General features: G+C 37.1%; 2 protein-coding genes, 2 long non-coding RNA genes and 1 pseudogene across 29 annotated transcripts in view; 1 reads left to right on the plus strand and 4 right to left on the minus strand.

Moving 5' to 3' along the window:
* The first annotated feature begins 12,226 nt into the window (after positions 1 to 12,226).
* LOC113326159 lies at positions 12,227 to 13,829 on the plus strand (annotated as a pseudogene).
* A 6,544-nt stretch (positions 13,830 to 20,373) lies between these two features.
* LOC113326817 (probable xyloglucan endotransglucosylase/hydrolase protein 30) lies at positions 20,374 to 22,957 on the minus strand. The gene is made up of 4 exons (XM_026574484.1): positions 22,610 to 22,957; positions 22,402 to 22,502; positions 21,263 to 21,471; positions 20,374 to 21,093 (listed from the first exon to the last, which is right to left on the minus strand). The coding sequence occupies exons 1-4, from the start codon at positions 22,803 to 22,805 to the stop codon at positions 20,577 to 20,579; spliced, it is 1,023 nt and encodes a 340-aa protein (XP_026430269.1). The 5' UTR covers positions 22,806 to 22,957; the 3' UTR covers positions 20,374 to 20,576.
* Positions 22,958 to 24,117: 1,160 nt separating this feature from the next.
* Positions 24,118 to 31,585, minus strand: LOC113326922. Of its 10 annotated transcripts, none has more exons than XR_003348607.1 (8): positions 31,395 to 31,585; positions 30,226 to 30,408; positions 30,046 to 30,114; positions 29,684 to 29,848; positions 26,797 to 26,929; positions 25,684 to 25,862; positions 24,971 to 25,171; positions 24,118 to 24,425 (listed from the first exon to the last, which is right to left on the minus strand). It is a non-coding gene; the product is annotated as an uncharacterized LOC113326922 (long non-coding RNA). The 10 variants fall into 10 exon arrangements; XR_003348604.1 differs by having other exon boundaries at positions 25,684 to 25,871; XR_003348606.1 differs by having other exon boundaries at positions 25,684 to 25,958.
* A 14,440-nt stretch (positions 31,586 to 46,025) lies between these two features.
* LOC113326670 lies at positions 46,026 to 50,502 on the minus strand. Of its 7 annotated transcripts, XR_003348470.1 has the most exons (10): positions 50,352 to 50,502; positions 50,207 to 50,243; positions 50,059 to 50,106; positions 49,758 to 49,822; positions 48,864 to 49,647; positions 47,669 to 47,720; positions 47,282 to 47,364; positions 47,023 to 47,175; positions 46,624 to 46,940; positions 46,026 to 46,481 (listed from the first exon to the last, which is right to left on the minus strand). It is a non-coding gene; the product is annotated as an uncharacterized LOC113326670 (long non-coding RNA). The 7 variants fall into 7 exon arrangements; XR_003348471.1 differs by lacking the exon at positions 47,669 to 47,720; XR_003348469.1 differs by having other exon boundaries at positions 47,669 to 49,647.
* A 16,829-nt stretch (positions 50,503 to 67,331) lies between these two features.
* Positions 67,332 to 72,089, minus strand: part of LOC113326794 (F-box protein At5g07610-like) — a 7,897-nt gene continuing 3,139 nt past the window's right edge. For 4 of the 11 annotated variants that reach the window (XR_003348535.1, XR_003348534.1, XR_003348537.1 and 1 more), the window contains 3 exons: positions 69,759 to 69,981; positions 68,563 to 68,703; positions 67,952 to 68,330 (listed from right to left, as the gene is read on the minus strand). Coding sequence is in view for 1 of the 11 variants with exons in the window: in XM_026574457.1 (XP_026430242.1) it covers positions 67,775 to 68,330; positions 68,563 to 68,612 (606 nt within the window). In the remaining 10 variants the exon portion in view is untranslated. Of the gene's footprint in view, positions 68,331 to 68,562; positions 68,704 to 69,758; positions 69,982 to 70,031; positions 70,149 to 72,089 lie in introns of those variants that run through there. The other 7 variants (XR_003348540.1, XR_003348539.1, XR_003348538.1 and 4 more) reach the window with 7 other exon arrangements.

A 72,089-nucleotide genomic window follows, 5' to 3' on the forward strand; every position in this document is an offset into this window, starting at 1 on the left:
TCTCTTTTTGGCTCAAAACAAATAGCGGAACCATCTCTACTCCTTTCTTTGTTTTCTTCTCTTTCCACTCTCCACAGTTTAGTTTATTCTCCTTTAATTTGTCACGATTATTCCATGCAACAATATCCTTATTATCCTTATCAAAGATAGTGTAGATAATGTGTTCTATGACGTTCTTTTCTGTGTGCATCACGTCGACACAATGCCGTATACTCAAGGAACAATACGGCTTAAGTTCCCAAAGAATACACTTCTTTAAGAAAGACCCGTGACAAGCTCAGAATCACCTTCCTCTTAATCATACTGATATCTCTTTCGTTTACCTGTCTTGCGGACCACTAACTTAACAGGTTCGTGATGAACATCAGCCAACTTTTCAAGCGACTGCGCTCATGTTAGTCTCAGCGGTGCACTTTTATGCTCATGTGTCTCTAATCCCAAAAGAGTCTCATTCCTAAATGTGTTCCTTGACTTAAGGAATATACGATAGTTAGTGTACACAATCTTGTTGTTGTAACCTAGATGAGTACTTCGAGTTTCATCTGCGCAGCAAACACACGCACAGTAGCCATGAGTGGTACATCCACTTAAAACACCTTGAGCAGGAAAGTCATGAATGAAAAATATCAGAGTTTCTTTCAGAGTAAAATACTCCCTTTTCAAAGAATCAAAATCTTGCACACCTTGATGCCAAAGTTTTTTTAGCGTGTTGACCAGCGGTCGCAAAAAAACATCAATGTCTTGACCCGGTGACTTACGCCCAGGTATCAACATAGTCATCATTTGGAATTCAGACTACATACACATAGAAGGCAGAAGATTATAAAACACAAAGATCACAGGCCAACAACTCCAACTCAAAGTCTGTACACCATGAGGGTTAAACCCATCTGTTGATATTCCAAGCCAAACATTTCCTCCTTCCGCGGCAAACAACGAAAACTTCATTTTCAATTGTTCCCCTGAGATGAATCGATTGGATGATGCATATATTCAGATGAAAATTGCACTCCATCGTGCCACAGTATTTCGTCTGATATCCAAGGTAGAGAATACATTTTCTTTAGTTTTTCATCAATAGGAAAGTATCTCAGCACTTTGCAAGGTTCATTAGTCACCATAAGACCATCTTTGGTATCATTCAACTTAAACCTCAGAGTTTTCCATACTGGTGTTGATGGTGGTTTTTAACTTAGGGCTAAAATTTTAAAACCTTGCATCTGATGTGACTTCACTCTGTAAGGAAATGGAGCCATGAGTGTTAACCTCTTCACTGGCACAGTTATTGAGCAACTCAATATTTTCTCATGAAATTTATCCAGACTGGCGCATGTAGCAACCATCCCATGTTCTGTAAATTTCGGCGCCTTGCCTATATTCGCTTAATATAAGTTTCTTCGAATGATTTCTATGCTATGTTCCCCGGCCGAACCCTTAATGTTGATATGGCATGACAATTTTTGTTAACTCGCATCAGAGTAGCATGAATTTCCAAATATCAAGGATAAGGTCTTTGCATGAGGTATTCAATCAGAAAGCATGTTGCTCTCTGGATATGAACTTAAAGAACTATGTATCAACACATAGAATTCAATCAATTACTTTTGTTCTTTGCACAGTATGCGAGACCTTGCTTGTCGAAAGTAAGCCTAGGCAAACTAGGTAATTAATCCGCCATGGATTAGTAGGTGCAAAATCTTGCCCAGAATCAGAAAACAGGGAGCCGCAACAGCAAAGGGAGGCGTGGCTATGCCTTAGGCCAACCGGCGCCATCTGCCATTGGCCACGCCCCATACCTAACCGACCCTATTTTCCTCGACCAATCAGGTTTCATTAAACCCGCCACGGTGCACTGGAAGTATGGCCACACCCTTGCTTGCCGACCCCCTTTTCATCGACCAATCAGGTCTCCCTAAATGCGCCACATGAATTTAGAATGAGGTCGGCCCCATGATGCTTGCTGGCCCCCTTTTTATCGACCAATCAGGTTGCTCTAAAGCCGCCACACTCACACTAGAAGTGTATCCATGCCCATGCTTGGATGGCCTTCTCTTTTTCGACCAATCAGGTCACTCTAAACTTGCCACACTCACATTAGAAGTGTGGCCACTCGTGTTTGGCCGGCCCGTTTTCTTGACCAATCAAGTCGCTCTAAACTCGCCACCATACATTAAAGGCCAAATGCGCCCTGTTGCCACCATACTAATTGGCAAGCCAAACTCGCCCTGCCAAAAAAACATATTAATCGGCATGCCAACAAGCCACTCTGCCGCAGTAACATGCCATGAGACACTTTAGCCTTGGCCATGCCTCCAAGCCCTAACTTTGGCCACGACGCCAAATCCTAGCCTTGGCCACGCCGCCAAGCCCTAACTTTGGCCACGGCGCCAAATCCTAGCCTTGGCCACGTCGCCAAGCCCTAATTTTGGCCACGATGCCAAATCTTATCCTTGGCCACGCCGCCAAGCCTTAATTTTGGCCATGACGCCAAATCCTAGCCTTGGCCACGCCGCCAAGCCCTAATTTTGGCCACGGTGCCAAATCCTAGCCTTGGACACGTCGCCAATCCCTAATTTTGGCCACGGCGCCAAATCCTAGCCTTGTCCACGCCGCCAAGCCCTAATTTTGTCCATGAAACCAAATCCTATCCTTGACCACGCCGCCAAGCCATACCTTTGCACACGGCGCCAAATCCTAGCCTTTGTCACGCCGCCAACCCCTAATTTTGGCCACGACGCCAAATCCTAGCTTTGGCCACGCCGCCAAGCCATAACTTTGGCCACGGCGCCAAATCCTAGCCCTGGCCACGCCGCCAAGCCCTAATTTTGTCCAGGGCGCCAAATCCTATCCCTGGCCACGCCGCCAAGCCCTTAATTTGGCCATGACGCCAAATCCTAGCCTTGACCACGCCGCCAAGCCATAATTTTGGCCACGACGCCTAATCCAAGCCTTGACCACGCCTCCAAGCCATAACTTTGGCCACAAAGCCTAATCCTAGCTTTGGCCACGCCGCCGAGCCATAACTTTGACTACGGCGCCAAATCCTAGCCTTGGCCACGCCTCCAAGCCATAACTTTGGCCACGACGCCAAATCCTAGCCTTGGCCACGCCCCCAAGCCCTAATTTTGGCCACAGCGCCAAATCCTAGCCTTGGATACGCCGCCAAGCCATAACTTTGGCCATGGCGCCAAATCCTAGCCTTGGCCACGCCACCAAGCCCTAACTTTGGCCACGGAGCCAAATCCTAGCTTTGGCCATGCCACAACGCCACAGGAGCGGCTATGCCATTATATCATTAACAAGTGCCAACAGAATGTGGCTATAATCAACGGCCACCCTCTCTCCTGAATTACAATCTCAGCCGTCCAAGTTCGCCACCGAACTGTCAGACTGGTGGCAAGTTTCAAGCGACCAGCTGCCTAAATCTAGTGGCCATGGCTACGCCAGGCGTCACTTGCACCACCGTGCCAGTCGTATGCACGAGCCATGCCAGCCATGCCATATTGCCACTGGCGTACACCAAAACGCCACCGCGCCATTATCAAGCGCCAACACAAGGTAGACATAATCAACGACTACCCTCCTTCATGAGATGCGATCTCAGCCATCGAAGTTCGCCACCGAACTGACAAACCTGTGGCAAGTTTTATGCGACTAGCTAAAACGAGCCTAATATCATTACATGCTATTTTCCTGCGGTAAGTCCCTTTACTTTGACTTACCACACATATCAAAGTGTTGCATGTTTTCCACGAAAATACTCGAGACATCAAACGTGTCACAAACTGGGGGATGCTCATCAGGGTATTGGTCTGGCGGTTTACAGCATGCGGCGTGCAATGCGCCCGTTACAAGAAAGTGTCATGAAGCGGGACAATTAGTGGTGGTGAAAAGTAACGGTGTAAACAAATTCACTTCCTTCATCATGAAAGCATAATGTCTGATGGTTACACGAATTCACTTCCTTCATCATGGAAGCATAATGCTCGATGGTTACTCTATTCTTACACCACTCAATCGTTTCCACTTCCTACGAGACCTGGGTACGTTTCAATATGACTTGTATAAATAGGCTTCACCTATTTTCATAAAAACAATAAGTTTTTGGTCGCCAACAACACAGTATCTAAATATCACCTGGTAGCTTTTCATTCTGCTAGTCAGTTCTACTTTCAGATACAAGTCCTAGACAACCACACCTTCAGAATCAACTATTCTGGTCTCAACACTCTCTTCGATTCCCTCCCTAAGACCAACCCTTCTCCTTCACTTTGTGACCAAAGAAAGTCTGGAACGGCCATTTCTTGGTTTAGGACGGATTTGTATATATTGATCTCTCGAATCAAAAGTACTCTCGTGCAGTGCATTGTTTAGGGTCTAGACTCGTTTCTCATCCTCACACCCAAAATTACCAAAATCAGCAGAAACGGTTTTCACCCTCAAATAATTGGCGACCACAGTGGGAGGTTAATCTCTCGGATGCAATACCAATTTCAAATTTCATTTTTTCAATCCCGGTCTCAATATTGTAGAACTCAGGTCCGGATCAGCAACAAACCCTGAAAACACTAGCGTTGAGATTACTCTTAGTATTAACGTTTCTTCCACTGGCATTAATACGCCACCTTTCAACACCAGCGGTGCGGAAAACGTTCCTTCAGGCGTTACACCTCCAGTCACCAGAGCCAGAGCCGCTGCCGCTACCCCCAACATTTCTTCAAGTGTGACACCTCCAACAGTCACCAGAGCCGCTGCTATTCCACCATCAGGACGAGAGACTGGGGGAGCCAAAGGAAGCCGATCCCTTATTACCATTGTTGATTTGATGGAAATACAAGAAGTTTTTGCTAAGGCTCAGACAGACATGGACACAACTCAAAAGGAGCGAAACAATGAACATCTGAATGATTAGTCAAGGGATTCAGAATTCGGGCGTTCGATTGTCATAAACCAAATGTGACCGAACATCGGTTGTTGGAGTTATGCATTAATGTTTTCTGGGGACTTTGTTCACAAAACCATGTAATCTATGACGGAGCATGTGTGTGAGACTTTTTATTTCTCCAAGGTGCAGCGCCGAGATATATTTTCAAGCTCTCAGTCATGTTGCGTTGGCTCTTCGAACTTGGCTTCAGGAGACGCTTATAATTTTTGCTCCATAAGCCGCTCCGCTTCAACGTTCTCTTCATAATCCGCTCCTATTCAACATTTCGCTCCAGAAGTTGTTCCGCTTCAACGTTTCGTTCCAGGATTCGCTTCAACGTTCTCTCCAGAAGCCGCTCCACTTCAACGTCTCACCTCCAGAAGACGCTCCTCATCAACTTTTCTCTCCAGGAGACGCTTAATCGTTTTCTCAAGAAGTCGATGCTCCTCCCTGTCAAGGATCGTGATCACAGTCATCCAAGGTTCGTAGTTGTGGCCACTTTTTGATCCATCCCGCCAAACCTCGTGGCCGTGGGCAGTTTACTCGCTTACGCATCCAGACAATCCCTTTGCTTCCATGGACGCCCATGCAATTTCATCCAACCTATTTTGGTTCCCACGACGATGTAGTGTCTTCCGATCACATCTGCTACCAAGAACAGTTGCTGCTCGTTTTTCAGAGATTTACCATAGCAACAACCACTACAAATTTAATTCATACTTCTCCATCTTTTAGTTTCACGTGGAAGAAGTAATAGAGTCACCAGTACGGATGCAAGATAATGTATTTATCATGGTCAACTCACCGACCATACAAGATAGAAACATGTAAACCACACTTGGGGACTGAGGCTCTACACGGGATCCCTTCACTGTCAAAGCTCAGAAGGCACGGACAACCAAAAATCATATCCACGACAAGGTCATCCTCCCTTCAAAGGTGTAACGTAAGAATATCATCACCTATATATCTAGAAGGCGCCTGCAACACTTTAAGAGGCCGCGGCGGATCCCAAGCCTAATCAGAGAAAACAACTTCAGTAACCAAAGAGAAGTGCGATTGGGGACTGCTCATCACGGTCCATCCCCGACAACAATCAAGCATTCATGAGATAACTCCAGAGACACGGCTGAAACATTTTTCTTGAAGAGACAGAGGGAGCCACGACTAACGACATAACTCCATCACTTCTACCTCTTCGTTATCCAGAATGTTTTGTCCATGTGATATTCTAAGCGTCCCAGCATCACATCCAGGAGAGTATGATAAGATTGTATCAAATCCCATAGGCGTGGATTCAAGGCGATGTAATTAAAGTAGGCTAACTTGGGGACTGAAGCATCCTTCATGTTTAGAAACGCAGTCACCACCTTACTAGTGAATGCAGAAGAAGCACATCTTCCACGAGAAAATAGGTTCAGGATAATTACACATGGGGAATACCAGAATGGGATGCCTTCACTGCCCTCAACCAGGTTATTCCCGATTTCAACATCATCACTGTCGAAGTTTTACGAGCCGCAAGAATTTCTCAACATGAAGTCGTACACGCGCATCAAAGACCCCAAAAGTACGCCACAGAGATACATTCACATATCTGGCCATGCCATCGGATCTAACAGAAGTATTACTGGGGACTTCTCACCGCATCCCGTTCCATGCAATAGTCCAAGATTCAGAAGATGGTTCAAAGGATGTCGCTTGGAACGAAGTCCTTAAAGACTTGATAGAAGCACATCGGCAACATAACGCTCTCAGCTCGTCTACTTCACCCAATGGCTCTAGAAGATTTCGACCATGCAAGCATCCACAGCATATCATCATCGCAATCAGAAAGTCCAGGCACCAAATAACCTAAAATCAATGATGGACCAACAACGCAACCACAATCTCCAAGATTAGCCCTGACATGATCATTGCCGAGCATATATTTCATCTATCTATCCCAAGATCTCAATGGAGTTTGGTAAATTTTGAAATCCACTGGAGAGGTTAGATACTCATTCTTCTGGAGTTCTAGCCTTATTACACATTCTGGAGAAGATCGATGGTACTGTTGGGTGGATACATGCGAGAGCATCTACCTTGAGTTCTCTTAGCTTGCCTTGCCGTTGATTGTCACTATTGGAGACTGTTTTGTTTCCATTAATGCTCGCTCTACCACCGCTAACAAATGACGAAGAGGGGCCAGATATTGCAGATGAAAGGACGAAGTCGGACGAACAACAAAAACAGAAGAGGGTCGATACCCCTTTTCATACGAACACAGTTTCTAGAGTTTGAATAGAATAAAGATTCCTTATTTCTCCATGAACGAGAATAAATGACTAGGCGCACCACACTCATTCTCTATAGCCGAACAAGTAGTGTGCCAATATCTCAGCTCCATGACCGAACCAGCAGCGCGCCAGCATGAGGAACACCAGTCGCTCAACCTACAAACTCCTCATGGCTCCAGCACTCTGTGGTCAAACCAACTCTCCATGGCTCCAGCACTCCGTGGTCAAGCCAACTCTCCATGACTCCAGCACTCCATGGTTAAGTTAGCGTCAACTCTCCAGTATTCCGTGATCCAGCCAGCAAGCCTTCCACGTGCCATCCACCGCTTCATGGACCTAGCCAACAACACTGCTCCACGTACCTAGCCAACAACATTGCTCCGCGGATCTATCCAGCAGAACCATTCCATGGATGTAGCCAAGCAAGCAGCACCGTCCATCATTCAAAGCCAACAACACCATCTACCTTTCCTAGCCAACCAGCACCCGTTCTGCGGACCAAGTTGCAATGTCACCTCTGCCGATCAATAGCCAAAGATGCAGTGCTAATGCCAATACCCAGGCCAAGCCGAATTTATGCAAAACCGCCAATACAAGGATCACGGATTCCTCATTCCTTCTGTCAAAGGTTAGCCAAATCTTCCTAATAATCTCTTCATGACTTGCCATTTCGATTTTATCCTTGTCTGTCACCATCTCATGCTTACCCCGCAACAATGTCACTGTTCCGAGCTAAGCAGGGGACTTAATGTTGATGGTGGTTTTTATCTTAGGGTTAAAATTGTAAAACCTTGCATCTGATATGACGTCACTCTGTAAGGAAACGGAGCCATGAGTGTTAACCTCTTCACCGACACACTTATTGAGCAACTCAATATTTTCTCATGAAATTTATCCATACTGGCGCATGTAGCAACCATCCCATGTTCTTTAAATTTCGGCGCCTTGCATATATTCATTTAATATAAGTTTTTTCAAATGCTTTTTATGCTATGTTCCCCGGCTGAACCCTTAATGTTGATATGGCATGACAATTTTTGTTCACTTGCAGCAGAGTAGCACGAATTTCCAAATATCAAGGATAAGATCTTTGCGTGAGGTATTCAATCAGAAAGCATGCTGCCCTCTGTCTATGAACTTAAAGAACTCTGTGTCAACACATAGAATTCAATCAATTTCTTTTGTACCTTGCTCAGTATACCAGACCTTGCTTGTTGAAAGTAAGCCTAGGAAAACTAGGTAATTAATCCGCCATGGACTAGTAGGTGCAAAATCTTGCCAAAAATCAGAAAACAGGGAGCCGCAGCAGCAAAGGGATGCGTGGCCATGCCTTAGGAAATACCGGCTCCATCTTCCATTGGCCACGCCCCATGACTAACCGGCCCTATTTCCCTCGACCAATCAAGTCGCATTAAACCCTCCATGGTGCACTGGAATTGTGGCCACGCCCTTGCTTGCCGCCCCCCTTTCCATTGACCAATCAGGTCACTCTAAATGCGCCACATGAATTTAGAATGAGTCCGTCCCCATGATGCTTGCCGGCCCCCTTTCCATCGACCAATCAGGTTACTCTAAAGCTACCACACTCACACAAGAAGTGTAGCCACGCCCATGCTGGGATGGCCCTCTCTTTTTCGACCAATCAAGTCGCTCTAAACTTTCCACACTCACATCAGAAGTGTGGCCACTCGTGTTTGGGACGCCCCCTTTTCTTGACCAATCAAGTCGCTCTAAACTCGCCACCATACATTAAAGGCCAAACGCGCCCTGTCGCGCCACCATACTAACTGGCAAGCCAAACGCGCCTTGCCACAACAACATATTAATCGGCATGCCAACATGCCACGAGCCACTTTAGCCCTGGACATTCCGCCAAGCCCTTGCTTTGGCCACGGATCCAAATCCTATCCTTGGCCATGCCGCCAAGCCCTAACTTTGGCCACGACGCCAAATCCTAGCCTTGGCCACGCTGCCAAGCCTTAATTTTAGCCGCGGCGCCAAATCCTAGCCTTGGCCACGCCGCCAAGCCCTAATTTTGGCCACGGCGCCAAATCATAGCCTTGGCCACGCCGCCAATCCCTAATTTTGGCCACGACGCCAAATCCTAGCCTTGGCCACGCCGCCAAGCCCTAATTTTTGCCACGGCGCCAAATCCTAGCCTTGGCCATGCCGCTAATCCCTAATTTTGGCCACGGGGACAAATCCTAGCCTTGACCACGCCGCCAAGCCATACCTTTGGCCACGGCGCTAAATCCTAGCCTTGGCCACGCCGCCAAGCCCTAATTATGGCCACGACGCCAAATCCTAGCCTTGGCCACGCAGCCAAGCCCTAATTTTGGCCACGGTGCCAAATCCAAGCCTTTTCCACGCTGAATAGCCCTAACTTTGGCCACGCCGCCAATTCATAGTCTTGGCCACGCCACCAAGCCCTAATTTTGGCCACGGCGCCAAATCCTAGCCTTGACCACGCCGCCAAGCCATAACTTTGGCCACGATGCCTAATCCTAGCCTTGGCCACGCCACCAAGTCATAACTTTGGCCACGACGCCATATCCTAGCCTTAGCTACGACGCCAAATCCTAGCCTTGGCCACGCCGCCAAGCGCTAATTTTGCCCACGGCGCCAAATCCTAGCCTTGGCCACGCCGCCAAGCCCTAACTTTGTCCACGGAGCTAAATCCTTGCTTTGGCCATGCCAAAACGCCACAGGCGTGGCCACGCCACATCGTCACAGACGCATCTATGCCATCATGTCATTAACAAGTGCCAATATAATGTGGCCATAATCAACAGCCACCCTCTCTCCTGAATTACAATCTCAGTCATCCAAGTTTTCCACCGAAATGACATACTGGTGGCAAGTTTAAGCCTACCATCTGCCTAAATATAGTGGCCATGGCTACGCCAGGCGCCACTTGCACCACCGTGCCACTGGCCTGCACGAGCCATGCCAGCCATGCCACATTGCCACTGGCGTACACCAAAACGCCACCGCGCCATTATCAGGCGCCAACACAAGGTAGCCATAATCAACGGCTACCCTCCTTCATGAGATGCGATCTCAACCATCGAAGTTCTCCACCGAACTGAGAAACCTGTGGCAAGTTTTAGGCGACTGGCCAAAACGAGCCTAATAGCATTACATGCTATTTTCCTGCGGTAAGTCCCTTGACTTTGACTTTCCACACGTATCAAAGTGCTACATGTTTTCCACTAAAACACTCGAGACATCAAAAATGTCACAAACTGGGGGATGCTCATCAGGGTATTGGTATGGCGGTTTACAACGTGCGGCGTGCAATGCGCCCGTTACAAGAAAGTGTCATGAAGCGGGACAATTAGTGGTGTAAACAAATTCACTTCCTTCATCATGGAAGCATAATGTCTGACGGTTACATGAATTCACTTCCTTCATCATGGAAGCATAATGACCGACGGTTACACGTTACTCTATTCTTCCACCACTCAATTGTTTCCACTTCCTACGAGACCAGGGTACGTTTCAATATGACTTGTATAAATAGGCTTCACCTATTTTCACAAAAACAACAAGTTTTTGGTCGGCAACAACACAGTATCTAGAAATCACCTGGTAACTTTCCATTCTGCTAGTCAGTTCTACTTTCAGATACAAGTCATAAACAACCACACCTTCAGAATCAATTATTCTGGTCTCAATACTCTCTTCGCTTCCCTCCCTAAGACCAACCCTTCTCCTTCACTTTGTGACCGAAGCAAGTTTGGAACGGCCATTTCTTGGTTTAGGCCGGATTTGTACAGATTGATCTCTCAAATCAAAAGTACTCCCGTGCAGTGCATTGTTTAGGGTCTAGACTCATTTCTCATCCACACACCCAAAATTACCAAAATCAGCAGAAACGGTTTTCACCCTCAAACAACTGGACACTCTATTAAATCCTCATTCTCCTCGTAATACATAATACAATGATTATCATAACCATGAATAGCCTTCGCTTTCATCCCCAGATCCTTAAGCATTGACCTCATAGCATCATAGTTTTTTGGCAAATTGTTAGGTTTCAGAAGCCATTCTCTTAAAAAATCCAACATACTGTTAACACAATTACCCGAAATTTTATAATTTTTCTTCACATTATGCATTTCTACCATACCATAGAGGATTATGAGATTGTCTTCACATGAAGGGTATAACTTCTCTGCCGCTAACGATTTGTACCTATTATAACGCTTTTTCTCGACATCTGGATCTTCTAAGGGTGATTCTCCAATTTGTGTTCCATCATGGTCATGATGAATACCAAAGGAAGAGTCAATAATATCATTCAAATTCAAACAATCCTATTGCTTATCAGGCGTTTCTTCGACTACGACCTTCCCCTTAGAATGACTTGTTGAAGCACCATCCTTTCTCTCACCATGTAAGCTCCAGGTGGTGTATGTATTGTCGACACCATGCTCATACAGATGGGTCCTAATAATCGAGAATCCACGTCGATGTCTATTTTCATACTTCCTACAAGGGAAAGTACACGTTTTTGCACAAGTACCATTTGCCATTGCAAAATCAATGAATTTTCTAACCCCTTCTCTGTATTCAGGGCTATAATTGCCTGTTATACTCATCCAAGATTTATCCACAAAATTTGACATCCTACAAATTAGTAAAGTACTATGTCTTAGTAACCTAAGTTTATCAACTAAACCTAAAAATGTCACAGATTTATCAACACACCACAATAGAATACAATTCACAACAACATCTATAATCCTCAATTTCTAAAACTAATAAACCCCAGATGTTGAAAAACTGTCGATTAAGAAAACAATAAAAGAAATACCTTAATAATTAGCTGAAGATAACCCAGGAGAATCGATAGATTCAGAAATTTTAATCAAACTCAATCCTTCTGTGATAACTCGATTAAGCTTAAATATTTAATGAAATCGACGAGTCACGGAAGAATCGGTTGAATCCATTTTGTTGATGAAGTTTCCTGCAACCGAATCTCAAATTGACTCTGACGAATTTTCTGGTGAAATCGATGGCGGCTGCAGGGATATACCAAGAAGTCGGTGAGATGTGAAACAAATGGAGGTGAAAGATATGATGTAGTAATGTCTCAACCGTTTTTCTATCAACACATTAAGTTATTTATCTACCTTCCAACTGATTGTTATTCTAATTTTAAGACATATTAAATGAAAAAATAATTTCAGATGATTTTAATTTTGTTCGGTAATTAAAATTTTCAGAACCAACACTCAGGACACGTGGTGTCTATATAACTTTCTTGAAGTACTTTTTGTTCAGTGATTCTCTGATCTTTCTCTACTCTACTCTTATGTCTAACCCTCTCCCCGGTTCTCTTCGCCCTAAAATTCTCAGTTTATCCTCTCCGGAACATATCTGATTATACTTTCGGGTAAGTAATTGCTCACGGGTTTATTGATTGATACAGGTTTATTTCCCACAAAATTTCATTTTTTTTTTAAACCCTAAATCTAGAAAAATCTTTTAAGTTTCATTTTGCATTCCAACAATGGGCAAATAGAATAAAGGAAAAAGGGTCTATAGAAGCTAAGATGGTACTTTTACATGTGGGAAAAACAATATAGAGATGAGAATGAATTTATGATTCATGGATTCATGGATACACTGAAAAATTCGTACAAATTTTCTCGATCATTTAAAAGGAAGTCATCGATTTAGTCTAATTGCTGCTGAAACTGTAGTTTCAAATGAGTGTATGTTGCTGAATTCAACAGAAATGGGCTACTTTGTAACTGATTTCGGTAAGCATTTCAGTAAAACTGGGAAATGTAAGGTTGAATTTTGTAGAGATGCCGAAAGGGTGATTTATGACTTATGTTCATCATGATTCATAGACCCTTTTCTAGGAGGGATTAAAAAATAAGACAGTTAAGATGTGGCTGAAGAGGAAAAACAAGGAAGGACGATTTGAAGACAGATTGAACGTGCAGAGCAATTGATGTCATTATTGACAATTGAGGAAGGTGATGAAGCGGAGAAACTGTTGGTACCTGAACCAGAGAGGGGAAAGATTGCATTTGCTTTAGGTTGGTCTTTTGAACCTGCGACTAAAGAAAATGGTGAGAGCTCTACCTCCAAAGCTGTTTTTGATGAAATTGAGGTTGAAAAGTTTAGAAGAAGGGCAAAGATAGTGGTGCTTTAAGTAAAGGTGGCGGCAGTACTCAGCTTTAGACGGTTGATGAAAGAGCAAGAGAAGGGAAGAGAGTTGAATAATCGGAAAGATTACTCATTACTGGTTGTGTGAAGGATTGTCATTTGTCAAGGCTATGAGCAAAGATTTGGCAAAAAGGGGGTATTACAAGCAAAAGGCACAGATTGTTAAGGTGATTGAAAAATATGTTGGAGAATTGGAAATGCTGGACACCAAGCACATACTTAGCGTTGATCAAGAGGAGCTCGAAACAGTGATTCCACAGATTGGCTGTCTTGTGAAGATAGTAAACGGGGCTTACCGAGGAATAGGATCAAGTGCTAGGTTGGTGAAAGTGGACACAGATAAGTTTAGTGCCAAGGTACAGATAGAAAAGGGCACATGTGATTGAAGAATACTTCAGGCAATTGATTATGAAGACATCTGCTAGATTACACAATGAGTCTTTAATGATGCTGGTGAGTGTAATTCCTTCAGAACTTCCTTGATATACCACTTTTAAACATGATTTGCTACCTTTTTCTTTCCTGTGCAATGAATGTTATTACTAAGATTGGTAAACAGACTTTATTTTGATTCTGTCAACCTTTTGGTTTTACCCTTCATCGGATGAAATCATGTTAAACTACCACGTTGCACTATGTGTACTGCCATATACAAGTTTCATTCTCTAATCTGAATGCTGTGTATGGATTCTGATATCTGTAAACAACTTATGTCAGTTAAGTGTTCTATACTACTCTAACATCTAAGGTGCAGCATCTAGATTGACTTATGGGGTATGACCCCTTGGTTAGTTGTTCCAATCATCTGTGCAGGAATCTTGGTCTTGCAATAATAAAATTTACCCGTTACATTTCAATGTGGCTGCAATCAACTTGAGATGCGGGTAGGATGAAGGACTTCGTTAAAACTTCCTTATTTTTAGATGTTGGGATTACTACCTACTCTATGTTCTCTTCTAACCTGGGTTGTATTTTAACTTAGATTTCTTCTTAGTGATTGTTTTGTGTGATGTGGTTTTGCTGGTAATAGTTTGTGATGAACCCAAAGCTTTTTATCTTGTAGAAACCAAAAGGGGGTTATTTTGGTTAAGTTGTTTGGTCATTGTTTGGGATTTTCAATGCCTTTAATTTGTGTAAGCTGACTTTCTCATTTTAACTTTATTTGCATAACATTTCGTTATTACCTTCCTTTTGGATTAAATCACGTTAAACAACAACCACACTGTGTTTAGTGCCATTTACAAGTTTCATTTTCTGACCTGAATGCTGTTTGTGGATTTTAATATCTGCAGCCAAAACCTAGGTTAGTTCTTCGTGTAGCGTTCTTTACGACTTTAGCATCTTCGCTGCAGTTATTAAATAATAATATCGTCTAGAGATTCCTTAGATTTCTGGGTATGATATACAGCATATAAGTTCTGAAACTTTTAGGCTAGGTTAAAAGGACTTCACTTCCTTGTCTTCAAATGTTGTGGTTACTTCCTAAGCTAGAGTGTACCTTCGATTTCTTTTTAAGTAGAGTTTTGTGCACATTTTTAATTAGAGTTTTATGCGATGTCCTTTTCCCCGTAATACTTTTTGATGAAACCGAAGCTTTGCATCCTACGGAAACCAAAAATGGGTTACTTTGGAAGGTTAAGCTGTTTGGTATTATTAATTTGTTATATATGTAGTTGAATGAAAGTATGGCCTATTTGTACCTACATCCTTGGTTCGTGTAACGCTTGTATTTAGCTTTCCTTTTTCTAGTTTTGAATTGGAGTGCAAGAATTTGAACATATAAGAGGTGTCATTTGTATAATACATACCATTTTATTGTGTCTCTCCAGATTAAGGGACAAACTGTTGAAAGCAATTGTAAGGTGTAGCTGTTCGGCAACACAGCCATCTTATATCCAAAATGTAAGGAGGAGCTCTTCGGCAACACAGCCATCTTATACTTAAAAAGACTATGTGATTTTGATCACCAGAATCAATAAGGTTAGTGGCACATATTTGAAATCGTCATAAGAACTGTCGTACATGCCAATATGTGACATATATAGCTTGGCATTTCTACACTCTCTTTCTTTGAGCAAGGGTTGGGATTACTCTCCTACCCATGTGTTCTTCTTGCTTTCAGAAAATGCAAACTTTAGGTATCTATAAGCATGGTATTGTACAACATGGTTAATTATGCTGTATCTATAGAGTACCCAGGGATCGAAAGCAACGTCCGCATGAAATTGAAGTGGTGGAATATCTGAATGACTGTTCTCTACACTTATCTGTCCAGGGTTCAATGGCAATGCAGATGGTTGGATCTGCTTTAACGTTTTCTATTTGATCGACTAAGCTTATCATATCCAATCCGGTTCATGACAACTATGGGATTTGGGAACGTATTATGTATCACAAACATCATTCTATTATGATAGAGAAGATAACCAGCAACCCGTATTACGACTGGGCTGTTACTTAATCATTGTGTGTTTCTTTTTCCTTAAGGTTTATGATTGTTATAAAGACGAGCCTTTTGTTGCTGAAATTCATTGTCTCTGAAACTCATCTAATACAATGACTTCCTCCATAGGCCGTAGAAAGGCCTTTGTTCTGTCTTAAATTAGTTTTGTACCTTATAGTCTCTCGTCATATTTAGCTGGTAAGCAATCAAGGTGTTTTAAACAATCAGCAGAATTTTTTGAACTACGATTACTATCTTCATGTGCAGGTTGTGGAGTGCTATGAAACTGCGCCATGGGTACTGAGGATTGACAGAAATCTTCGACCATGGGTACAAGTAGGCGTTTGCATAATAGTAGCATCAAAGTTGGGGTTCTATTGGTATTGGTTTACAGTAACAACTGCTCAACAAATGCCGCCATCTGGGATGGTCTTCGGGGTAGGCCCTGTAAGATAAATGAACTTGGATCTTTGATATTTGCGTTTATTGAGCTTTCATGTACTGAAAGCCGATTTCAAGCCTCATCCTCATCGGTGATTATGGTGGAATCTGTAAAAAATAGTTTTGCGACTAATGATGTCGACCATAAATTCTTGCCTCCTTTGTAGAACGGCAGGAAATGTTGAAATTCTTTTCTTCATTCTCAGGAGTCGGGACCAGAAAACAAATAGGGTCTGTTAAACCATAAAAAGGCGACATTGACCGTAGACACATTCTTTTTGTTTAATTATAAAGAAGACACCATCAGATAAACTTGTGAGCCATGATCTTTGTTTGACCAAAAGACAAAAACTTTCACAAAGCCTAAACCAAAAGCCTACAGTTGTGAACAGCTCACTTCCAACCAATAACAAGGTCCCCTCACGAAACCCCTCTTTTTTCTTCTAAATTTAAAATAAGATGGTCCTCACTTCAATCAAACTTTTGCCAAAATGGAACTTGCTAGTAGATCCTGTCTTTGTTAGAAATGCATTTGAGTTTCTTGCAGAAAACGATCTTTGGAATCTTGATGAACTTTGTGAATGTTAAAGTTGTTGTAGTATTTCTTTTTTAGTTTTATAAGAATGTGACATATTCCTACCTATCCATACGATGACACATACCTATAGCTATCCATACTATCATCCTTTTTTATTTTATTTTAGGTAAGACGCGTTTTAAATCATCCTTTTTTATTTTAGGGGATTTTAATAAAGTGCCACACTTCCAATTTGCAGTTCAAGAAAATGCCACCGTTTTTTTCAGAGTTTATTTAATGCCACACATTTGACCTTTTCCATCCAAAAAAACAGTTGCCATCAGTTAATGCATAGGTGGCAGTTATCCAGCTTAGTAAAAGACATATACACCCTCAAATTCATAGTGTACCCGTCTATAACCAATTCAATCACCATTGCGTTGTTCAGTTGCCATGAACCATCATGAGAACGACGAGACTCCATACCAATTTCTCTGTTTTTGTTACTTTCTACCACTGAATGCTCTGTTTTTGAGTTTGTTTGAGTAATTTACAGCCGATTATCTATATATCTTCTCCCAGAAAATTTTATCGCGACTCGTGACATTTGATAGAGTCAGGCAGGTGACAGTGCCACGATCAGCTTAATTGGAAGCCATCCCTATTAGGCTAGTAACCCCTTTTCTAACAATGTGACAACTGAACCGAATAGCATGTATGACTCTCATTCCTTCTATTGATTCATATAAGTACAGTCCTAAAAGTTTATAAACCCAGTAAACCAGCTTAAGAGAAATTAATCCAGGACTTGGTACACAACCTTAATGGGGCGTTGAAAAGCAAAATTAACATGGACAAAATGATACCCTTAGCGGGTAAAACAAACTGAAAAACCCAAATCATTGATCATTAAACGGTAGCTGCGATACAATGTCAAACATCAATTCTGCAGTGCCTCCTCTCTGGCAGTAGTGGTGGACCGGTGGTGTTGCTTCATTGGCAACAATTGCAGGTCTTTGCAAACCCAAAAAGCATATAAGAAAAATTATCGCCACTGTAGTTCACAAAACCAAATCCACTAGCATTCCCCTTGCAAAAAGCTTCACATACATCGCAGAAGGCTATATCTGAAAGACTTGGCACCACCTACCAAGCAGAATCCACAGCCAGCGCCGGAGCCGAACTAACACCCCTTTGTGTAAAATGTAGCATTAGAATAAGATCCATTTTGATTTTCATCATCTTATATATATGTATATGGTAAAAAATACATCATTACAAGGGAAAATAATTGCAGCAGTGCTGCCAAATTCCTGGCAAGACATGCTAGAGCCATCAAAATGAACAGAGCAGAAGCTCTACCTTGGTTGGCGTAGAATTGCTGGGGCTCCGTGAATAGAGGAAGCTTGCACGGCTGAGTCTTAGCTAGTATGGCCTCAATTTCTGAAAGTGATGTACGAGCATGTTTCTTTGAAATTGATGTACCACCATCAACCAACTTTTCCCTAGCCTTCTCTGGCTCTTTGATGTCAACCACTATCCTGGCTTCTTTTAGGGAACTCGCAGTTCTGATACGCTTCTCCTCAACTAACACAGCCTCAATCTCTGGCTTCGTAGATGTAACTCTGCGGGCCACACTAATGCTTTGCTGATCAGACATAAATGTATCATCCCCAACAACCCTGTGCAGCCATACCGTAAACATACATCCATTATGTGTGTTCCTTTTATGAGATTCATCATTATAAATTGTAATCTGGAAAAACTGAAATGGGGTATACCTGTAATTGTAATTGGTGCCCATAACTGGTGCCTCCGGTTTGTTGATGATTCTCGCCTCCGTGTATTCACCTAGTAGAAGATCTGCTTCTTCGTCTGAAAATAGCCAAGGAAGATTTTTTATCTAGTACGGTCACAAGATGTTATTCCTCAACAAGATGACACCAAAGAGACAGAACTAACTTATAAAAAAGTTTTAAAACCTGTCGCACGATTACATCAAAACCCCCGATTCAATTCCTTGGTTGCTGTTTGAAGAAGTCCTGTATAGGAACGGTAGGCATCCACCATCTGCCACACTTGTAAATCCCAATTCAAAAAATTGAAATCGACCATTGCTTCAAATTGAATCGGGATTTAAACATGAATCGACCCACCAATCACAACAGCTCAATCATGTGTTTTTCTGTGGATACAGCTCAATTCTTCAAATTAATACTCAAACCATTGCTTCAAATTGAAATCGACCCACCAATCGGGATTCAAATCAAAGACATCCTAAGTTATCCTTTCTCCACAGAAAAAACCCTAGCTCTTCGATTGATCTTCAAAATGGTTTCAGAACATTAATTAAACTTCAACCCCTTTGTTCTACATCTGACAGCAACCCTAACTTCAGAACTCCTATGTTCGATCTACAGCAACAACTCCATCCTCTTCATCCCGTGCTCAAACAATCACAACTGCATCACCGACAATCAACTCTTAACGTTTCTCTTAAGTTTCTGATATCATAATCACAAAATCTTCTCACGGAAACACGAGAAGAGAAGAACAGGGGAAAGAGGAAGAAGAAAGAACTAACGGGGAAAGATGGTGAACCCATGACTAGTATAATAGGGTTTTCAAGGGTAAATATGTAAATCGCGACAGATTATTTTGACCGAGTCAGCGAAAAAGACCAAGTGTGTGGGTCCTGACGGAAAAACTAACGATTGTGGTATTTAATAAACTCTGAAAAAAACGGTGGCATTTTCTTGAATCGGGATTTGCAAGTGTGGCAGTTTGTTAAAAATCCCTTTATTTTATTTTGGGCAAGACGCGTTTTAAAATGGTTAGTTGCTTGTAATTATTAACTTCATTGATCCGGGTTTGAAATTCATCGTTACCAAATTGTTTACCAATCAGTTAAAAAAAATATATATTTACTTTGTATTTTTCTAAGATATTAAAGAATTTTATGGTGAGCTTGTGAATTTTATGGTAAACCCGGGTCAATCAATGGTTTTATTTTGTACTATACTGACGTCGATAATTGCTCCCAACTAAAAACAAATTATTTAGTCCAGTTGCTTGTTTTAAAATGTTTCGTTTCCTGTAATTTTTTACTCCAGATGCTTTTCTAATATATGCATGTTTTAAAAAGAATATATTATTCAAGTGATCTGAGCTCAAAATTCGTCGGCACTAAATCTTTTATCAGTAAAATGAAGAACAATTTTTTTACTGTGTTATTCTTCGATAATAAAGAATTTGATGGTGTGCTGATGAATTTCAAACTCAAGGTCGATAATATCATCATTCAATAGTTTTATGGTTGTATTATAGTGACATTGATATAACTAAAAACAAATTATTTCTTGAAAAGTGAATAAATCCAAGTTACAACTAATATGTACAAATTTTGGTTGGCTTATGCTTGTCTTGTACCTTCAACTTGGTGTTGGATATATATGTCCACCTAATAGTCACAAAATGTGCATCCAAGTATATCTAAGTTCTAATCCATGCATCCACATCCTTCAATAATAACAGGGCGTCAAGCTCAAGATTCTTGCGAACTATTGCAAGATATGCAAGATTTTTCAATATAATTATTCATTTATATATTTCATTTTATGATTTAAAAATTTAAATAAAAATGAAAAAATAAGAAAAGAAAAAGTAAAACCATGATAACCCTCACCCGGTAACATCTTTCATATACAAAGCTTTTTACTACAAGTATGAGCACTCACCATGCATCCGTTCATATTTCTTCTGTATTTCAAAAAATTAATAAAATCATATTTCTTTTGCTATTTTCGAAACCCTGGATCGTCGCTTTGATGATCTTCGGTGATGAGTACCATGTCCTCCACTGAACTTCAACCTCCCTGTGTCCTTAAACCTGACCTTCTCTTCGGGTACTATCACACATTCAGGTGGAGGGGTGGAGTATCTCAATGTATCGTAGCAGTACGAGTAGTACATATACTTTTGTCTAAAATTGCTCATGGCCGCGCGCTGGTCAGGAGTAATAACTGCGTAGTCCGCACTCTCTAAATCGGCTTTTGTTTCAGAACAACCTTGTGAAGATACTTGCTGGATAGGATCAACTGCACAACCATGGAGGACTAGGTCTTTGAACTCTGATACGAAAGGAGCGTATTTATAATCGACTTTGTATTTTCCACCCTGTGTAGCCCAAGTTGATGCATCCCATATTGTTGCATATAATGCCATGGGTTTGGCTGGGTAGTCTCCTCCCATCTCTTCGTTACGTACTACTTCTCTGATTGGAACATCATCGACATAAAAGCTGCAACACCGTAACAACATCAATAGGGTGCGCATGTAACAACCTTAAAAACATTATACAACGTAAAATAAATACATACAATCTTAAAAAATCTTAACAAATTAATTCAGAGAGTTTTAAATTATGGACATGTACGCATGACTAATGCTGAATAAAATGAGATACTTACATAATGTGCTTGGCAGTCCATAGAATGCTGTATCTGTGAAAATCACGGGTAGGATCAAACCATAAGTTGTATCTCTCTTCTCTACCACGGTTTGTGCTTCCGTTACCGTAAACGTTAGTCTGGAATCTCCATGGTTTTCCATCAATGTTTCCCAAGAACTCGAAATCTAATTCGTCGTGATTCTTCTCAAAAACGTCTCCGTTCGATGTCTGTCAATAAATATACACGGTATTAGTCATTAGTTACGGATACAAAATCCAAATGTCCAAACAAAATTTAATTCACAAAACAAAATCTCAAGGTGCTCTTAGACATTAATTTCTGTAACTTTCAAACATCAATTATTTTTTGTCATTTAACAATTCAAATCCATGTACATACACCTCAAATTTTTATTTCAGTTTTCATTTTCAAACCAGCTAATTTGTAGCCATAACACATGGAACAGGAAATTATTTTTATTTTATTTTATTCCGTTAAATAGCTTTTACTAAGCCTAAATTTTAGTTAATTGATTGATAAAAAAAAAATTGCAAGAATAATTCAAATGAGATGCTATTACCTTTGATTTAGCTCACACTTAAAACAGAAATAGCCAACCTTTTTTTCCTCCAAAATTCATTCGAAATTATGTTAAAAATAGTAAAAAAGTAACAAAATTAACTGAAGCTAGATGGCCGTTTTCACGGTGGGAAAATTCGCATTCAATGCCTTTTTTACATGCGAAAATTCTTGACACGCAAAAAATTCAATGCTGTTCTCGTCCCACGTTCAACATTCTGGAACGCATGCTTATCCACCAAGTGTCAATATCGTTTCAGAAACATAAGGGCTAGATTTCGTGATTGTCTCTTCCACTACAACCTCAACCTAGTAGTAGTTCTCTAACCGAAACTGACCCGAAATCCTTAAGCTCCTCTTCTCTGTTTTTTTATTTTATGAACTCGAAAATTTTGTGAGAAATTTAGAATCGAATTTTTCTTACTTAAGTTTAATAATATATATCTTCCTAATCAATCATATTTGATCAAATTAATATATACTATTCCGGACTTTAAATTGAATTAAAAAAAAAAAACGGTGAAACTTTGATGAATTTATTTTGGAATAAAAATGAAAATGAAAAGAAAAAAACTTACGTAGAAGGCGACGACAACTCCTGCAGTGTAATCAGAAGGCAATTTGATTTTGGCACTGAATAATCCATGGTTATACAAACTCGATGAGATAAAACCAGAACCTACAAAACACAACAACAAAAAATCATTAATCAAAACAAAAAACATGAACCAAAACGAAAAAATCAAAACCGTAACGGAATGAAAAACAAAATATTCTTATTCTTACCAGTGTAACGGTCTAAAACAAGACGAACAGAATTTCCATCAGGTGCACGAAGGAGATTGAAATCACCAAAAAGAGGAACATATCCTTCGTCAAACGAAATGGTCGAAACGTTACTAAACGTTGATGCATCTGTTAGAGATACCAATACCGAAAGAAGTAAGAAAGGGAGGAGAATCATCATCTTATTTTTCTCCATTAAAATTTCAGAGAGAGAAAAACAATTATTCTTCTGCTGTTGTGTATTGCAGCAACAGGGATTTTTCTTCGTATATTTCTTGTTTCTCTGTCTCTCTCTAAAAATAACATAAAAAAATAATGGAGAAAACTTTTCCCCTTCTTTCTTTCTTTTTCCTCAACGGAAAACTTTATATACGACTAGGAAAGTTTCAAATTTTTTATTTTCCCAAAAATACCCTTTGTTGGAATAGTAAAAGATAAGTCAAGACACTTATGAACAATAAGAAGCTGTTCGGATCCATTTTTTAGAAGTTATTTTTCGATTTTCCGAAACCGAAAATTTTAATAATGTGTTTGGATATCTGGGGAGAAGTGTGTTTGAAACCAGAAATAGAAGTTATTTTTCGGCTTTTCAAAACATAAGTATACACCTTATAGAGTTAACTTTATAGTTCTTAAAAGTCTTTGAAATAAATCGCCAAACTAACTTCTTCTTCCTTTTTGTCAACTTTTAGAAGTGGAAAAGCTATGTCAGTGTACATCCAAACGCCGTATTAAGTTGCAAATGACTGGGACTGTGTAATCAAACACCCTCCAAAGAGTTACCTAGTTGGTATTTAGCACACCAGTAATACATTTTTATCAGAGCAGATGAACGCAATAATGCTAGATTTTTGTTTTATTTTTATTTGATAGTGAAGGTGTTGAGTACTTTGAAAAACATAGTGATGATTTAAAAGATTACGATAATGATACAAACCTACTAACCCAATACTTTGTATAATGATTTCACTTTGACGAATTTGTGTTTTGATGATGTAAGTGGTTGTTGTGGGTGTTTTGTTTTCATTGATTGGAAAACTATTAGCTGTTTAATTAGAGTGATGATCAATTGATTTGACGTAAACTGAAATACAAAACACTCTCTGGGGGAGAAAAATAAAAACTAGGATTTGCAGCACCAACAACTAAAGGAGCCACTTTTTTTTCTCACAACTTATTTTCAAGGCCTGACTAGCCAATATCAGGAATTACAATCCTTTTATTAATATCCTATCATAATAAGAAAAAAAAATATGTATACATTATTCATTTCCAGTTTTTTTTTTTTTTTTTTGAGCATTTATCTTACCGTGTAAAAAAAATACATATATTATTCATTTCCACCTTCTTTTCTTTTTTTTTTTTTGTTATTTTACCATACTTCGATAATGGACTACTAGCTAAGTAGCTAGTCATTGCAAAATGAAAAAAATAAAGCATAAAAAATGCAGTAAAAAAATAGTTAGTCCCTTTCAAAGACAGTAAAATTAACTACTTGAAACAGTTTTATTCCAGAAATTAATATAATTCTTGATAAACATCTTGATCAATTTACTATTCCTCAACCTAATCCAAACCTAACCAAATAATTCATTCTTCAATTATTATACACACAAATTAAACTGTTTATGAGGATAAAATCTTAAAATAAGTTATCCAAGATAATTGAATCATAACTATTTTTCAAGCTAATTTTAAACCTAACCAGAATAATTCGCTGACAAAACCAATTTGACCTGTATATAGAATGATAAGATAATTCATTTGTGAACTCAGATTCTCTGAATGCGTCAAGATTAAGAGAATCATTTGTGACCTGTATATAAAACGACAAGATAATCATTTATAACCATAAGAATTGTGAGGAATGGTACAATATACAAGACAAAGTAATTAGTTCTAAACACCAAGGTGAGTAAAATAAGAAAGGATACAATATCTCTACTCCAGTAAATATAAAGTACAAAGTTTCTTGCGACTAATTTTTTTGCTGCAGTAGTATTAGCTATTGTAAATTCAGTCCTCTTCCCGCTTAGTGCTATTCCAGTACAAGCTTTCTTCATTCAGATTATGCTATTTTATCTTTCTAATGGGAATGAATATTGTAAGCAGTTTTTCAAATTCAGATTCCGCTATTCTATCTTTCTAAGAAAATGTACAATGTAGGAAGTTTTTTGATCCAGATAGTGTTAATCTAAGGGAATTTCGGTGCATTAACCACAATAATTGAAATTTTTAAAATGCTGATACATACTCACAAAGGTAAAATGAGCATACTGGGGATGATGAAGTAGTCGATATTGATTTCATGCATAACTGAAGGTGACCAGGAATTCTCTTTAAAATTTCATCAAATCATACCTTAGAAGGTTGACCATTTGGGCTCAGCAAAGTCATCAGGTGAAGTCGTCCTAAGATCAAGGCCTTTCCTTTATCCCCATGGTTCCAATAGCCACATGGCCCACCTCCACCAGTCGGCATTGGCCTCTTCGGCATCCAATTTTCCTCTCAGGCAATCTCTGGCAGTAAGTAAGTCTTCTGTACATAACCTTCTTCAGTTCCCTGCATTTCAGAAAAGTAAATATTTCAATCCCAACAAATAGTAATCATTATTCTTCTATTTTATTTCCTCTCTCGTGTAAGAACAGATAAGTTTAAATTATAATCATAACTAAACAAATAACGATTCTTCAGATCAGTTAATTTCCAAATTTGAATAAGCAACTACAGGGGATAACCCAGTAGGTAGTAACGATTAACAAGAACGAATGTGTCTACTTTTGGTCATTTCTCCATACGGATAGAGAGAGATAAAAACGTTATTACTGAGATAAAAAAAAAGTAAGCAATATTATCGTAACGTCAATGCTACCTTAAGCTTCAATATAACTATTTGAACAATATGGGATGCATCAATTGGTCTTCATCGGGTGGAATACACAAGGACAATTATAAATATGCCCCTTTTATATCCAGATTTAAAGACTTGGTCATCCATGGATGTGCAGTTAATCATGACTATTACTCAATATAGGGTGACCAAGAATTCTCTCATAAGTTTCATGGAAGCATACCTTAAAAGGTTTTGAGTTTTGACCAATTGGGCTCGGAAAATTCAGAAGATAAGATCAATGCATTTCCTCTCTCCCCGGGTTCCAATAGCCACCTCCAGCAGTCAACATTGGCCTCTTTGACATCAAATTTTCCTCTCAGGAAAAACCTGGATGTAAGTAATTTCTATGTACATAACCTTCTTCAGTTCCTTGCATTTCAGAAGAGTGCATATTTCAATCCCAGCAAATTACAATAATCACAACTGTTCTGTTCTATATCCTCTCTTGTCTTTGAACTGTAAAGTTCAAATTATAATCATAACTGAACAAATATTTGAATAAACAACTAGGTAGGGATCACCCAGTAACCATTAACAAGAATATTTATGTGTCAACTTTTGTTCAATTGTCCATAAGGATAGAGAGATATACAAACATTGTTACCGAGTAAAATGTACATGGCCATTATCTACATCTCCACAAGGACAAACATGTAAGCAGTGCTTTCATAACATCAATGCTACATTAAGCTTTCAATGTAAGCTAATTAACAGAGAAGTTACATACAACACGTTTAATGACAGTTAAAGCCATTCCACCTGTGTCTTCACATTACACCTTTAACTTATAAAAGGACTCAACAAAGTTAATAGCATCATCTGAGAAGAAGCAATTAACGTGCTTGACTAAGGAGGTTCATAACATGAAGCTTCAATTAAAGAATAGTTGAAGAAATTCATGTAAATCTGTTCATAACTGTGAAAAGGTACTTGTCTAATTCATGGTACACAAGCATCAAGGGAGGAAACATCACGGAAAACTAAGATTCGGCAGCCTTGGTTTAGTACCCGAATACTGTAAATTAACCAAATGCAACAGACTACAGTAAGGGTGCCCATAACATCCCAGATAACAGAAGTAACAGATGGCTCGTATATATGACTACTTGTTTAGGCACATGCCTACTAGATTCATATGATCACACACTCTGAAATGTACATTAAGTTGTACCAATTTCTGGAGGAGAATACTTGATTTGCATTCATTTCGACAGTTGTAAATGCTTGTTTTTTTTTTTAAGTGCTGGAATGCAAAAGTTTATCACACTGAATTGGAAGTGAAGAAATAAACTACCTCTCTAGGGGACGTCAGCATGCATCCGCAAGCTTCCAGCGGGAACACCAACGAAAATAAACATTATGCAGCTACAACTGGTTCTGCATATTTTTCAAATTTCCTCTACCTCTAAAGGTTCTTCTGCTGATACCTGCAATAAAATCAAATAAGCATTTGATAGAATTTCAAGTTCTCTCATCAAGGAGGAACATCCTTGTTCTTGATTCATAACAGATAGAAAGTATGAAAAAAAACCTCCTTATAACATACTTGATAAATATAAGTCCGATGTCTATGACAACTCCGACTATCAGCATATGCCTGTTGCGGCTGGTGTCTAGAATTCTAATATCAGAGTTGGAGTCCTAGTGTATAATCAGGTATGTGCAAATCGTTCTAACTAAAAAACATTAACTAGGTCACTCGTTTCAACCAGTAAATGAAACACTGAAAGCATTGAATAGGGTTGTAAGAAACTGGATAGCTACAGGACACAAGCGATTACTACGTATAATTATCTATTTAATGAATGATGCGATTTCAACCACTGTTAACAAATACAGTTGGCAATGATCATCAAAATATAAGTCCGACTTCAGCATATGTCCGTAACGGCAGGTTCTAGAATTCTAATATGTGGAAATCATTATAACTAAGAAACATTAAATCGCTCGCTCATTCCAACCAGTAAGTGAAAGACTGAAACCATTGAAACTGGATAGTTACAGGACACGAGCAATTATAATTACTATGTATATTTATCTATTTAATGAATGATGCGATTTTAACCAGTGTTAACAAGAACAGTTGGGCATGATCATCAAAATTTGAAAATCAATATCCAGGGTATGATAGTGATGTAACAGATAGATTCGACAAGCCAAACCTATCTGGCTATCTGACATAGCAACTCATGTGCCTTTGCGCAAGAATTCGACAAGATTCATACAAAACCAAACGGTCCAAACACTCAACACAGTTATATTGCTTATCATATTATAAAATAGCCTATAATTAGGTGTATGAGGTTTGTTCTTGGTTGATCGAATGTCTCAGTTTCACTTGGACATGAGTCAAATTAGACAATATGCCCGAATTTTTGAAAAGAAAAGCATATAATTACTCTACTGCACATATGTCAGTCTCAGGTCAAATGCTTTTCCTGGTCAATTTCGAACAGACATTTACTCTACAGCAGTGATGCATCTAACGTCTCAATTTCACTTGGACATGAGTTGAATTAGACAATATACCCGAATTTTCAAAGACAAAAGCATATAACTACTCTACTGAACATGCGTCAGTCTTTGATGGAATGCTTGTTCTGGTGAATTTCAATCGCACGTTTACTAAACAGCAGTGATGCATCTAATGTCTCAATTTCTCTTATACATGAGTCAAATTAGACAATATGCGCTATTTCAGATACGAAAGCATATAAATACTCTGCTGCACATATGTCAGTCTTCCATCAAATGCTTTCCCTGGTCAAATTAAATCATCCATTTACTCTACAGCAGTGATGCATCTAACTCTTTAATCAATTTTCAGCATTTGCTGGCTTTGAGTTGTTAGTTTTCTCCCATGGCAAGTGCCTGGATTTTGTAAACAGGAATATAAATTCTTGTTGTTACTACTTTGTCAGTATTCACAACAATTTTTTAAATGAACTGGAACGGGAGCATTGCCAGTTTTCCTATACCCCGGCAGGTATAACTTACTGACAGTGTAATTATGCCTTATGAGACATGGTACACCAGTCCCACAACTCCCACCAGTTAAGAGGTTAGTCTCCAGGTCTCCTTTTTCCTTGTTAGGCATAATTTTACAGTAGATTTAATTTTAACTCTGCAACCTTCTTGGGTTCACCTCATTTCAAATTATAGGCTGTACTTAGTGTCAAGTCTTGGCTTTTTGCTATGCTACTATTACTTGTACTTGCTCTGCTATTAACAACCCAAGCCTGGCTGAGAAAGAGCCATGGTTAAATACAGAAATATGCTGATTCGGGCCATAGATACTATTTTTATAAAGGAATAATTCGCGAGAAATAGAAGTAAACTTTTCTAGTATTCGCCGCTTTTCTATAGTTCCTCTCGTGTGCAAACTACCGAGTTAAAATTACAACCAGAAGCCTAAAAATATGAACAGATATGTGTAACAATGGCATGAATAAGAGTATTGATATAGGTATTGATAATCTTGATACTAGTTCTTACACACGACAAGAAAAAAGTAGGATGTGGACACTATTAATTATGCACAATCTTAACTACACAGTGAACCATATATTTTTTGAGGAATAAAACACCTATGTGTCTTTTTAATCGTGAACATTCTTTCTTTTTCTATTGTTTCATGCTTTATTGAACTAATTTGCAAACATTCTTGTCCACGCGTGTGAGGTATACAAAGCAGTCAATACGTGTCTCTATGAGGAAACTATGTAACCCGATATACAGGCATAAAGCATACTATTATTATAGATAGAAGGGCAGACCTAAACCCTTCAGTGTAGTCAGCGGTAAAACATCAAACGGTTTCCGGTAGAAACGTCTGAACACAGGCATCAAACATGCTATACAAACAAACAAGCAGACCTAAACCCTTCAACGTAGTCTGTAGTAAAACATCAAACAGCGTCCAGCTGGTGAGAATCCACTCCAAGGTGGATTGGCAACCACACCTTAAATGAATATACACAGACTACACAGGAGTATTTCTCCAATTAGGACTAATATATTCTAAGGAAAAGTGCACAGAGACACTGGCCAGCCTAGAATGGGCATTATCAGTGCTAAAAGGCAGTTTGACTCATGTCACAAATAAGCCCACAACTGAACCCCAAACACGTGGCATCATTGGGAAGACATCTAGAAAACTTTAAATAATTGCCGCAACTTACCACACAAGAAAACGCAACAAATAGTGACCCAAGAAGAACGCAGATAGCAGCACCAGACCTTTGTCAACAAGGGAGGGCATCAAAGACATGATAGACAGTGCTCCAAGGAGCCTGGATAGAACAAGGTATGACCTCGTTCAGTAACGTATGACGCGGACAGAATCACTACAATGACCATGAAATTTTAAAACAATCAGTTCGACTGGGCATAGAAACGTATAATCTGGATTCTGGGATACTACTAATTAAATTTGAGACCCGTTTCATTGATAAAAAAAAAGAGGGGAGGGATGGTAACTGAAACTATAGAAGATCCAAGGAAAAGGAGGATTAAAACAGAAAATAGGCAATATGTAAAATACCTCTGCTGGATCCTGGTGGAGGCCGTCTTGTTAGTAGCTAACTGGAAGCCTAGAAATCCCTAAAACACCCTATAAAAAATATCCCCACCAAATAAGTCTGTCAACAAAGCATTTGATTTGACTCTAGAGTCAGGAAAATCAAAGAGAAGGACAAAGGTCACTGTGATAAGGAGGCCAAACCTGGACTGGTAATAACCACTGAAGTGAGACAAAATAGAGTGTCCAGTTAGGCATAAAGACTTATTCTTTACATGGTCATTCATCATTGTGAGTTTGCAAAAGATATCTGGCATGTTCGGCACACGTATGTGTAGCAGGCGATAAGTGGCCAGTTACCTGGAGTTCTAGCAACCACTCTGTATACTACGCTGACATTTTGCAAAACTTAAAGTTAGAACAATCTCGAAGAAAATGTAAGACTAAGACATTCAAACACTGCATGATTAATGGTACGAATATGATAACTGTGTAAAGTAGGTCCCCGGCTGTATTCACATTTCACACAAATTTTTGACGGACAGACAACAATATGGAGTCACTTAGGTTGGATTTTGTGAACCCATTACAAGAAACCATTCTCGTATAATTGTTGGATATTAATCCAGTAATTTCTCTCAAGTACGCCTTGCAGTTACCAGGGTAGGTCATTTTTGACATCAAGTAAAATGGTTCCACGTATTGTCTGAAGAGCAGATCAGAAGGACAGAATCCAACACCAAATGATAGATATTTCTCTCCAGTAAGCATACGCGTAACTAACGCATGATTATGGAAAACAACTATCAAGTCAACATTCACTTAATACATGTTACATCCAGTCAGTAAGTTGATTCCACATACGAGTAAAACACTAGGTGACATAAACTACTTTAAACAAGTAACATTCATCTCCCTCTAGATAAGAACCACCATGAATATGTGGCAATCTATAAGACATAATAAACACAGCAAACATGATTCCAGGATCCCCACAATATCAACTTACATCCTACATTAAGTAAATTGTTCCGCTTACAGTGTACTGTACATGATGAAACACGGAGTAAAAAGGATTTCATATGAATAGATGAAACATTTAACAAGCCAAATCCTAAGTAATATATAAAAAAATTCATATCTCAACAAGAGTAATTTGTTTCCCATCTCTCCATACCCTAATTAATTCATGTTATTCACCCTAATTATCGGTAACTATCAAGTAAATACTCATTTAACCCTAAATGATTCACGCTAATTAATAAGATTTAAGAAAAATTAGGGTTTATATTTTGTATCCCTAAACCTAATTTCTTCCTGAAACAAACATGGAACAGAAAAAGTTGAGTAGATTTAAAATCAAATACACTTACATTCGTACCTTCAGCAACTCAAGTGATCGATCGAAGAGTAAGAGGAAATCTTTGTAGAATTTTGGAAAAATATAGATCCTGAAGATCTACATGAAGAGGGAGATGGAATAAATTTCATAGTTTCTCATTGATATCGAAATTTCTTCCCCAGAGAAACCCCGGGCAACGAATATATTTTTGATTTTGCCGACTTCTTCGAAAATGAGGTCCAAGAGTCGCAAATAAGTTGATTTTTCGGGATAAAAACAATAGCCACCCATCCATTTCATTTTGACTAAAACACCCATGGTCATTCAATGAAATGGCTTGTAAACCTCGACTACCATACCTTGTGTATGGCCACGTGTGATTAAAACAGAGGATATTTCAGTAATTTGAAATATTAGAGATAAATGAAATAAAATTGGCATCTTTGTGATCCATAGTAGAACCTCTATAAGTTAATCACGATAAATTAATAAATTTTTGTCGTTTCCGAATTGGGATCAACGTGCTAAACTAATAATTCGCTAAATTTATAAAATAATAAAAAACAATTAGTTTCCTATAGATTCCGTCAAATATATAAATTAATAACTTTACAATTTGTATAAATTTAGCTTTACATTTATGCTAATTTAGTAAATAATGATTCAATTGTGACTTGTTTTTTCTTAAAATTGATGTCCATTGAATTTCATTTTGGATTTTTCTTGACATTAGAAGAGCCTTTGGTAGCTTTCCGGTGTAATAAAAACCTATTACCTCCGTTTTTGGCCTATTTTTAAGTTAAAATCAAAAAGTGAAAGTATCTCTTTTCTAAAAACGGAGAGGGTATTCAATATCTTTGTAGCTTTGATAGATTCTTTACGGGAAGATGGTTGTCTCTCTAAATACACTTTCATGTTGACTTCTACATCATCGCTTTCGTCTTTTCCCATGACACTCTTATTTGGTTTTTCGTCAATCAACAAATCTGATATAATGTCCATGAATTTAGATTCCACTAAAGAGTAGTATCTAATATTGTGTTAGTGTCCATGGAATTAGCTTCCGCTAACTGATTGCGCGCCATTGGGGATACTCAAATTAATTAGGGATAGAGTAAAAGGACAAAACCTGGATACAAATATCAAATAAGGGTCACCCCTTATCTAAGTATTTTACCTAATACCTAATCTACCCCTCACTAATCAGGATTAATGCTTAATTATAATTATTTTATAAATGATTAGTGTGTTTTTATTTATATTTGGGTGAGTGAGGTGAGAGTAAAAGGAGGGAAAAAAATTGAGAGGGAAATATTTTTGGTGAATATGGAGGATGATTGTACAAGCACTCCTAATACTCAGGTAAAGGTGTCAATGTGTTGAAAATTTGATTTTTTTTTTCTTTAAATCCACCATTGTTGCAGCTAAAATAGCTCGGTACCGGCATGGACGTAGTATGAATACAATGTCGGCAGCAGCATTCTCGGCATCGTATTCATACTACGTCCATGCCGGCCAACAATATCCCCATTTTGAAAGGAAATCTGGCATTGTATTCAACCGAAAAAACCATGCCTGCATTTGTTGGAATTTTTCATAAATGTTTTCCACTTTCTGGGAATTCGGGGGCGCCCCTCCCGGCAGCGCTCCCTAGCAGAGTGCGAGACAGCGTCTCGTAGAAAAAATTTCTGGTTTTGAAATTCAAAACCTATTCCGTTTTGAATTTTTTTTCCTGGTTTTCAGTCCACTGTCGGCATAGTCAGTTAATTCTCGAGCATGCCGGTAGCAGTACCGGCATGGTATGTTATTTATATTTCTTTTCTGGCACATAATGTAAAGTATCCAGAAAATTGAATTTTTTCCACTTGACTACCGGAGTTGATAGATTTCTATCGAGCATGTCGGCACTTAGTTACGGCATTGAATGTTAGTTACCAAGCATGTCGGCACCATTTTCCGGCATGGTTTTATTCAATTCCGGCATGGTCTTCATCACTTCCGGCATGGTCTTCATCACCACCGGCACGGTATTCATCAGTTCCGGCATGGTATTCATCACTTCCGGCATGGTATTCATCATTTCCGCCATGGTCTTCATCATTTCCGGCATGGTCTTCATCACTACCAGCATGGTCTTCATCACTTCCGAATGTAAAAAAAAAAATTGTTTTCAAAGTGAAGAGCCGGCAGAGAAGGAGAAGAGAATTTGAAAGGGAGTGGGAAAAATTTAGAATTTGAAAGGGAGTGGGAAATATTTAGGTTCCAAAACCCTAATCCTAAAAGAGATTAATAAGAGGTGAAGATGGAAATGGGGATATGATTTTGTTTTTTTATTTTTATTTTGAGGGAAGGGTATTTTAGTATTTTTACCCCCAAAAAACACCTCTTAGCAAACACTATTGGTTGGGGGAAGTAATTTATATCCCCCAATTAGTTCAAGTATCCCCCAATCGCGCGTTCCTAATAAATTAGTATCCATCAACCACACTCACAATAATATTCATAATGAATAAGGTGTATTGGTTCATTTTGTTGATTATTTTTTCTAGAATTCAATAATATTTTTGATAAATTAATAAATTATTAATTAATACATAATTTAATAATTATTAATTTATGCAATTATTTAATATCGCGATAAATTGATAAATTTTGTCGGTCCCGACGTTATTATTTTATAGGGGTTATACAGTACACAGAGGGCAGGGGATTTTTTTCTCTTTGCTATAAAAGAAGGAATTGTATTAATATAAAGGAGTTACATAGTAGGATAGAGAAATGCAGGGATATGACCCATCCATTCACCAGAGGTTCCAGACCTTCTACTAAATTTTGCTGCTTGATCAGCCAATTCTAAGTGATTCCTACACAAAAATTCAAACTTGACAAAATTAAAACTGGAAGAAATTTTTTTAGAGTCTTCTAGGACTGAGTTATTATACCAATGCAATTGGTTATTACTAGAATTGATGGAGTCAATGATAGATTCGGCATCACTGAAAAAACAGACCTTCTCCAAACTTTTAGCTTTGGCCTACTTCACTGCTTCAAACAATGCCAGGCTCTCCGCTTCTTCGGCATTTCTCACATTCCCTGCTTGGAGCTTGCATCCACGAAACGAACCTGCAATATCATTCCACACCAGACCAATACCAGAAAAATTAGAGTTCTTGTCAAATGAAGCATCACTGAAAATTTAGTAGTTAAGCAACCTATATATAGGTGTTTTTCATAAACTCTAAATTTGATAGTTCAAGATATCTCTATACTTTTCTACGTGATCTTGTGAGGAAGAATAAATTAGTTCATGGAACATGTAAACTCTAATTGTTGAGAAGCATTTTCTAAAGAGAATTACGTTATACTAGAAGACTTTTAAAAGCATCTTCTAAAGAGAATTGACGTTATGCTAGAAGATTTACAAGAATAATTTCTTAAAAGAACCGGTGTTACGTTGGGAGTTCTACAGGTACACGAATGCAACTGAAGCTGGTATTGCATCTAGTTAGAAATCAGTTGGTAGTAGGTAATTGGTCTAGCAGTTTAAATCAACGTGTATTCAATCTGGATTAGGTCCCGTGGTTTTTGTCCAGGATTGTAGTTTTCCTCTTTAACAAAAAAATGTTGGGGTTTGTGTTATTTCTTTTCCGCATTATACTTTTTATCTTTATAATTGAAATATCACATGTTGTACATATTTAAACCTGGATAGTATTAGCTCAACTGTAAAGAACCTACAAGACTCGTTCTTGTTGAATTATTAGATTACAAGACTTGTTCTTGTTGGAATTTTGTTCGTGAACAGTTCGAGTGTATACTAGGTTTACCTTGTTAAAACAATCTTAAATAAAATTTCATAACCAAACGCTTAGATTGTACAAGGATTGTTCATATAGGTCCCGAAACCAAAAAGTTGGTAGTTTACTAGTTACCCACTCTTTTTCATATGGCGTGAACCTTTTTGAAAAGACGAGGGTACCCAAATATACCTCAATATAAAACTTTTCCTACCTATAAGTCCTTTCTCCGAAAGTAATTGTCTATGGACTGAGTCGAGACAATACAACTAATAGGTTCACACTTCGTGTGATCGTCTATGGATACGATCGAGACAATACAACAACGAAGTATGTTTATGTTAAGTGCATATTTTTCATATATTTAGTGTCGAATCCATGCTAGTAATTGCTTATATTCTTGCAAATTATTGTATATTACGTTTGTTTTCTCTTAGTTATGTTTTGCTAGGTGAATCATCCAAAAGAAGCGATTTGGCGCTTAATTATGCATCTAAAGGAGTTGGCTACAAGTGGATAAGGGCCAAAGACCAATCGGAACTCGATCATATCTAGAAGTCCTTGATATCATCTCGAAGAGGACAAAAAGACGAAGCAAACGACGAAAGAATGGAGGCATTCCGACATCGTACCAAGAAATTACAAGCATCTTCTGAAGCGAGTCAAAGTTGCTGAATTTTGCAAAGGCACAGATTTTATAAAGGCACCCGCTTACATTACTAGGGGCAGTCTCATTACAAGAATTGAACTGTCAGTCTTCTAAGACTGACAGTTGAACTAAAATGCTAAAAACAGGAAGGAGAAGTTACTGAGCTTGGCCTGAGTTCGTGGTCTTTTGGGAGATGATACAAATGAATCGGCAATGAAGATGGAGCTTTAGAAGCAAATGAAAGATGGAGACTGAAAGCTGCTGCCATTATCGAAAGAAGAAGGAGCAGTTTGTAATGAAAATAATGTTTCTCGAGTCTGGATGGAGGAGAAGAATAGAAGCCGTGTTCGTTGGCTGAGACAATGATGCTGATCTTGGAAGTGGCATGAAGCTGGTGATGCTCGCGATCAATGAGAGGTCGTTGCCGGTGATTGATGATGGCAGCGAGTTAAGGTTGCCATTAATTCTCGAGGTTGAGCTGTGGATATGGGATTAAGATGCTTGCAATGGAGAAGGCACCGAAGATGGCAGAGAATATAGAGTTGGAGCTGCATATAATCTTGGCAGCAGAAAATCTCTCGGATAAAGAAGTTAGGGAAGATAGGATGAATGGGACTCGAATGACAGAGATGGATAACTCGAGTTTGGCTTTTTTGTTACAGTTGGGGTAGAGAAAAGATGGAATCATTTGTGTTGTTGCTATTCAGTCACGACAAGATGATGTTAGCTGATGGAGAGAGCTCGATTTATAAAACAGGGAGACCGAGAAGGTGATTGATCAATGCAATGTTGATGATGAAGACTGGCAGAAGATGGAAGTCGACTGATGGAGTTTGGCCGAGTAAGAAGTTAACAGGGACGGTGTTGTGAATTCTGGAGTTGGCTGAGTTTAAGAAGATAGGGAGAAGAGTGAAAGAAGGAAAAGGAGTTTAAGACGTTCAGGAAAGCTTACGTATGGAATACCTAACCGTACGTAACAACAGGGGAAGCTACGTTTGAAACTTTCAAACCGTATGAAAACATAGTTGAGGTTACGGATGGAAGATACCACCGTATGTAAACACAGGCGAACTCACGGAAGGGTTTTACAACCGTAAGGAAACTCAGGATAAAGGAATAAAGTTCCGTGAAAATTCTAAAGAAATGGGATGTCAGTCCTGGGTTTCCGACAGGCCAACTACAACTTTTCAGATTTGGGACGCGACCTGCTTTTGGAAGTTGCGAGTTTTGACAATTGTTTTGGACCGGGATTCAATGCATGGGCACAAACGACGCCATTACGTGCTAATCCACTTTATGTTCGTGGCCAATGCCATAACGGACTCTAGATAGGATTTCATGATTGAAATAAGACTTTTGCTTCAATGGCGTTAGCCGAAACCCTAATTTTGGTCATAGTCCACAATATGCCACGAGACACTTTAGCCTTGGCCATGCCGCCAAGCCCTAACTTTGGCCACGGAGCCAAATCCTAGCCTTGGCCATGCCACCAAGCCCTAACTTTGGCCACGTCGCCAAATCCTAGCCTTGGCCATGCCGCAACGCCACAGGCGTGTCCATGCCACAACGCCACAGACGCGGCTATGCCACCATGTCGTAAGTGCATGCCACTATGTCGCGGCTATGCCATTATGCCACTAACATGTGCCAACAGAATGTGGCCATAATCAACTTCCACTTTCTCTCTTGAATTACAATCTCAGCCATCCAAGTTTTCCACCAAACTGCCAGACTTGTGGAAACTTTTAGGCGACCCGCCGCTTAAATCTAGTGGCCATGGATACTCTAGGCGCCACTTGCACCACAGTGCCACTGACATGCACGAGCCATGCCAGCCATGCTGCAATGCCGCTAGCATGCACCAAAGGTGCCATTGCGCCATTACCAGGCGCCAACAGAAGGTAGCCATAATAAACGACTACCCTTCCTCATGAGATGCGATCTCAACTATCCAAGTTTGCCACCAAACTGCCATACTTGTGGCAACTTTTAGGCGACCCGCCGCCTAAATTTAGTGGCCATGGATATGCCATGCACCACTTGCACCACCGTGCCACTGACATGCACGAGCCATGCCAGCCATGCTGCAATGCCGCTGGCATGCACCAAAGGTGCCATTGCGCATTACCAGGCGCCAATAGAAGGTAGCCATAATCAACGGCTACCCTTCATCATGAGATGTAATCTCAGCCATCAAAGTTCACCACTGATCCGGCAGGCTTGTGGAAAGTTTCAGGCGACCATCCAAGACAAGCCTAATAGCATTGCATGTTATTTTCCTGCGGCAAGCCTCTTGATTTTAACTTGCCACACGTAGCAAAGTGCTACATGTTTTCCACGAAAACACTCGAGACATCAAATGTGTCACAAACTGGGGATACTCATCAAGGTATTAGTATGGCGGTTAACACAAGGATAAAACCAATCTCCACTCCAAAGTAATCGTTAAGATTTTGCGATCAACACTCTTAATCCGAAGAACTGTGTTGATACCGATCTACTCAATTAATCAATCCAAATCTATCACAGAGATGAAAACGATTATTAATTGGATCCTTTTTTTACCGAAACAAGTATTGTGCACACCAAAGATTACCAACTCACAAATCAGAAATCTTCAATATCTTTTTCGTCTTCAAATCTTCTTAGATCTTCAATAAGCACCTCAAACAATCACTACAATCACGCACAGAACGGAGTCTGTTAACAACGGATTATCACAAGATCTTCTTTAGAACTAACAACAGTCTAAATATCCCTGTCGAAACTCTGAACTAGTTTGAGTGAATCTTATATCAGAAGAGAAGATTATCAAGCACAAACAAACTAGGTGAAATCAAAGTTCAACCACCGTTAGTCAATCAAATCAATGAAAACAAAAGATAAACCGCAATTATCTAGTTTCCCACCAATGGTACTGACTAGAGCTTCTCAATCCCAAAGAAGACTTTAAACCTAGCTGCCGTAAGAGATTTCGCCTAATTAGGTTACTCTCCTCTCCGAATAGGCGGCTTCACCAGTAGAAGCACAATAAGAGGTAGTTTCCTGTTACGAAGGATTAGTTTGTTAGAAATACAAACTTCAGTATTTATAGACTAGGAAGTTTGGACACCAAGGAATTTCCAAAACCAAAAATATTCTCAAGATAGTCATTAAAGCACAAATTCGGTTTCCATAATTCCTGGAAATGCTCTGTCCAAAAATAATGATCGAAATCTCTCAGAAAATCTCTAATTAGTAAATGCACATTACTAATTCTTATTTTCCTAAAATAAAGTTACAATCCTTAAATAAAAGATTCTTAACTTATTTATGTTTCGATCCTGGGATTCTCTTCCCTTAGCTATTAAGGAATAACTTTGAACAATTAAATAATAAACTTTCACATCACATGTTCAAAGTATGTCGACATCCTGACTTTGTAAGTTCTTATTCATACTTAAACCTTGAAACCGATTTTCCACACTTGCAAACAAGTTTAGAATTGGTTCATCTGAATTTCAAGAATTGTGCGATTGATCAAATAACATTCAATCATAAATCATGGGTTTAACGGTTCTACCAAAACAAGTTTCGGTTCTACCTCCATGTGAGTACTGTGCATAGTCACACTAGCTTTCCAAAATTCGGTTTACTAGGTACTAGGATCGGTTCCCCACATATATATGGTATCTAACTTGAATGTGTTGCACATGTCCATAGGATCGTTTCCCCTTTGCCTAAAAACGTGTTGCACATGTCCATAGGATCGGTTCCCCTTATGCTATAAACCTTGATGCACCTCATATCGGTTCCCCTTTGTGATGTAATGCACCTCTTACTAGGATCAGATCCCCTTTCCCATATTTGGTCAGACATATAATCACAAACCCAATCATACTATCTCAGGTGATTACTTAAGATCGGTTTCACTAATAAAACTCATACCAATACATAAGTCAGGTCTTTGTGAATAGTTCTACCAAGAACACAAACAAGTTGTGAGAGGGTGTACTCAATCACACATATTGGTTGTTCATAAGATAAACAATGAATAACAAAAACAATAACACCTGGCAATTTTCTTTTCGGTTCACAAACAAGTTTATGAACTTACTTCCTTAGAACACATGTAAACATTGTTCCTTAGGATGAAATCCTCACCTCATACCCATACATAATCACAATATCATTTAAATGATTATGGCGATGTCTTATCTACAAAGTTTAATGGTTAAGCAATAAACCTCGTATTGTATTCCTTAATATTATGTCTATCTAGAGTTCAAATATGCTTCGCAGTTTTGTTTTCAATATGCACGACTTGAAAGATACGTTAGGGAATGAAATAGTTCAAGTCAAATATCACTAACCTCAAGTGGAAGGATGATTGTTGTCGTTGTAGCTCCTTGCTACTTCACATCTTCAAGTCTTCACAATACTTGTAATGTCTCATATCCTAATACTTTCAAGCTAACTTATACAAAGTTGACTCTAGTACATAATCAAGCGACTCTTAACATGAGTTTTGATTCACTAAAATATGACAACCAAACTTGACATACCAACGCTTGGTAGGTTCAACCGAGCTATGCTCTAACACTTTTTAATGTATTCGATGTCAAATTGTAGTCACTTATAACAACTTGTTTGTCAAATATCTTTTTAGTATAGAGTAACAAAAAGATAGGTATTGACTTCTGTTAGAGCACTACTCGATCGAACTCGCAAGCGTTGCTACCTCAATCTTGTTGTCAAGTTTAGTTGCCAAACCTATAAGTCTTGATTTCTAGTCTACTTATATCTAAGTCTCGGATTAGGATAGAAAGTGTAGTTGAGCATTAGACTTCACGGAGTTCATCGATTGAAGACGAATAACTACTAAGAGGACCTTGTGGAACTTCATCAACAAAAGGTATGTGGAGACTTGAACTCATCTATCACTCAAAAGTCTATCTACTCTATCTCCTATTTGATACAAAAGTTATATAGCTATATAGACTTCAATTATACACATTTGAAATTTTGAGCCGAGTTTAACTCGCTTACATATTTCTCGAAATATGTGTTAATAAGCTTTCGCTTTAACCAAGTTCATCTTATATTCTTGACGAAAGTCAAAAGATGATCATGTGAAAATCTCCTGGTAACATCTTACATGATTTGTGTGAGACAGTCATGTGATGTAGACTCGGAATGTTTCATATTGATCATTAGATCACTTGAAAATTGCTTTGAAGCTAATAGTTTGTGTGAGACAGCTATTGTCGTCTTCCAAGACTGTTTCAACGGTTGAAATGAGAGTTTAGAAAAATTGGATATAAGCATAGTATGCGTACTTGCATATATATAATACAAGTCCGAGAACAATGATATGCATACCCGTATGCGTACTGGTTGGTTTTGCGAAAATCCGGGAACCTTGTACGCATACTAGCGTGAGGTTCAGTTCCGGGAATTTCTGCTGAGTTTGGAAGGTATGAGTACCAGTTTGCGTACTGGCGAACCCAAACTTAGTCAGACCATTTAGCTACGCGTACCCGTATGCATACCTAAGTTGATAATGTTATAAAATCGATTTGTTCATGAATTAATACATATATATATTAAGGAATGCAACCTTTTGCAAACCGTGGCTATAATGTTCATGACTTGACTCATGTGAATCTAAATCGATTTTGCTTCAATTGTGTCTTGTATGCTTCTATGAGAATATAAACAATTGAACAACTCTAGAACTAGTTTCATGTGAGTCATTTGAACTAGTTATGGTTAAGATGAATAAGGTTGATATGAAAGTGTTCATATGGCTAACCTCGGTTAACTATTATTGAGCCAACAAATGTGCACATGTTTAGGTACGATTACTCATATCTAAATGAAGTCACTTTTTATTTGTGTGTAACAAGATTAGTTCGATCTAACGGTTGAAAGATGAATAAGGTTGAGTCTAATCAGGTTTTCATCTAACGGTGAATATTGAATGCTTTGTTACCAAGGTAATATTGATTGCAAACCCTGATTTGAAGACTATATAAAGAAGAATTCTAGCAACTGGGAAACCTAATTCCCACACCTCTTGTGTGATACTAGCTGCGACTAGAGTCGATTCTCCTTTAACCTTAGGTTTTTTACGAAACCCTGTAGGTTAAAGACTTGAAGACTTCATTGGGATTGTGAATCCAGACCCAACTATTTTATCTTTAGTTGCGTGTTCTGATCTTGCCCTGTTCTATCTCATTGAGTATTATCTTCTCTAATATTTGCTCGAGATTGATTCTCCGATAGGCAAGATAAAAAGTAGTCATATACATCTTCATCTCATCGTTTGTGATTCCACAATATCTTGTGTCGCTACCATACGATTAAGTTTATTGTGAGGTGATTTATATTTTCTAGGTTGTTCTAAGGGAATATAAGTCCGGTACATCAATTGGTTCATGTTCACCTTGATTTATCAAAAGACGGAACAAAACTCATAGGTTTATCTGTGGGAGACATATTTAACTATACAATAGACTTTTCTATGTGAGACAGATTTGTTTATCAAGTCTTCGACTTTGGATCGTAGAAACTGTTAGTTGTAGGTGAGATTGGATAAGGTAATTAAGTTCTTAGAGTCCTGATGGGATTCAGAGACGTAAGGAGCGCAACTGTACCTTGATTAATGTGAGATTGGTTAGGGATCAACTACTTTCCAGTCCGAAGTTAACTTGGAGTAGGCTAGTGCCTGTAGCGTCTTAATACAGTGTGGTGTTCAAATATGGACTAGGTCCCGGGGTTTTTCTGCATTTGCGGTTTCCTCGCTAACAAAATTTCTGGTGTCTGTGTTATTTTTTTCCGCATTATATTTGTTTATATAATTGAAATATCACAGGTTGTGCGTAAGTTCAATCAATTGGGAATCCAACCTTTGGCTGTTGATTAAATTTATTGACACTTGGATATTGGTTTTTGATACCATCCAAGTTATTTCTTATATTTAATCGGGCTCGCAAATTCCTATTTGTTTGATTGCGGATTGAATTGAGAAATAGAGATACAAATCCTGGGTATATTTCCATTGATCGAGTCTGACTGTTTAGTTGATTCTCTTGGAACTATATTGCAGTTGTCCATAGAGATTGCTAAGCGAAATATTGGTTGTGGTTGTTTGACCCCCAGTTTTTCAATTGGTATCAGAGCAGGCAAACACGTTTAAGACCTTATAAGTATGCGTTTTTCGCGATCTGACTATATGGACAGATGTGATATCTCTATAAACGTACCACCAGTCTTCGATGGCTCAAATTACTCATGGTGGAAAATTTCTATGCGTTCCTTTCTTCAAGCGCGTGATTTTCAATCATGGGTTATGTTGTTAATGGCTATGATCCTCCAACGTTTACAATAGACGGTGTATCTATTGCAAAGGATATTGGTACATATGAACCTAACGAGATTCTCGCTGCAAAGCAAAATTCTGACGGTTTAAATGCTATCATACATGTCATTACCACAGATCTTCAGAACCATGTGACTGCGTGCACTCGGTCTAAAGATGCGTGGGATATCTTAGAAACTGTATTCGAAGAAAATTCCTCTGAGAAAGAAGTTAGGCTTCAAAACCTATGTTCTGATTGAGAAAACCTTTTTATGGCTGATGAGGATTCATTTGATGAGTTTAATCACTAAGTGTCTGAAATTTTTAATGCATCTTTTGCGTCGGGTAAGACTATTCCTGAAAAGGACATTGTGATGAAAATTCTCAGATCGTTGCCAGCCAAATACGATTCTAAGAAGAATGCCATCGTTGAAGGAAATGACCTTAATACCTTATCCAGAAATACTCTGGTTGGGAAGTTAAATATATTTGATCATGAGCATACTTCCAAATCAGGAAAGGATATTGCTCTCAAGGCACAACAAAACTAAATTACTTAATAAAAGTAAGAGCATTGGCATCTCTTAAGATGATCCTTCTGAGACTGATTCATCAGATGAAGATCTTGACAAGTCAGTCTCTTTGATCACAAGACAATTTAGAGATCTTCTTTTGAAGAGAAGTAAACGGTTCACCAAAGAAAAACCTAAGTCATCAGTTAAACCTTATAATCGTGTTCCTCCTAAAAACAGGGATACTGATGATACCGATGACGAGGATATGCCACAGTGTTTCAAAAATAAAGGCTTTGGTCATTTTGCAAATGAGTGTCCAAATCGTAAAAAGTAAACTGGAAACAAAGGTCTTGCTGCAACTCTTGATGAAATGTCTGATCACTATGATTCTAATGAAGACGAAAAATCAAGTGTTGCACTCTTCGATGAAAATATTGACTTTGATAGTTGTAGCAATACGTTCATAAATCTCGATATTCTTCCAGGAGAATCTTCAATCATCTTGGAGGATAAAATGGATTTCTCTTTGTCTACTGGAAATTCTATTTCTAATTTTTAATGTTCTACCGTTTGTTTAGAAGCCTGCACATCTATGACGTCTGAACCATCCTCCATACTGACATGTTCTTATTGTACTCTCAAAGGTCATGGACTCTCTAAATGTTTCAAGTACAAACATAGGATAAGATATGTCAACAAACTTCAACGAAGAGCTAATCGATTAGCAAACAAGCTCAAACTTGTTCAGAAGTCGTCTAAGATATGTAATCTCATTTCTTTCCCAAAGAAGTTAATTTACAAAGAAAAAATTAGACCACTAGAGAAAAGAATACGGTCTAAACAGTCTGTGAAACATGGTTCGAAGAATTCCATTCAAGAAGGGTATGGTGGACAGATTATTGTTCACCCCAGCACAACTTAAATTGTGTTGGTTGTGTATCTTGTCTCATGTGCCTGATCCAAAAGAGACAAGGGTTTGCACACTTCAAGTTTTAGGAAAAAAGAAAAAGTTTTTTTCATGTTTATTTCTTCTTTTCACGTTTTTGGATTTCTTCCATCTTTTCATATCTAATTGATATTCAAAGGAGTTTACTCTGTTCGAATAATAAAAAAGGGTTAATATCGACAATTCTGCCTTCTTTAGGGTTGTGAGTTGTGCGTACGTGAATCCTTTTTAGTGAATAAAGGTTATGTAACCCTACATTTCTTTTTCCTTCTCTGAAAAACTCTTTTTATCACTAGATTGCTTGTTGAGTCTGATCTGTGAAATCCTCTCACAATCTCATTTTGGTAGGAGAATCCAAGCATTATGTCTTCTGATGGAAAAATTGTTAATATGGTTGTTAAGCCATCAATCATGAAGGAAAAAGATACATCTCCTTTACCTTCAACTTTGAAAAGAAAAAGGAGGAATGTGAGAAAACGAAGAGTTGTTCCTTCTAATCAACAGAAGTTCTCCGAGGTTCTTGAAGAGTTGAAGGAAACAAGAAAGGAGATTTAGGAAATAAAGGCTATTGTTTTTAGGACTCCCGAAATTCAGAAGGCCCTGGTTCGATATCAGTCTAGAAGGTTTGTTGGAATTGACTCCTTTGTTCATGAACCTTACGTTCCGATGGCTGTTGACGACAAGGAGTTCGGGGATGATAAATAATTTTTTAGAGGCCTTAATGTCTAGAAAACTTCTTGTGAGAATTTATTCTTCTATTTTAAGAAGGATAACTTGGGTTTGGAATAGCATTTATTGTGAGTACACATAGCTATTTCCAACAATTTTCATCTTGCAATGCTTTTGGATTTATTTATTTAAATTCTAAAGTTTATTTGGAAGATGATTTTGTAGTATATCACTAGTGGAAAATGGCAGTTTCGCGACCGCCAAAGCAAGTCATAGATACGAGTTAAATGACTTGCTTTGGCAGTCTGGGAAAAGGTCGCTGTTTGAGCGTCTTTTTTATCTAGGACGTGTATCTAAGGGTCCTTGAAAATCTTATATCAACGACCGATGTCAACTGTCTTTATGGCCGACTTTCTAGTACGGAAAAATGCCAACTAGAAACAATAATCCCCTCCTGTCATGATTGAAGCAAGGTAGAGTCCTTAGCAATTCGAATATATAACCCATATTCACCATTCAAGAACAACAACAAAAAATTGAAACCCACATCGAACACAATACCACCAGCAAAAGATGAAACCAAAAGAATATGCTTAATCAAATTGGATGAAAAAAAAAATCACGCATATAAAGTAGCATCAGTAACCTCAGGGTGATGATCACCAAAGTTAAAGTTGCATAGTTGTTATTAGCTATTGATATGATGTTGACAGCAAGATCGAAACAAGGATCAGATTTGTGAAGTTATGAAAAAACAATATAAGGTGGATATAAGTATAACTAGACTTATATGTGTACTGAGTAGTTAACATAATATGTGCATTTGAGGGTTTGAAAGCTTACAACAAGGGGGGTGAAAGCTACTCAGAAATATGTATGACTTGCACATGAAAAGAAAATCAGGTTTTCAGCCTTCCGATCCTGGACTAGCTTTCCAGGGTAATAATAAGAAGTCTATGACATTCCTAATGACATTACTAGACGCCCAACACCTCCTTTCTTTCTACCAGCACCTGCAAACAAGTCGATCTCAGTAATGCTCAACTCGATGCCTAATTCAAATAGAATACAAAATCAGTAGGAGACAGTGATACTTAGCTTCGCTTTTTGAAATAAGTCTAAGCTTTTGCAGTTGGTATTGATGTTGTACCATTTTATCTCTTCTGCAACATGGTACTCCGGTCTATAAGGAGAAAGCACCTGCCACCAAAATAAAAGAAAGAAGATGCCAAATTTTAGCCTTTTGCTTCGAGAAACCGACACATGATGTATTATTCAAATGATATGTTTCAGAAGGTTAAATGATGTCATAGTACAACTAATTAACGAGAATATGTCATACCTCATATAACATTTAGGATTCAAAGTGGTCTATCGGATCATGTGTTGAAGATGTAAAGCGGTATGTATATCAGTGATTATGTCATGAGCATTTAAACCATCAGCAATCTAAACCTTTAACAAGAGAACTAATTAACGACATGCTTGTATAAAATGAATTACACTACATCGAACACCTGCAAAGCTAACAGAGCATGGAAGGAATAAACAAAGCTTGGTCCGAGCAGTTACAAGGAATTCTTGATAGTCACCTCATGTTGGGATTTGAAGCTCCCTTAACCTCAGCCTCATCCTTTGACAATGTGGAAGACTCTACAGCTGCATGCCAATCATTCATTCATCATTACCTTCAGAAGTTACAAATAATATAACAGAAGCAAAATGTGGTTTGAGAAGTTACCTATTTTTGGAGAGGAAATGGGTTTTGAGCCCATCATGTCCCATGGCAGTGCTGAGGCCCGTACAGTCCATCATGTCCCATGGTAGGAACAGGAGAACCTGCTGGACTATAAGCGCCATAGGGTGCATATCTATATCCATCGTGGTAAAGCAGCTAAGGAAAGGAAGAACGAATACACATTAGGTGAAATCAAATCGAGACAAGACAACTAATTCTTAATAAATACTGTGGAGCAAAAACATCAACCCGAACGACATACATGTGTCATCTCCACTCCATCTTGAAACATATATCTAGAGTAATCCTTTGCCCAATCTCCAGTCACACCATTCTCATAACCACCTGGAAAAACATATAAGAAAAGAGTGAGACCCCAGAGAATAAACTATCTGCAAGTGTTATACAAGCAGAGAAGACCATAATCCTTCAAGTGGAAATCGATCTATTCACCCGCAAAGAGGTAAAGGGGAGCTGATCAAAGATGTTATCAACTAGCTCTGAAGTAAAACTCAATGGAACACTGTTGGAGCATGCGAGAGGTTTACTTCACCATCTCAACAAGTTTCCCTCCTTATATTTACTGACACAAACTGATGTCTTTTTATTTCCTTATCCTTACAATAGCAATAGTAGAAACAAAGTTTACTTGAATAATAATAAGCTGCTGATGGATATGCACCAGGAACATAGCACCTCGCCTAAAACTCAGAACAACATAAGATTCTGCTTGAGAGATTCTATATATGCATATAGTACCCGAAACACATAAAGCAATTAGGAAACATGAACTGTTTTATTGATCATTAGTATAGCTAGCAAATATTATATTGAAAGCCGTCATTCATCATGCCATCAGCAACTAAAAACCATTTTATTATGTAATTTATCAATGACAAAATCAGAAGTATCACTACGAATGAATTATCATACTTGAAAAAAAAATGCAAAGTAGTTAGCAGTATAGCGCTTAATGCTGGTAAAGAGATCAAAAAATAAAAAATTATTGCAATAATCAATCCTAAAGTGGAAGAGATACTGCAATTACCATCCCAATACTGCATACGAGCAAATAAGAGTCCCGAGTAACAAATAAACATGCTCGAATTGATGCCCATGTAATATAAAATCAACTACATAAGCATTCACTGGTAAGATTCATATGACAGAAAAGATACCCAAGGCACAAACGGCCTTTCACAGATTTTAGAAAGGTACTAAAGTATCCAAAATTCAAAATTTTTTGAAACACCTATGAGATCACACCATCCCTCTTAATTTCATGTTTCAATAATTCACAAAAGCATCGCAACTGATTCAAAGTTTCCTCAGGAATGGTCCCTCTATGCTGAAAGTAGATTGTAACATATACAGCAAGCGAACCTTATATCACAAGAAATACTCACTTTCGGATCATGTAGAAGCCTAAGAGGAACAATATCCTAACTTAACAGGTCATTGGCAGCTTCATTATAATTGCCAAAAGATTCCACACTCGTTTTGGATTTAGATGTTATAGGCTCAATGCACATTACAATCAAAATCCAAAAATTGTTCCCAAACAATTAAGACGATTTTATTTTCATTTGCATCATGCAAAATTTTCATGGATACCAAGGGGACCCAGAAACTAAAATTACCCTCGATGCTGCTTAAACTAACTCCAAATTCTCTGGTCACATACCATCCTGAAATATTGTAGCGGCTACCTTCAAACCGCTATTTGATTGACTAGGACAGAACAATTGATCTGGCCAAGCCCAAAAGCTCTAGCCACGACTAGTAAATCAGCATGAGAAAAACAGAAACAAATTTTCTGTAGTTAAATTTTTTTTATAACTCACCTTCCTTGATTTGAAAGGAAACAACCCATGTTGTTCCTTCCCAAATCAATTTTCCCTATTGCAAATTTACAAAAGCCAGCTTGTTCTTCCTAAAAATAATTCTTTTCATTCCGCCCTTTTATCTTGATCTGGAAAAGATCATAGCTTTCCTCATCTTCTCCAAATCAGTGCCACTAAAATTCAACAACATCAATTTGTTTAACCCTCTCAGATAAACTTTCTCTGCACTTGCTCATCTCAGTGCCAATTGCACACTTCAACAGCACATCCTTAAGCCATTCTTACCGTTTCAGTCCAACAGCACTACCACTTCCAGTGCATTCAACAAAATCCATCCACTGTCACTTCCCATTCTCTTTCTCAGCACCACCAGTACCACCTGCAATTCCACAATCCCAGTTCACAAATCCACCTACATACCAATTCATACCATCTTGTCCACCACATCAAATCCACCACCAACACTTGCACTTCAGTTCAGCTACATCTAAACATACCAACCCCTAATTAGAACCACCAGCTGCATACTGCAAATAATCAATCTTCTCTGCATTTTCAGTTCACCGTTTCAATTACATAGTCGCCCCACATTTCCTTCTCATCCTTGACTTCGAATCCACTTCTAAACTTGAAGCCAAAACTCCATGTTCATATCTACCTCACACAGCAACAACTCCATCTTCAGTTTTCTAACTGCAATTCTAAAATCCATTGCATCAGTCTTGAGATTAAAGATAAACCCGTCTACAAAACAGTACCAGCATCTCCAAAACCTCATCCATCTCTTCAGTCTCCATCAAATTTAAACCAATAAATCAAGTCAAAATATATAAAATTGAAAACAAAAAGAAAAATTATGAAAAGTTACAGATCAAGAACAAATTAAGAACTTACAAGAGAAAATCACTAAAATGAAGAAAGAACTCCCTGAATATTTCCGGGTAAATCAGTTCCAGACCCTAAAACAAACACATAAAAATATAAATATAAATGAATCATCTATCAATCGAATTGTTTATCTACAATATTATACTCTCAAATATAAAAACTTATTCCCAATCTTTAAATCGAAACCCTAGAAATCAGTTTTTTCAACAAAAAAAACATGACATTTTGGGTGACAAAATATGAGAATCACTTTCCTCTAAACTTTTTAACAGTAAAAGAAACCAAATCGAATAAATCCTAACTGTACCTGTATATGATGAAAATATGAACTACAACTTAAGTTGTTGAAATCCACCTGAAATCAACCAACAAAACAATAATTGTTAAACCCCCGTGACCAAATCGACCAGTAAAAGAAAAGAAAAAGAGAACTTAAATCCAAAACCTAACTGTACCTGATGAAGAACTACAACTAGAGCTGTTGAGATTTACCTGAAATCAACCAACAAAATAATTATTGTTATACCCTCATGAAGAAAATCGACCATTAAAAGAAAAAAATAAGGAAAAGAAAACTTCAATCAAAAACCCTAATTGTACCTGTACATGATGATTTTGAAAATTAAACCTAACTGTTGTACGATTGAGAGATGTAAAAGGTTAATGTTAGTGAGGTTTTCTGATATAAGGGCTTAATTAGGTTTCTATGGTGGAGTTCATAGAGAGGAGGAGAAATTTTGGGTGGTCTGGTTTTTCCTCTACGAATGACTTTTTTTTTCTCTACGAGTGAACTTTATGGAGAGATAAAAAGGATGTGGGGAAGATAGCATCTATTAATGCAGGTGAGGAGAGATAAAGAGTATGCGGAGGAGATAGCATCGATAACGCGGGTGAGAAAAAGGAAGGTCCCACCTAAGAAAAGTAGCACTGATTCAACAAGGTAACGCAGTCGCAGTGATGATTCGGGGATATAAGCGTAATTAAAAAATTTATACAACGACCGTTTTTAACACTCTGGAATGTACTCCGCATTTTTATGACCGTCTTGATCGCTCACGATGCGTTTACCGCCACTGAGGGTCGGGGGTGTGGGTCATTAAAACCCCCTTTTCCACTAGTGGTATTAATCTTTATGGTTTTATATTGCAACTTGTTATGGGATATGTGTGTTTGTGTCCGTAGCTATGATTTTCCCATACATGTCAAAAGTTAAGTCTTTCATTATCTCATTATGCAAATATTGATAAAAGATTGAATGGACTTTTGACAAACAAAAGTTAAGCCTATTATGTCAGTATGCAAATATTGATGGAAGATAGGATGAACTTTTCTCTACAAAGATTAACAACACGTTTGTTTTTTCCTCTATATAGGTAGAGTGTTCTATATAGAGGTTTACCTCTATATCTATATAAATATCACTATATAATCTCTCTTAAAATCATGTTTGTTTGACCACTATCTAACAACTCTATATTGTGTACCCAATTTTATATATTTCTCATTTTACCCTTATAATATTCAAAAAATCCATGAATATCCATTACAACCAAAGATGTTCAAAAATTCCAAAAGGAAAAAAATGTATTAGAAAATACAACCAAAGATGTTCACTTTTTCTGAAACGGAGCGAAAGTATAACTTTTTTCTGAAACGGGGTAAAAATATCACTTTTTCTGAAACGGATCAAAAATATCACTTTATCTGAAACGGGCGAAAGTATCACTTTATCTGAAACGGGCGAAAGTATCACTTTATCTGAAACGGGCGAAAGTATCACTTTTTCTGAAACGGAAAAAAAATCACCTTTTCTGAAACAGTGCAAAAATCACTTTTTCTGAAACGGGACAAAAACATAACTTTTTCTGAAACAGAACGAAAATATCACTTTTTCTGAAACAGAACGAAAATATCACTTTTTCTGAAACAGGGCAAAAATATCACTTTTTCTGAAACATGGAAAAAATCACTTTTTATGAAACGGAGCAAAAATATCACTTTTTCTGAAACGGCGCGAAAGTATCACTTTTTCTGAAGCATGCGAAAGTATCACTTTTTCTGAAACGGGGCGAAAATATCACTTTTTCTGAAACGGCGTGAAAGTATCACTTTTTCTGAAACGGGGGAAGTATCACTTTTTCTGAAACGGGGCTAAAGTGTCACTTTTTCTGCAACGGAGCAAAATATCACTTTTTTCTAAAACAACGCGAAAATATCCCTTTTTCTGAAACGGGCGAAAGTATCACTTTTCTTGAAACATGTAAAATTTTAGATTTTAAATTAAGGAATTATTTTTGGACATTATAAGTTTGTTCGAGGATATATTAGTCATTTGAAGGTTTAATAGAGGTAGAGGCTCAAAGATAGCACCTCATTGGTGCTATTTGATTTCCTCTATATAGATAGAGATTTGCCTCTATCTTTGTAGAGGTAGTGGAAAAAACAAACACCAAATAAATGTGACCCACCACTATATAGAGGCTAATAGAGGTTAGCCTCTACATAGAGGAAAAAACAAACATGATGTAAGTCTATTGTATGTATCTATGCAAATAGTGATGAAAAATAGAATGAATCTTTGAATATTCTGTAGTATTGGTCTTTCCCTGATCTACATCTTTGTGTGAATACTGTGCGGCTCCGTAAGTTCTCTTATGTGAGCATTTCCGATTAAACTAATTATGGGTTCTCTTGTGGTTAATTTAATTGAGTATTTTGGATACAAATTCATGTTTCATGTGATTTATTAATGTCCAAATAAATCCTTCTCTTCTTGTGAAAGTAAGGTCGCTCTTGTTGTTCTTTCCGGAATGACATTTTATGGGGGAGAGTTCTTAATTTAACTTATGCTTAATTTCCAAATCTTTGTGGGGAGTGTGGCTGTGGAATATTGTAGGAGTTATCTCGTATCTTTATAAACTCTTTGATGAATGCATTTAGTTTCGGCTATATGATTGCATCTAAACAAAGTTGATATGTTGTTCTCTTTTGGTCATGAAGTATCTCTATGGAAATTTCATTAGGATCCCACTAGTTTTCGTACCTTTGCCAATTTTATTGACAAAAAGGGAGAAAATTAATGTGTAGTTCACACTACAAATACATATAGTTTACGGATCATTATGTAAGGGGGAGTGTTTTTCATCGAAGATGAAGTATTGACTAAGGGGGAGTGATACATATCACCATAGTATTGTTTTCAAAGTTGTGATACAATTGGACTTCGATGTTGTGTAATAATACTATGACACTGTATAACAATGATTGAGAGAAACTGTTTTCTCATTGTTATAGATACGAATTTTCAAAAACTATGATGCTGAGTTGAACACATTCAGAATCACTGGAGTACTTGGAAGTAACGAAGATTTCGAGTAATGTTGAAGAACCAAGGAAACCAAGCATTTGGAATGAGAGCTACAAAGTCTATTTATTTTGTATTCCATATGTATTGATAGTTTTGTCACTAAAATTGACGAAGGGGAGATTGTTAGAGCACTTGTCGGTCGAACTCGCAAGCGTTTCTATCTCAAGCTTGTTGTCAAGTTTAGTTTCCAAAACTATAAGTCTTGATTTCTAGTCTACTTATAGCTAAGTCTCGGATTAGGATAGAAAGTGTAGTTGAGCATTAAACTTCACAACGTTCATCGATTGAAGACGAAGAACTACTAAGGGGAGATTGTGGAACTTCATCAACCAAAGGTATGTTGAGACTTGAACTCATCTATCACTCAAAAGTCTATCTACTCTATCTCATATTTGAGAAAAAAGTCGTATAGCTGTATAGATTTTAATTATACACATTTGATATTGCGAGTTGAGTTTAACTCGCTTACATATTTCTCGAAATATGTGTTGGTAAGCTTTCACTTTAACCAAGTTCATTTTATATTCTTGACGAAAGTAAAAAGATGATCATGTGAAAATCGCCTGGTAACATCTTACATGAAAGTCAAAAGATGATCATGTGTGAGACAGTCATTTGATGTAGACTCGAAATGTTTCGTATTGATCATTCGATCACTTGAAAATTGCTTAGAAGCTAATAGTTTGTGTGAGACAACTATTGTCGTCTTCCAAGAATGTTTCAATGGTTTAAATGAGAGTTTAGAAAAATGAGATATAAGCATAGTATGCGTACTTGCATATATGTAATCCAAGTATGGGAACCATGGTATGCATACCCGTATGCGTACTGGTTGGTTTTATGAAAGTCCGGGAACCTTGTACGCATACCTCTACGCGCACTGGCGTGAGGTTCAGTTACGGAAATTTATGTTGAGTTTGGAAGGTATGCGTACCAGTTCGCATACTGGCGAACCCAAACTTAGTCCGGCCATTTAAGTATGCGTGCCCGTATGCATACCTAAGTGGATAATGTTCGAAAATCAGTTTTTCATGAACTAATACCTTTATATACTAAGGAATGCAATCTTTTGCAAACCGTGGCTATAATGTTCATGAGTTGATTCGTGTGAATCTAAATCGATTTTGCTTCAATTGTTTCTTGTATACTTCTATGAGAATATAAAAGTTTGAACAACTCTAGAACTAGTTTCCTTTGAGTCATTTGAACTAGTTATGGTTAAGATGAATAACCATATGAAAGTGTTCATATGGATAACCTCGGTTAACTATTGTTGAGCCCACAAAGGTGCACACGTTTAGGTACGGTTACTCATATCTAAATGAAGTCACTTCTCATTTTTGTGTTACAATCTAAGTTCTATCTAATGGTTGAAAGATGAATAAGGTTGAGTCTAATCAGGTTTTCATCTGACGGTGAATATTGAATGCTTTGTTACCAAGGTAATATTCATTGCAAACCCTGATTTGAAGACTATATAAAGGAGAACTCTAACAACTGGGAAACCTAATCCCCAAACCTCTTGTGTGATACTAGTTGCGACTAGAGTCGATTCTCCTTTAACCTTAGGTTTTTCATGAAACCCTATAGGTTAACGACTTGAAGACTTCATTGGGATTGTGAAGCCAGACCCAACTATTTTATCTGTATTTGCGTGTTCTGATCTAGCCCAGTTCTATCGTATTGAGTACTATCTTCTCTAATATTTTTTCGAGATTGATTCTCCGATAGGCAAGATAAAAAGTAGTCACAAACATCTTAGTTTCATCGTTTGTGATTCCAAAATATCTTGTGCCGCTACCATGCGATTAAGATTATTGTGAGGTGATTGATATTTCTAGGCTGTTCTTCGGGAATATAAATCCGGTATATCAATTGGTTCTTGTTCACCTTGATTTATCAAAATACGGAACAAAAATCATATGTTTATCTGTGGGAGACAGATTTATCTATACAATAGACTTTTCTATGTGAAACAAATTTGTTTATCAAGTCTTCGACTTTGGGTCGTATCAACTCTTAGTTCTGGGTGAGATCAGCTAAGGGAATCAAGTGCGTAGAGTCCTGCTGAGATTCAGAGACGTAAGGAGTGCAATTGTACCTTGATCAGTGTGAGATTGGTTAGGGATCAACTACATTCCAATCCGAAGTTAACTTGGAGTAGGCTAGTGTCTATAGCGGCTTAATACAGTGTGGTGTTCAAATCTGGACTAGGTCCCGAGGTTTTTCTGCATTTGCGGTTTCCTCGTTAACATAATTTCTGGTGTTTGTGTTATTTCTTTTCCACATTATATTTGTTTATATAATTGAAATATCACAGGGTGTCGTAAGTTCAATCAATTTGGAATCCAATATTTGGTTGTTGATTAAATTGATTGACACTTGCATATTGGTTTTTGATACTGTCCAAGTTATTTCTTATATTCAATCGGGCTCGCAAATTCCTATTTGTTTGATTGCGGATTGAATTTAGAAATAGAAATAAAACTCTTGGATATATTTCCATTGATTGAGTCTGACTATCTAGTTGATTCTCTTGGAATTCTGGAGTTGTCCATACAAATTGCTAAGCGAAATATTGGGTGTGGTTGTTAGACCCCCGCTTTTTCAACTTCGAAATACGTCGTTATTGTATTCCTAAGGATTAACCAATAAAATGATGTAAAAAAATAACAACAACTACTATATCCTAACACAATCTAATTAGGAAATTGACTGACTCATATATCAGGCAAAAAGTTCGGCTGTCCCTTAATAATGTTACCGTTAGAGTGTTATATCAGTTTATATAGTTACATCTTATTAGGATTTCTTAGTTATAGTTTAAGGTCTATTGTCTTAGTTCTAGTGTTTTTAATTCAAAAAATAAATAAAGTTGTATGTTAAAATCACTTTTCCTTTTTTCTACTCGCTTTATTCCGCGGTTTGAGATTGGAAAGAATAAACATAATTCTCATTCAGCATGATTTCTTGTTCACATTGTTTTTAAGTTTAGTCTTAAATTCAAAGTCTTATTATCCATCGTGAAAAACAAATTAATAGAAAAAATTCAAAGACTTTCAAGGTTTTTATGTTTGTTTAAAAAATTGTGTTGACGTGGAGATACAATTCTAATTGTGTTACGGTAATCTAAAATTTCATAATATTTCAGGATGGTTTTTTCATTGGATAAAATAAAAAGACGAGATAGTAAGGAATTTGATGGTTGTAATACCTCATTACCAGCATTACCAATAGTAAAAGATTGGTAATTAATGTTAATGAAATTTTAGAAAGAAGTAATTAGGAAAATTTTGGTTATAAAATTAGTACTTAAGTTTAAGTGAATCTCTAGGTAGTAGTTGTAAAGTGTCGGTGATATAAATTTATTGCGTTATTAATTACCTAGCTTGCCAACCCAACAATTGATATGGAATAAAAATCATTTATCAGGAGAAACACGACATGTCTATCATTAATTACCGATTAATAGAAATGTCATTAGCTTTTTTCCTGTTAAATCCATTTATTTTCCAGAAGAAGATAGAGGTATGAATATTTTACGTTCATGTAATGGCCTTCTTTATATTCCAGTTTTCAATATAAAGTAGATAGTTAACTCGATTCGTGCATTTTGTGGCTTTAACTCATCCACAAACAAGCATAAAGTCATGCCATATTTTGAAAGGATAAACGACCGCTTCACTATCCTTAAACTTTCTAATATCAATGTAATCTTCGATGCAGCAAAATTGTTTCTCTATAGATTATCTATTTCTAAAGTTTAATGAAAATTCTAAGTGGAGATATACATATCGGAAACCTCATCTTGGAGAAGCTTGGTTGACGATATTAATTAAGATTCTTAATCCTTGTATATATCTAATTTTTATATAACGATCGTTAGTCTCGGTCCTAGATTTCTGGTGGCCTAAGAAGATTTATTTTAAGGCCCCTTATGAGAGAGAAAAAAACTATAAATAAGAAAGGTTTCTTTTAATATGTGTTGCTAAAGTCATTGGGTGATGATACCAGTGACCTGAGTTTCGAAACTCGTCAGCATCATATTCTTTACCGATCAAAAAAAAAACACGTGTTGCTAAAAAACAGTTTGATTATGATCACCTAATAAAATTTGATTTCTTAGTACATTTTTAGTAGCAAATTCGTTATTAGTGGACGTATAATATCATTTAAGTTTTAAGATTATTAGAGGCCATAAGAACCTAATTAATCTTTCTTGTGATATAGTAAATTCTAATGCAAAATATTAAAAAAATCTATAGTAAACAAGAAATCAAGAAAAATGTTACTAGAATAAAAAAACAAGCAAAAGCTACCACGTGCTCTTGTCATATTTATATCCCTCCAAAAAAGAAGACAGTTAAGATTTTTGAAAAAATATCATACGGGATTAACCTAAGGAAAGGCTTCCTTAAGAAAGAAAGTGTAATTTTCATGCCATATTATAAATAACAAATACACTTCCTAATCTTTCTTTTTTTCCTCAATATCTCTCTATATATATCGTCTATATGATACTTCCATTAGAGTTATATATATTATTACCACTATAATATTTTATAAAAGCTTGTAAACTATTTCATATATATTCAAAATTTAAGATTTTTTTTTGTCATTTCTCATTTATGGCTGGAAGAAGTGTTTTGACGGCATTATCTATGTGGTTGGATTTCCGGTCGTCTAGTGATAGAGGAAGTTCCCATACATCATGCGACTTCAAATAAGTCGATTATTGATAAAAAAAAAATCAACTGCTTCGGTGTTTACAAAGGAATTTGCCATTTATTGAGGTTTTCAGGAAGGGATATAATTTGAATGCTTTTAAAATGCCAATTGGTGTTCTGGTTGGACCGAGAAATACAAGTTTGATTATGAATGACTAATTGCTTCACATATTAATTGTCATAAGCTTATACCAATATATAAATTCATGTAAATGTAAAAAAAAAAATACTGATACATGATGAGAAAAACATTACGGTATATGATAAAGAAATGACCCTTTATACAATTCACGATTTGAGAGAGAATCTTATTCGATGGGAAAAATCACTCGAGATTCATGAACTTATCGCTTCTCTAGCCTATGTTTTACATTATTAAGGTAATACTCACCTACCTCTTAGATCTTGCTTATATATATATATATTGGCCTTGTTGTTTTATCATAGTTTTGAGTGATGGATTAATAGTGAAAAATAACTTGTTTGAAAAATTATATACATATATATATATATATTTTTTTATATCCCTGGCATTTACACATAGTGAATAAATATGACTGCGCCTAAGTATGTTTTTACTAGACAGCGAAAAGTCAAAGACAAAATTTTAAATGTAAACAAAGGTAGAATCAAGAAGAATAATAATCTATATGCTTCTGTAGCCGTGTTAAGCCTAGCAGAGAATTCACCATCTCCTACTGTGAAATGCCCACATCTCCCTACGACGGGAAAGCTCATTGAGGTTTGATATTCCAACAAAACCTATGTTACATGAAAGTTTCTCGTTTCATATTTAGTTTTTGGGAGCCTGACTTACATTTAAATGAAGGTTTATAAGCTTGGGGCTCTCTCTGGAGTGGTAGAAATTACCCACTATTTTGATTACGTTCAGCTAAAGCGCAAACTTGCACATTATTCTGGCACCAAGGGACAAATAGTGGATAATTGGATAGACTGGACGGTAGTCTATGTTGATCACGAAAATTATGTTGTTCTATTGGAGGATGAACCATGGAGGTTATTTTGCTTCTTTATTTCTCTTGTTATATTAGCAAAAAAAAAAGTTGGTTTCATTATTGCTCTTATTTTGCTTTTATTATTAGAAAATAATATCATGATGTGTTCTTATATCGGTTGGAAACATGTTGCAGTGAGTTTTTGAGAGAATAATTGTTTCCACTACAAGTGTTCTTATATACATAATTGTTTGTCTGCTTTTTAAAAGAGTAATTGTTGCCACTACAAGTGTTTTTGGTAATGTTACAATGAAGTAAACATTGTTAGGGTTCAGACTATTCACTGGTGTACTACTAGAACCTAACATTATCCTCTTAGTGTGCCGATAATTAGTTCATTTTATATTTATATGGTGTTTTGGTTATTATATACATATGGCACATACTCCACATGTTTATCTGTGCCAGACAATTGGTATTTTCGTAGGACTGAAAAATTTTAAATTAAAAAAAAAAACTTTTTTATATCATTCATGGTTCAGATAATTAATCGAAGTCAGTCAAACTAACTAGCTGATAATAAACTGATTAACGTACTATTTAAAATATTTCATCAAGTCACATTACAAGGAATAATAAACCTACACATCATATATATTACAGGTAATAACATACATGTAACTCATATGAACCACCTAGAATAATATAAACCACCTAGAAAAGGTGGCAATCATCTCTAACTCATATCTACCATACCAGCAAAACGTTAAGCACCTCAGAACACAATTTTCTCAATGCCAATTTACGTTTTAGAACTTTCAAGTAAATATGCGATTAACCCAAAACAAATCACGTTGCTTATTACGATTTAATAAAGGTTTCAAATTTATCTCCCCATTTTTTTTCGTAAACAAACATGGAACTAAAATTAAAAATCAAATATACACTTGTGTAGCCCTTAAGTGACCAAAAATTAATTTTGGGAATCAAATTTTGGAAGATCTTGATGATTTGCATAAAGAGGAAATGGATTATATTTCTTAGTTTCGATTGATATTCAAGATTTTTTCCTTTTTCTCCTATAAAAAAAATCCCCATAAGACTTATATTGTATGTACTCCTCTCAACTTCAAAAATGAAATCCTTTTTGTTATATCATTGCACGGTTTAAACTCACCAAGTATAGCTATGTCAAGTTTGGTTGTCATATTTTAGTTCCAAATCTCGAAGTTGCTTGATTTGACTACTAGAGTCACTTCGTTAGGAACATATAAATGTTGAGACTTGCTTTTGTACTCTGAAGAACCTGAAGACGTATCGGCATCAACGAAAACATCATCCTTCTGTTCGAGGTTAGTAACACAGACTTGACTTGTTCCACTTCTATCTACGTTTCTTTCAAGTCGGTTTATATTGAAAACCTAATATACGAAGTTTGTCTATGTGTCTCTAATATTGGTGACTTGATAATTTTACCATGATGAGAGTATCAAGGAATAATATACTAGTTGTATGATACAATTTTGGTATATGAAGTTACGAAGTGTACGTAGTTTATCTATTGGACTTCGGATATTCAAGATAACACTATTTGGTAATTCGTTATTATTTAGTATGTTGAACTTTCGGGTTGGTTCCGTACCTCGAAAACTATATTTACATGGTTTAAGGAAGTAGACTAGCGAAACTTGTTTCGTAGTTGAAAAGGAGTAAAATGATATATTCTAGGACCGATCTATTAAAAAAAACCGATCCTGAGGATCTCTAGTAGGACCGATCCCTTATCAAGAATTTCTACGAGGACGGGTACCAAGGATCTCTACAAGGACAAAATCTATGGATCTCTAGTAGGACTGATCCTTAGTTAACCAACATATGAATTTTTGGTTTGTCTATTATCTCTGGGTTTGCATATCTATATATGGAAAACGTATTTGGTTAAAAGTAAAGTTCAAGATGTCGACACAGTATCTTGAATATATGCTAAACTCTTATTACTTAATGTTCAAGTATTTTTCTTTACACTCAAGGTGAGATCCCAAAACCGAAATATTTTAATTATCTTTTTGATTATATGTTTTTCATATCCCAGAGGATAAGCATATGTCATATTTTTTATATTAGTAAAGTACATGTTGTATGCGAGCCAATATTAGTTATCATCCAAGATAGATTTCGGTAGGTTAGTTGGATTACAGTTGGAACATTGTCAAAAACGAAAATATATTATTATTTCTTATTGTTAGAGAATTGCTCGGTCGAACTCAAAAGTGTTGCTATATCAAACTTGTTGTCAAAACTATATCTCAGTTTTGCGCGCATCTTAGAAAGTAGGACTAACCCCCCACGTAAATTTGTGATAACAGAAAAACTTTCACCCTCAACCCATGCGCTAGAGAAATGCAGTAATGAAGTGCATCCTTGTGCATGCATCAACTATCATGACACTCACTACTTGATAGGGGTGAGTTACATATATCACTTTAGCTGAGAAAACCATCGCTTGAGGGCGAGATACATAACATCTTGGCTAAAATACAACAAATACCTTAGGGGTGAGTTGCAGAACACTTTAGACATCATGCATGGAGCGTAGTCTCAAATGGGGAATTTAAGAAACCCCGAGATTCTTATTCCAACTACAAGTCATGGATTAATAGAGGGTTTTCACTATACCAAAGATATTTTTCAACCTTCTTAAGACAATGATTACTAACAAATTCACTACAAAGTATCCCATTGACATTGTAGAGAATGTGATAACATACAATTTCTCTCATACATACGAGAAATTTTAAGATCAATGCGGTTAGTCTTCCTCTTAGGTTTTTAGAAGAGTCTTCTAACACCATCTTTGAGAATCCAATCACGAAACTTTTAATATGAATACTTTAAAATATCAAAATATTTTTATGTTTTGAACAGAAACCCAAAAATTGGAAAACAAACCAGGTTTTTATAATCGTTTCCGAAAAGAAATATTCACTCTTGTTTAAAGAAACAATATATATATTTTCGGAATCAAAAACCATATTATCTAGCTAGATGTCGATCCACGTGTGGGATTTTCAGAACCAATTAGGTCCACAACATATGAACATAGTATCCAAAAGTAATACTAGTCCATCTGATAAGAACATAACATAACAAGAAATGTAAGTTATGTTCAGAGGTTTTTCGGAAATGAGATTATGAGAATTCTGAGTTTCTTGAAATCTTTTCAGTTTTTCACTGGTATCAAGGAAATCATTATGTAGAGAATGCATAATTCTACTTCCAGTAGAGAAGTTGATAAAACACTTCTTTTTAAGGTTTTTTATAACGAATTTTTTAGATCGAAGTAGTTTTTTAACTCGAGATATATTGCAGTATACAAGAATTTCCATTACAAGGTAATAAAGAATTCAACATATATATAGTTTTTTAACATAAATTGTTACCTTTTTTTATTAGAAAAGTTTCAAGTCAATAGAAAAAACCTATTGAAATCAAAGTAGTTTTCTTGATTCCATATATATATGTGATGAAATCTCTCATTTGCTGTTTCAGAAATCTGATCCGTCGGGATTACTTGTGAAGAATAGTGTCATAGTGCCATGAGTTTTATTATTCACAAGACATGAGACTTCATTTATTCATAGTAATAAGGCAAGATATGCCGTAAGATTCAGAAACATGTGACGAAATTTGCGTGAACCATTAACTTCAACATTACTATAACATATTTAGCTTTACATGTTAAATTAAATTTATTCCTTTACTTCACTGTTTTCAGAGAGAGAATGGCATATGGTTTTTGAGCAATGCCAAAAATATCTTTTGGGTTGTCTATATGATTTTACAGAAGGTTTCTTGTAAACATTGGGATACTTATATCTTTTATACATTTTCCAAAAGAAAACAGAGTAATTCATTTATTTCATTCATGTCTTCCCCCACTAAAAATTGAAGCTATCAAATCTTGATTCGTACGTTAACTGAATCAGTTATAGTTTCTTTAAAACCATATTTAGATTCAAGTCTTAAGGTTGGGGATCACACCAAACACATATCATTAGATCTTATCGTACGTATTTGCCTGCTCTGATACCAATTGAAATGGCAAGGGTACTAAGTATACCATGATCTTTTCAATATCCACCTATTCAAGACATACCTTGTGTGATATAATATAGACATAAATTCTCAAGAAGATGACAACCACAAGGTGTACACTTGGTATATAGTCAAAGTCCAGAACCGAACCAACTATATGGGATCAAACCAAATATTTGATTAACATACTAGTACATTTACTTTATTATAACTAAAACAATAATTATAATGAGGAAAGTATAGTAAAAGCACATAATAAGATTTTGTTAACGAGAAAACTGCAAATGCAGACAATCACGGGACCTAGTCCAGTTTTGAATACTCTCAGAATTAAGGAGCTATACAAATACTACTTCCATCTTCGTATAGCTGAGACCAAGTACACTAACTCCAAGTTACTCAGTTTCTTCACTATCCATGCGCCTACTACCAATCTGGTCTATGCACGTGAATCCTAAGATATATCCACTATCTTAAGTTTCTTCACCCGTTGTTAAGACTTATATTACTCAATATCTTTGGATTGTATTCCGAAGTAGTAAAGGACTAGTCTGTTTCAGTAACCGCTCTATCCATCTCCCCGATCAACAACTTATTCAGAGATGTATGTTGAGTTACAAATTAAGGTTCTTCCATTTATTCAACATAAACTCCTTTGTATTGGTTGGATCATCTAAGATATAAAGTCTATCAAAGATAATCAATCTTAGTTCACAATCTATCAAATTCGATTCCTAGAGAGAAAATTGATATATTGTCGATATATACAACAAACCATAAATAGTCTATCAAGATAAACTAGCATGTCGGATCCTAGTAATCAAGTGTGCACGAAGAATAATCACATATCATAATATCAATAAGAAAATCTTCTATTTTTCAAATCTCCAGTCTTCAAAGTACCTAGAGAAACAAATTGATATCCTTGTGATCGATTACGTACATAATGAAGTCTCACAAGTCATATATTCAGATATTGAATCAAAGATCATACCTTAAATCGTGGATCCTTGATCTAGTTCGAGTGACCTTATATCATAAGAGAAAGTTTAAAGAATAAACAACCAGATGATATCATGGTTCAACTCTACCGTTACTTAATCAAATCGATAACCGAAAATTAAACTAACAGTACGATTCTAGTTTCCCACAATGGTATTACTAGATGTTTCTTGATCCCAAAGAAGTCTTTAAATGAAGCACGCATAAGAAATTTCACCTAATTAAATCACTTTTCTCTTGAGAGAGATGTATTACGAGAATATTACTAGTGGGATTACCTCACACCAACTACAAAATAAAGTGCATGTGTTCCGGGATGAGTTTGTAAGAAGAACAAACTTAATTATTTATAATGACCAAGGTACACCATGTAATTTTCAAATCCGAAAATATCAAAAGATATGCAATTAATAAATACCAATTTTAGGTTTTGTAAAAGATTCCAGTTGATGTCCAAGTAATATACCTAAATCTCTCGTGGATGACAACCAAATATTAGCCAGCATACAGGTATACTTTATAAATATAATATCCAGAGATATGCTTTAATTACTGGGAAATTAAAGACATAAATTCCGAATATCAAAAAGATGTTATGAAATATTTCAGTTTGGGATCTCAAATTGAATGTCAAGGAAAATACTTAAACATTAAATAATAAGAGTTTAGCATATGTTCAAAATATTATAGCGACATTAATAAACTTTCCATGTCAACCGGAACATATTCCGATATCTATGCAAACTTTAAAATAATATACAAATCGGAAATACGTTTTTAAATGGTTAACCTAATAGCTAGGGATTGGTCCTACAATAGATCCCAAGGGACCGATCCTGATGTTGATATCTAGGACCGGTTCTATTATGGATCCTTGTTTAAGGGATCGATCCTAGAATAATCCATTTGATTCCTTTCAACTAAGAAACAAGTTTCGCAAGTATACTTCCTTAAACTAATGTAGTTAAACATAGTTTTCTATGCATGGAATCAACCAAAAGTTCAATAAACTAAACTAGTAGCAAATTATCAAATAGACAGGTATAGAAGTAGAACAAAAATACATGCATTATCACTTTTTTTGAATTACTAGCGGGTTTTTTTTTCTCTTTTTTTTATTTTATTGTAAATGAATTAGAACGCATTAAACTTATGGAGTGTTTAATTATATATTCTTTGTACTGTATTACTCTTTCAGTTTCTGAAAAAGAGTCACGGTTGCTTTTCCAATTTGGTTTTTTTTAGGCTAAATTAAAAAAAGTAATAATACCTTTTTCTAAAAATGGAGATAGTTTTTTTTTTTGAAGCATGCATTTTATTAAGAAGAAATTACGTTACAATTTGTCATGGGTATGTGGTATCATAACACTCTATAACGTCACTTATAAAATCATTTCAAAAATTTTAGTCAACCGACTTAGACCCCTTCTCCCTTTATTAATAAGCCCTTACCAACGTGATTTTGTGCCACAAAGATCGATCCACGATAACACAACAATTGTTAGAGAACTCTTTCACCATATCAGAACCTCAAACCTCACCTAGGATCCAAAAATAGCTCTCAAATTGGATATCCAGATCCTTATGATAGCTTAGCTTGGGGATTCATCAAAACCTCCTTGACAAAACTTGGATTTCCATCAACCTTTATAGATTACATTATGCTATGTGTCACAACAATTACATATTCGGTCAACATAAATGGTACATCTCATGGCTACATCATCCCAACCAGAGGCATCAGGCAAGGAGACCCTCTATCTTCCTATATTTTCATCATATGTGATGAAATCCTATCTACCAATCTAGGAAACCTTTAAAACCAAAATTTTGTTCAAGGCCTTAAAATTTCCATAAAAGCACCAGCCATTACTCATTTAATGTATGTGGATGATTTACTAATTACCTACAAAGCCTCGGACAAGAGTAACCAACACTTCAAAAACCTGCTCCAATCCTATGGTACTTCTGCATGACAGGTAATTAACACTTCCAAATCAGTAATAATTCATCACCCAAGACTAGATACGTTCAAGATAAATGAATTACAACACTATTTCGATACGTCGACAACATTAAAACCTCCAACTTATCTAGGCATCTAATATTCAAACAAGGAAGAGCATCCAATCAAACCTTCGCACCCCTCCTACAAAGATTATCCCGGAAAACTAAAGGATGGATGACAAAATGCCTAACTCCAGCTGGAAGACTCACCCTCATTAAAACTTCCCTTACCCCCACCTCAAACCACATTATGCAAACACAAAACTTACCCAATTTTATTCACAAACAAATAGATCGCATCACTAGGAATTTTTTTCTCGGGACATGACTCAACAATTAAAAAGCTTCACCCTATAGGCCGGGATAAAGTAACAAAACCATTACGGAAAAGCAGTGATCATAATAAAGATCTTCTCATGAAAAGAATTTGGAATTTGCATGAACAACCTTACTCCATCTGTGGAAGTCTCTTCAGTGCAAAATATCTTGATCAACAACCTATTCTACAAGGCACTCATACCATACCTTCCTCTTCCAGCCCTCAATGGAGACAACTAGCCTCAATTGTCCCTTCCATGCAACAACTGATTTTCCATAGTATTGGAAATGGGTTATCAACTCCAATAGAACCCAATTGGATTCCACACTCACCACATCCAGACCCAGCACAATGTTACCCATTCCGAATAGTAGCAGATATCATTGACCCTATCTTTCATACCTGGAATCAAGAAAACTTAAGCACCCTTCCCAATCCTATAGCTCAAAAAATCATAAACATCCACCTTCCCCAAAATAACTCACAGGATAAAATTATCTGGCCACACTCAAAATATGGAAAATACACTACCTCTTCGGAATACAAATGTCTAACCCAAGGTCAAACAACTCACACCCCTATTCCACCTACCAAATTCCTGTGAACCTTACCCTGTCCACCAAAAATTCGGCTTTTCTTGTGGAAAGCAATCAATGAAGGATTACCGACCTTCTCTCTCCTACATCATATCCATTTGACCAACTCTGACAGATGTCCCAGATGCAATGCTGATCCGGAATCGACGAGTCACCTTCTAATTCACTGTCTGACAGCGAATGCATCCTGGAACACCTTGCTCACTCAACTCACAAACACACCAAACTCAAACCCCCCATCACTCTCATCTTAACACCCCAGACAACCATCTCACAAATCCTACAACAATCTGCTCCAACAAATGTAATCTCCTCCTTTTGCTTTCTTTTTTGGATTATTGCATTACTTTCTTTTTATTGTATATCATTGCATTACTTTCTTTTTATACTTGTTTGTAACATTCAAGGTCCGTCTGGCCATGCCCACCCAAGCCCAGATTACCCGATAGGTTTGTTAGAGATAGGCTGGGACGGCCCGGCTTTACACACTATACAATCTCTAACAAAAATATATACAAGGTGAGCTGACATTCAACAAACAAGTTAAAGGGCATGGTTTACCTCCACAACACAGTTAGAAATTAAAAAAATTACATATTTCATCACTTGATTTGAATTCTAAATGAGTTGCTAAACAAGAGCAAGTGACTCGATATACTGATGAGCGTCGAACCAGGCATATTGTATCGAACCCTGCCCAAGAAGACTTTGCGACAAATCATGCGTTTTTGTGAAACTCATTTTCTTAAGATTGTAGCAAATAATCTTATCCGGTATGTGGATTACCAGACTTGATTCTTCTTCTTTTTCTTCTTCACGAATAAGCAAGATAGAGAGTTCAAAATTGTACAAAGATACTGCTACGTCATCTGCATGGTTACTGTCGTCATCGTTGGGAATCATCTCGGGGTATGAAGTCGCAAGAATTTCCATATCGACCCGATATCTTACATTCTAGAACCTATACTCAATGTCCATTTCCAGTATGTCGAAGAATGTGGAGCTCTGATTGTAAATTGGTACAAGGTGCAAACGGCCATTGTATTCGCCAAAATATCCCATCTTCCTTGCAACCCAATCATCATTATCGGGCAATGGTGGCACTGGGAGTTCCTTTACTAGTTCTCGCTCGATATCGAAATAAACAAAAGAGTTACTCTTGATAATCCAACTGCTAAACTCGCTTGCGCTAATCCAATGCAACGAGCCATTCCAAAACACACCCGGCCTGGAAAATGTATCATGAGATGCGGTGAGGGGATCACCAGCAGATATCTTCCAAGAGTCTGTCTTTGAATCCAAAATATGAATTTGGTATTGGTTTGAACTATTTCCGCAAACACAGACAACTTTGTAATGGGGTGATTTGAATGGGTTGAAAGCTAAGCTCATACTACACACAACAAACAAACCATTTCTTGCAGAATGAGGTTTTGGAATTACTTTACTGTGTTTTGTGGAGGGATTGTTGATGTAATACGTCCGGTTATATCGACTCCATCTACGGTTACTGCAACAAAGAAGACCATTACATGATTGCTCTATCTTCAAACCTGTTGGGTTATTCACATCAAATCGAGAATTTTAATGCGTTCACCACTAGTGACTTTTCTCCCGTCAAGGAAGCTAGGACCCAGACTGAGGTCATCATTGTGGTAACCTTCACTCAGACTGGGTCCTAGGTGCATTAAAGTCATTAAAGGGTGACCTACAATTCTATCTAAGAAATTAAGGAAGCTTACCTTATATAAGGTTGGATCGTCAAAGTCATCAGGTGAAGTTGTCTTAACATCAAGGCCTTTCATCTCCCCTGGTTCCAATAGCCACCTCCACCAGTCAACATTGCAGTAGGTAGTTACTCTGTACATAACCTTCTTCAGTTCCTTGCATATCAAAGGAGTACATACTTCAATCCCAAGAAATTACAATAATCACAACTCTTCTATTCTACTTCCTCTCTTGTGTGCAAACTGTCAAGTTTAAATTATAACCAAATATTGATCTCTTCAAAATCAAGTTAGTTTCCAAATTTGAATAAACAACTTGGGATAATCCAGTAACCATTAACATGAATGAATGTGTCTACTTTTGTTAATTTCTCTAAAAGGATAGAGAGATATGAAAAGTAGGGTATCCATAATATCAAGGCTAGCTTAAACTTCAATGTAAGCTAATTAACACAACTAAATATATATAACAAGTTTAATGGCAGCTATTTGCATTACATCTTTATTTATAAAAGGACTACACGAAGTTCATAGCATCATCTAAAAAGAAGCAATTGAGATGCTTCACTCTGGAGGCCCATAACATGAGTCTTAACTAAAGAATAGTTCAAGAAATTCATGTAAAACATTTCATAATGGTGAAAAAAGTACTTGCATACACCGCTAACAAAGAATGCAACACCACCAGAAACTTCCATTCGACAACCTTAGTATAATACTCGGTTACTGTAAAGAAAAAAAATGTAACAGACTACAGAAAGGGTACCCATAAGGGCCATAACATTATAGACTGTCGAAAGTATCAGATTAGTCCTGGCAATTTCAACCATATAATTACTCTACGGCACTGATGCATCTAAGTCTTTAATCAATTTAAGCATTTGCTGGCGATGACTTGTTAGTATTCTTCCAAGGCTTATAAATTCTTAATGTTACTAGTTTGTCAGTATTCAGAACAACTTTATGACTGCAGAGCTACTGTTCCCAAACATAATTTATTTAAGCTTGAAAGTTCACAAATGAGTAGTTGAATCGCACGATGGATGAAATGAGTACTAGGGGTTGCTGGAAAATGATGAATACTGCACATTTCACAAGCCAACTTGAAATAAAATGTTTACTTCAAATTGAAATTGACAAAAAACACAAGCATGACTATTACTCAATATTAGGTAACCATGAATTCTCGTTAAAATTTCATCAAAGCATACCTTAGAAGGTTGACGTTTGGGCTCGACAAAGTCATCAGGTGAAGTCGCCCTATGAATCCTCAAGCTTACGACTGAAAGACCAACGAAGATAAAATACTAAGCAGCTACAACTGGTTCTGCATATGCATCAATTTCTTCTACCTCTAAAGGTTCTTCTGCTGATCACTAATCTAATACTAGCATTTGATAGAATTTCAAGTTCTCCCATGGATGAGGAATACCACTGTTGATGATTCATAACAGAAAGTAAATAAGACAAATATACCCACTAACAAGGTCATGCTAGATAAATAGAAGTCCCCTGCCGATACTTGTCTGATACAACAAGTCCCACTGTGCATATGTCCATTATAGCAGGTGTCTATAATTTTGATATCACGATTTTGAGTCCTGGAATATAATTAGATAAGTGCAAACAGTAATAAACATTAACCCACACATTTATTCCAACCAGTAAGTGAAACCCTGTAACCATTTACATGTTGACGGGATTATCAGAAAATGGATAGCCAAGAGGGCATGGGAGATAACTACATACAACTATCTATGTAATGAATAATGAATTTTCAACCACTGTTAACATGAACATGTGAGCATGACCATCAAACTTGGTATCCATGGTATGATGGTGATGTAAAAAAGCCTATCTGACATAGCAATTCATTTGTTTCTGTGCGAGAATTCGATGAAATTCATATGACTTAGTTGATTACTTGTATAATCGTAACAAAACCAAACACTAAACACAATAATTGCTCATGAGTGAACAAAATGTACAAACAACTATACAGGTAATCAACTAAGTCATACGAGTATCATAAAACAGCCTAAACTATGTGTATGGGGTTAGTTATAGGTTGATCAAATGTCTGGATATCACTGAAAGACCAACGAAGATAAAATACTAAGCAGCTACAACTGGTTCTGCATGTGCATCAATTTCTTCTACCTCTAAAGGTTCTTCTGCTGATCACTAATCTAATACTAGCATTTGATAGAATTTCTAGTTCTCCCATGGATGAGGAATACCACTGTTGATGATTCATAACAGAAAGTAAATAAGACAAATATACCCACTAACAAGGTCATGCTAGATAAATAGAAGTCCCCTGCCGATACTTGTCTGATACAACAAGTCCCACTGTGCATATGTCCATTATAGCAGGTGTCTATAATTTTGATATCACAATTTTGAGTCCTGGAATATAATTAGATAAGTGCAAACAGTAATAAACATTAACCCACACATTTATTCCAACCAGTAAGTGAAACCCTGTAACCATTTACATGTTGACGGGATTATCAGAAAATGGATAGCCAAGAGGGCATGGGAGATAACTACATACAACTATCTATGTAATGAATAATGAATTTTCAACCACTGTTAACATGAACATGTGAGCATGACCATCAAACTTGGTATCCATGGTATGATGGTGATGTAAAAAAGCCTATCTGACATAGCAATTCATTTGTTTCTGTGCAAGAATTCGATGAAATTCATATGACTTAGTTGATTACTTGTATAATCGTAACAAAACCAAACACTAAACACAATAATTGCTCATGAGTGAACAAAATGTACAAACAACTATACAGGTAATCAACTAAGTCATACGAGTATCATAAAACAGCCTAAACTATGTGTATGGGGTTAGTTATAGGTTGATCAAATGTCTGGATATCACTTATCCCCGCATTTTCGATAAGAAAAGCATATGATTACTCTACCGCATTTATGTCTGTCTTTGATCAAATGCTGATCCTAGTCGATTTCTACCACATATTCACTCTACAGCAGTGATACATCTAATTTAATCAAATTAAGCATTTGTTGGCAATAACTTGTTAGTATTCCCCCAAGGCATAAATATTCTTAATATTACTAGTTTGTCGTTATTCAGAACAATTTTATGACTGTATCGGACGGGCTCAATGCCATTTTTCCAACAGCCCAGTAGGTACCACATACTAAAATAGTACAGTAGTCCTACCAGTTGAGAGGTTAACCGCAATGAACGCACCTATTGAAGATGAATATATATACCATATTTTCCAGTCCGAAGGCTCCTTTGCCCTGGTTAGGCATCACTCTACGGTAATTTTAATTTTAACTCTGCAACCTTCTTCAGTTCGTTCATTTCAAATTTATAGACTGTACTTGTTCTGTTGCTAGATTAGAGAATGGCCCATTCTTAATCATATTATAGATGTCAAGTCTTGTTTTTTTGCGATGCCACAGATATAGTGAAACCCATGCCTAACTGAGAAAGAGCCATGCGTAAACAAAGGATAGCGATGATTTGAAGAACTACATTCTAACCTAGTGCT

Source organism: Papaver somniferum, unplaced genomic scaffold, assembly GCF_003573695.1.
Source record: "Papaver somniferum cultivar HN1 unplaced genomic scaffold, ASM357369v1 unplaced-scaffold_10, whole genome shotgun sequence".
Taxonomy (NCBI): domain Eukaryota; kingdom Viridiplantae; phylum Streptophyta; class Magnoliopsida; order Ranunculales; family Papaveraceae; genus Papaver; species Papaver somniferum.

What these genes read in the sequence shown, in the direction of transcription:
- LOC113326817 (XM_026574484.1), bottom strand. Translation starts at nt 22,805, where the DNA reads ATGGAGAAAAATAAGATGATGATTCTCCTCCCTTTCTTACTTCTTTCG. An exon ending in TGTTTTAGACCGTTACACTG is followed by an intron (nt 22,503 to 22,609) that starts GTAAGAATAAGA and finishes TGTGTTTTGTAG; the next exon opens with GTTCTGGTTTTATCTCATCG. An exon ending in TGGACTGCCAAGCACATTAT is followed by an intron (nt 21,094 to 21,262) that starts GTAAGTATCTCA and finishes ACGGTGTTGCAG; the next exon opens with CTTTTATGTCGATGATGTTC.